This window comes from Chlorocebus sabaeus, chromosome 11, assembly GCF_047675955.1.
Source record: "Chlorocebus sabaeus isolate Y175 chromosome 11, mChlSab1.0.hap1, whole genome shotgun sequence".
NCBI classification, from domain to species: domain Eukaryota; kingdom Metazoa; phylum Chordata; class Mammalia; order Primates; family Cercopithecidae; genus Chlorocebus; species Chlorocebus sabaeus.
Window position 1 is genome coordinate 11,083,171 of NC_132914.1, and position 61,987 is coordinate 11,145,157.

General features: G+C 40.7%; 2 protein-coding genes across 3 annotated transcripts; both read right to left on the reverse strand.

The window, feature by feature from the left end:
• Positions 1–7,712: 7,712 nt before the first annotated feature.
• Positions 7,713–22,333, reverse strand: CLEC4A (C-type lectin domain family 4 member A). 2 transcript variants are annotated; one of them, XM_007967491.3, is made up of 6 exons: positions 21,544–22,333; positions 19,560–19,676; positions 15,728–15,826; positions 10,787–10,938; positions 9,696–9,811; positions 7,713–8,165 (listed from the first exon to the last, which is right to left on the reverse strand). In XM_007967491.3, the coding sequence occupies exons 1-6, from the start codon at positions 21,623–21,625 to the stop codon at positions 8,018–8,020; spliced, it is 714 nt and encodes a 237-aa protein (XP_007965682.1). In that variant the 5' UTR covers positions 21,626–22,333; the 3' UTR covers positions 7,713–8,017. The 2 variants fall into 2 exon arrangements, with proteins under 2 accessions (XP_007965682.1, XP_007965686.1); XM_007967495.3 differs by lacking the exon at positions 19,560–19,676.
• A 21,865-nt stretch (positions 22,334–44,198) lies between these two features.
• Positions 44,199–59,905, reverse strand: NECAP1 (NECAP endocytosis associated 1). Its single transcript, XM_007967490.3, has 8 exons — positions 59,760–59,905; positions 51,811–51,911; positions 51,551–51,655; positions 49,969–50,050; positions 48,839–48,947; positions 48,568–48,751; positions 46,267–46,369; positions 44,199–45,928 (listed from the first exon to the last, which is right to left on the reverse strand). The coding sequence occupies exons 1-8, from the start codon at positions 59,852–59,854 to the stop codon at positions 45,880–45,882; spliced, it is 828 nt and encodes a 275-aa protein (XP_007965681.1). The 5' UTR covers positions 59,855–59,905; the 3' UTR covers positions 44,199–45,879.
• Between the last annotated feature and the right edge of the window lie 2,082 nt (positions 59,906–61,987).

Here is a 61,987-nt window from a genome sequence, read left to right on the forward strand (position 1 = left end):
CCTGGATGATATCCTGAAGTGTATTTTCCAACTTGGTTTTATTCTCCCTGTGTCTTTCAGGTATCCCTATCAGTTGTAGGTTCAGTCTTTTAACACAATCCCATAGTTGTCAGAGGTTTTGTTTGTTTCTTCTCACTTTTTTCTCTAATCTTATCTGCCTGCCTTATTTCCACAGGATCATCTTCAAGCTCTGATATACTTCCATCAACTTGGTCTATACAGCTATTGATACTTGTGTTTGCATTGTGAAATTCTCATGTTGTGTTTTTCAGCTCCATTGAGTCATTTGTGTTCCTCTCTAAACTGGTTACTTTGGTTAACAGCTCATGTAATTTTTTATCATTATTAGCTTCTTTGCAATGAATTAGAACATACCCCTTTAGCTCAGTCAAGCTCATTATTACCCATCTTCTGAAGCCCACTTCAGTTAATGCATTCATCCTAGCCCTCAGCTCAGTTCTGTGCCCTTGCTGGAGACATGTTGCGATCATTTAGGCACTCTGATTTCTTGAGTTTTCAGTGTTTTTGCATTGATTCTTTCTCATTTTCCTGGGTTTATCTACCTTTGATCTTTGAGGCTGCTGACCTTTGGATGGGGGTTTTGTGGGGTCTTTTTTGTTAATGTTGTTGTTGTTGCCTTCTGTTTGTTTTTCTTTTAGCAGTCATGTCCCTGTTTCCTAGGGCTGCTACAATTTGCTGGGGGTCCACTCCAGACCCTATTCACCTGTTTCCCTCCCACCCCTGGAGATGTCACGAGTGGAGGCTGCAGAATAGCAAAGATGGCAGTCTGCTCCTTCCTCTGAGAGCTCTGTCCCAGAGGGGCACTGACCCAATGCCAGCCAGAATGCTTCTATATGAGGTGTCTGGAGACACGATTTCATTTATCTGGTCGTGTAGTACCCCATGGTGTATATGGACCACATTTTAAAAAATCTAGTCAACAGATGATGGGCATCTAGGTTGATTCCATGTTTATGCTATTGTAAATAAGGCTGCAATGAGCATATGAGTGCATGTGACTTTATGATAGAATGATTTGTTTTCTCTTGGGTATATACTCAGTAATGGGCTTACTGAGTTACATAGTAGCTTTAAGTTCCTTGAGAAATCTACAAACTGCTTTCCACAGAGGCCACACTATTTACATTTTCACCAGTAGAATGTTTCCTTTTCTCCACAGCCTCATCGACGTCAGTTATTTTTTGTCTTTTTAGTAACAACTGTTCTGATTGGCATGAGATGGTATCTCACCGTGGTTTTGATGTGCATTTCTCTAATGATTAGTGATGATGTGCATTTTTTCATATATTTTTTGGCCACATGCATATCTTCTTTTCAGAAGTGTCTGTTCATGTTCTTTGCCCATTTTAGTAGGATTGTTTTTTGCTTGTTGAATTGTGTAAGTTCCTTATAGATTATGCACATTAGACCTTTGTAAGATGCATAGTTGGCAAATGTTTTCTCCCATTCTGTAGGCTGTCTGCTTAGTCTTTTCTTTGGGGTTAGTTACTACAGAATTATTGTGTTTCTTTAGTGGTATCATGTTTTCTTGCTTTTTCATGTTTCTTGTGTCCCTGCTTTAATGTCTCTTTATCTGGTGGATCATTCACCACCTCTGAATATTACAGAGTGGCTTTAATAGGAAAGGCTTTCACCTGCAGATGGGTCTTAGTGTACCCATTGGGAAGGGTGTGGTGACTCTACTTCCCAATAGATGCAGTGGCATCTTTGGCTGTGCAACTTCTTTGGCTGCAGTCAACATCAATGATGACTATGCATGCCTCAGCCAAAATACCAATTCCCCAAGAGGCAATATATTGCTTCAATACTGGCCCAGGGGTCATGGCTGCTCTGGGTGGCCAGGGCACTAATTCCCTAGGAGACAGAGTACCGTTTCAGAACAGACTCAGAAGAATGATTCCTCTGGGCAGCCAAGATACCACTTCCCCAGGAGACACGCTGTCATGTCAGCTCAGGCACAGGGTGTTGCAAGTGCTTTAGGTGGCCAACACACTATTTCCCTGGGAGGCAGTATGCTCCTTCAACTCATGCCCCTAGGAGTAGGGCACAGCAGCAACTGGGATGGGTAGATAATGCAGCTCTGCTGCAGGTTAGTCTCACAGTTTAGGGCATAGCAGTAACTCAGCTCAGGGATAGTATTCCACCAAACAGGGGTGGTTCAATGGCAACAAAGTCTCAGAGACAGAAGTGTGCCATAGCCTCTTACATGTAGAGCAGGACACCCTCCAGCAGTGGTTCCAGGTCCAAGATGCTGCAGTACAGCAGCCCCATCAGCCATGATGAATGGGGCACAGTGTCAACTCCTTTGGGAGGAGCACAGTCATGTGAACTCCAAGAAGCTCCCTCAGGTGGGCTTTGCACCTGTGACAACTGCAGGAGTTTCCAGTGGTGAGGACTATAGGTGTCCAATGTGGTGATAGAGGCTGCTGAGGGCCTCTTGCTTACCTTTTCTCTGCAGGGAGAAATCCTTCCTGGTTCTGCACCCGGCTGGCAACTTTTAAAATGTACTGTTGACCTGATCATAACTAGGGGATGAGGTGGCAGAGCCAAGGTGTTTCCTTCCATTCTCTGAGACCATCCTGGGTTTCTGTGCTCTACAGGGTTTCTGCTTCTCCTTTGCTGTACTCTGGTGCCCTCTTTTAGCTATTCTCATCAAGATGTAGTTTTTTAGTCAGGCTTTTTTCCTTGTGTGCGGATGAGCACTAAAGGCTTCTAGTGTAGGTTAGCTTGCCAATATTACTCCAGTATGAACATTTTAACATTAATTATTTCAACACATAAACATAGGATATCTTTTCATTGCTTTGTGCCTTAAATTTCCTTCATCAGTGTTTTATAATTTTCAGTGTACTGATTTTTCACCTCTTTGGTTAAATTTATTCCTAAGTAGTTTATTCTTTTTGACAGTTTTGGAAATTTTTTAAATAATAATTATTTTAAATAATTATGTAATAATGTTATTTCTTAATAATTAAAAATAGTTAACTACTTTAAGTGATTATTTAGTAATAATTTTAAAAATAAACTCCCAGGTATACAGTCAACTAATATTTGACAGGGGTGCCAAGATGAAAACAAAATAAGAAAGGACAGTTTCCTCAGTAAATGGTGTTGGAAAAACTGGATATCCACATGTAAAAGAATGCAATTGAAACCTTATCTTCCACCACTTATGAAAATTAATTTAAAATGTATCAAAGACTTAAATGTAAGGCCTAGGCCGGGCGCGGTGGCTCACGCCTGTAATCCCAGCACTTTGGGAGGCCGAGATGGGAGGATCACGAGGTCAGGAGATCGAGACCATCCTGGCTAACACGGTGAAACCCCGTCTCTACTAAAAAAATACAAAAAACTAGCCAGGCAAGGTGGCGGGTGCCTGTAGTCCCAGTTACTTGGGAGGCTGAGGCAGGAGAATGGCATAAACCCGGGAGGCGGAGCTTGCAGTGAGCTGAGATCCAGCCACTGCACTCCAGCCTGGACGAAAGAGCAAGACTCCGTCTCAAAAAAAAAAAAAAAAAAAAAAAAATGTAAGGCCTAAAACCATAAAATTCATAGAAAGAAAAATAGGAAAAAAGCCACTTGCCATTTTTCTGGAGAATTATTTTTTTAATAGATATAAGAAGAAAAGCTCCTGTGAACATGGCACTGAGAGTGGCGTGGAGTTTGCAGGCAGTGGTATGCAGCCTGCATGCACCCTCAGCACCTGCTGGGCCTTGCCTGCAGAGGCTCTGGTGGCTGAGGGTGGGTGCCTTCTAGACATGTTCTGCTCTCACTGCATAAATTCACAGAGAAACATGAATGCATAATAACAGAAAATGGTATTGTAACAGTGTGAATCAGCAATTTGCACAGGGATCTTTGGGAGGTGTTGTTTACTGTAGTCGGCCTGAAGTTGGGACAAAATTGAACAAATAAGACGAGTTTGGTGCTTTGGAAAGTATGAAAACTACTAATGAACACTTTTCTCCTTTATCAGAATCCCTTGAAGAAAATCCAGAGTTGTCAACAAATCTATTGGGGGAACCAGCTCCTAGCATTTCAACGTAGGTTCTTTTCTATTTTCCCTAAGTGTTGGCTGGTCTAAGAAATAAAGAGAAAGAGTACAAAGAGAGAAATTTTACAGCTGGGCCTAGAAATTTTACAGCTGGGCCTCCAGGGGTAACATCACATATTGGTAGGACCGTGATGACCCCAGGTCGCAAAACCAGCAAGTTTTTATTAGGGATTTTAAAAGGGGTGTGGGTGTATGTGCAGGGAGTAGGTCACAGAGATCACATGCTTCAAAAGGCAATAAAGATCACAAGGCAAGGGCAAAATTAGAATTACTGCTGGGGGTCTATGCCCTGCTGTGCTGATGAGGGTCTATGTCCCACTGTGCACATATTGTCTGGATAAACATCTTAACAGGAAACAGCATTAGAGAGCAGAGAACCAGTCTGACTAGAATTTACCAGGCTGGAATTTCCCAGTCCTAGTAAGCCTGAGGGTACTGCAGGAGACCAGGGCTTATTTCAGTCCTTATCTCAAGTGCATAAGACAGACACTCCCAGAGTGGCCGTTTATAGACCTCCCCCAAGGAATGCATTCCTTCCCCAGGGTATTAATTCTTAATATTCCTTGCTGGGAAAAGAATTCAGCGATATCTCTCCTACTCACACATCTGTTTATAGGCTCCCTGCAAGAAGAAAAATATGGCTCTATTGTGCCTGACCCTGCAGGGAGTCAGACCTTATGGTTATGTTCCCTTGTTCCCTGAAAATCGCTGTTATTCTGTTCTTTTTCAAGGTACACTGATTTCATATTGTTCAACTATACGTTTTACAATCAATTTGTACAATAGTGGTCCTGAGGTGATGTACATTCTCAGCTTACAAAGATAACGTGATTAAGAGATTAAAGTAAAGACAGACATAAAAAATTATAAAAGTATTAGTTTTGGGAACTGATAAATGTCCATGAAATCTTCACAATTTATGTTCAGAGATTGCAGTAAAGGCAGGCGTAAGAAATTATAAAAGTATTAATTCTGGGAACTGATAAATGTCCATGATATCTTCATAGTTTATGTTCTTCTGCCTCAGTTCCAGCCAGTCCCTCCGTTCAGGGTCCCTGACTTCCCGCAACACAAATCTTGTTATGAAGATGATTGGATGATCACAATGACACTCGGTAACCCTTCAGAAGTAGATGAACTACAGCTCACGCTTGTAATCCCAGCACTTTGGGAGGCCAAGTCAGGCAGATCACCTGAGGGCAGGAGTTTGAGACCAGCCTGGCCAATATGCTGAAACCCTTTCTCTACTACAAATACAAAAATTAGCCAGGTATGGTGGCACATGCCTGTAATCCCAGCTACTCAGGAGTCTGAGGCAGGAGAATCACCTGAAACCAGTAGGCAGAGGTTGCAGTGAGCTGAGATCATGCCACTGCACTCCAGCCTAGGCGACAGAGCAAGACTCCATCTCAAAAAACAGCAAACAAACAAAAAAAATTTCTAATGATTGTGGATAAATACAATATGCTTCTTTTTCACAATACCCTATGATTTTTAGACTAGGCTCTAATATTCAGAATTCATGAAATTATGGCAAAACCTAGTTATTAATATTATGTAATTCAAGGATACCATTGTTGTCTTAAACCTAATATAATACTGTAGGTTGCTTATATCAATATCTGGATTTGGGTCAAAATACTAAATCATCTTTCCATTGGAAGTAATTGGGAGTAGAGAACTTTTTGTCAGTGGATGTACAGTGTCAGATGAAGAACAACACTATCTTAATTGTTCAATATAGTACATTTCCTGTTGCTATTTTTATACAGCGAAGCAACAGCTTTGCAGCAAAATAAGAAATAAAATATTCAATTTCATTTAAAAAAAGAAAACCAGGAAACAAAAGCAGAAACAGACAAATAGGATTGCATCAAAATAAAAAGCTTCTGCACAGCAGTGGAAACAATCAAAAAATGAAAGAGCAGTCTACAGAATGGAAGAAAATATTTGCAAACTATATATCTATGAGGGGTTAATATTCAAAATATGTAAGACAGGGGTGTCCAATCTTTTAGTTTCTCTGGGCCACATTGGAAGAAGAATTGTCTTGGGCCACACATAAAGTACACTAACATTAACAACAGCTAATGAGCTAAAAAATCTCATAGTGTTTTAAGAAAGTTTACAAATTTGTGTTGGACTGCATTCAAAGCCATCCTGGGCCACCTGTGGTCTGCAGGCTACAGGTCGGACAAGCTTGATGTAAGAAATTTGTACAACTCAACAGCAATAAAAAAAAACAAATAATTCGATTTACAAATGGTCAAAGAACCTGAATAGACATTTTTCCAAAGAAAACATACAAATAGCCAACAGATACATGAAAATGTGTTCAACATGACTAATCATTAGGGAAATTCAAATCAAAACTGCAATGAGATACTACCCACACACCTGTTAGAATAGCTATTATTTAAAAAGACAAAAGCTAACAAGTATTGGTAAGGATGTAGATAAAAGGGAACCTTTGTGCTCTGTTGGTGGGGATATAAATTAGTGCAGCTATTATGGAAAACAGTATGGAAGTTCCTCAAAAGACTAAAAATAAAACTATCTGGCCGGGTGTGGTGGCTCACACCTGTAATCCCAGCACTTTGGGAGGCAGAGGCAGGTGGATCACAAGGTCAAGAGATCGAGACCATCCTGGCCAACATGCCAAAACCCCATCTCTACTAAAAATAGAAAAATTAGCTGGGCATGGTGGCATGCACCTGTAGTTCCAGCTACTTGAGAGGCTGAGGCAGGAGAATTGCTTGAACCTGGAGGCAGAGGTTGCAGTGAGCTGAGATCACGCCATTGCACTCCAGCCTGCCAACAGAATGAGACTCCATCTCTAAATAAATAAATTAATTAACAAATAAATAAAAATAAAACTATCATATGATCCAGCAATCCTACTTCTGGGTATATACCAAAAGAAAATGAAATCACTATCTAGAACAGATATCTGCACTTCCATACTTATTGGACCATTATTCACAACAGTGAAAACATGGAAACAAGTATTGGCCAATAGATGAAAGATAAAGAAAATGTACTATGTATATACAATGGAGTATTATTCAGCCATAAAAAAATGAAATCCTGTCATTTGCACAACATGGATGAATCCGGAGGGCATTATACTAAGTGAAATATAATAAGTCCTATAGAGAATTACAAGTACTGTACAATTCTACTTATATGTAGAACCTTAAAAAGTCAATCCATAGAAACAGAGGGTAAAACGATGGTTGCCAGGGGATGGAGGGCAGTGGAGAAAATCAGGCAATGTTGGTCAAAGGGTACAAATTTTCAGTTCTAAGATGACGAAGTTCTAGAGATCTAATGTACTGTATGGTGACTATAGTTAATAATGATGCATTGTACACTTGAAATTTATTGGGGAGTGGATCTTTCTTTGTGTTTGTTGATACCAATGGCCAGAAGGGAGTAGATCTTAAACGTTCTCACTACACACAAGATTGTTAACTATTTAAGTTAATGGGTGTGGATTAACCAACTTGATTATGGTAATCATTTTACAATATATGTATGTCAAATCACCACAGTGTACACCTTAAATATATACAATTTTATTTGGCAATTATACATCAGTATAGTAGGGATGAAGAGAAAACCAGACAGGAGGAGAAACCGCATCATATAATTTTATTGGTAAATAATTCTTTAGCAACCAGACAAAAATTAAGAGAGACTCATGTTCTCTCCATGTGTGCACAGTAGGGGTCTTCAGTACAGGCTTTGGCACATGAATAAATGCTCACTTTATGAAAAAGTGAATCAATCAATGTACAGACCAATTCTCTCATAAGTAGAATAGTTGACAGACCACCTAAATTATATAGACCTCCCTCACACATAAATAAGAAGAGCTTGTTATCTATCCCTACAATGACAGATGCCAATCCAACCACTTGTTAATGGAGAATGTTCAATTCATAAGTGGATCTTCGTCATCTCACAAACTGACCTTTGATGAACAACACAATGAACATCATTCCAGCCCCATCTTTTGGGTGTTTTACGAAAATTTAGCACAACACAGCGCTCATTGGGATCACTGGGCTCAAGTGGATGCCAGAATCTGAAAGGGACAAAAAAGATGAGGGCATTTCTTCAGAGCTTTGAAAAGAGTTAAAGACAGGGGTGAGGAGCTAGGAATGAATTTCATGGAACATAGGGTCAGATATGCCCAAATCTACCTTTCAGCCACTCATCATGCAGCTTCTCCTCCATCTGCGTTTCCGGCATTTCCTTTGAAAACTGTGCTTACATCACTCAATGTTCTCTATCTTACTGCTTTGAATATCCTCACCACAGATTTTCTAGAGGTTCTCTTCTCTTTGTCCATCCTTATGTCCTGTTCCTATGGGTCTGTTAACCTATAGGGTGTCCTTGTATGATGAAAAGATTTCACCCTGTTCCCACTCATCAATAGAGTTTTTCCTTTTTTTAATGCACTGTTTTTAAAGTCTAGAGAACTAGTAAAATCTTTTGGATCTTCTACTTATCCCTGTTATTGGATAAGTAATTTAACTTCCCTGATTCTCAATTTTTCTATCTAAAAAATGAGGACTAGAGTAATATCACAATTTATTTCATACAGTGGATATGAAGATCAAAGGTGGTAATCCAGTAAAGTATATATTTTATGTAATTTATGTAATGTATGTAAAGTATGTAATTTATGTAATTAAATAATTACATAAATATGAGATATAAGATTATCAGAATTTAGCATTTTTGCTTCATAAGAAGGATTAAATCTTCAACCTGACTGGGTGTGGTGGCACACACTTGTCATCCTAACAACTCAGAAGACTTAGGTGGGAGGATCCCTTGAGCCCAGGAATTCAAGGCTGCAGCGAGCCATGATTGCACCACTGCACTCCAGCCTGGTTGACAGAGTAAGACCCTGTCTCAAAAAAGAAAAAAAAGAATTATCAGATCTTAATAATTGGTTATGATCTTAATTAACATGGATTTTCACTATGTAGAAACAGGTAAATATACTGGTTAAAAGCACAGTAAGATCCACCCCATTGGAGAACTATTGTTAGCCAGGCACGGTTGCTCACGCCTGTAATCCCAGCACTTTGGGAGGCCGAGGCGGGTGGATCACGAAGTCAGGAGATCAAGACCATCCTGGCTAACAAGATGAAACCCCATCTCTACTAAAAATATAAAAATTAGCCAGGCGTGTTGGCGGGCGCCTGTAGTCCCAGCTACTTGGGAGGCTGAGGCAGGAGAATAGCATCAACCTGGGAGGCGGAGCCTACAGTGAGCCAAGATTGTGCCACTGCACTCCAGCCTGGGCAACAGGCTCCATCTCAAAAAAAAAAGAGAGAGAACTATTGTCGACACCACTGGGTGACCTAGCTGAATTATCTACACTCTCCAAGCTCAGTTTCCTCATATCTACAGTGGGAAAAATAACGATGTGTGCCTCATAGGGTTCTTGTGCAGATTAAATGAGATAATGAAATTATTTAACCTAGTGCCCAAGAGCTAAAAGAATAGTGAGCTATTCTACTTTTATAGCTGATAGCTAGAATACCCTAAGCTCTCTGCATGATCCAGGACCCAAGATTCTTTTATCTCATTCTATACTCACGTGGAACTTTCATTGTATGGTGTCTGATCTACCCATTGCCAATGTCGCTGACCTTCTGGATCTGAGAGCCCCACAAAATAAGCAGATTCTTCTTGCAGATTCTGGAAGATGAAATCCTGAGGGGGGAAAAGAAGGAGTCACAGACTTTACAGTATTTTTTACAGCTCGAACTGAATTCTTAATACCTTAGAGAAACGAGAAGAAAAGGAGAGGATCCAGCAACAGCTGCATTTTTTTTTTTTTTTTTTTTTTTTTTTTTTTTTTTTTTGAGACGGAGTCTCACCTTCTATCCCAGGCTGGAGTGCAGTGGTGCAATCTTGGCTCACTGCACCTCTGCCTCCCAGGCTTAAGAAATTCTCATGCCCCAGCCTCCCCGGTAGCTGGGACTACAGGCGTGTGCCACCATGCCTGGCTAATTTTTGTATTTTTAGTAGAGGCAGGGTTTCACCATTTTGGCCAAGCTGGTCTTGAACTCCCAGCCTCAAGTGATCTGCCCGCCTTGACCTCCCAAAGTGCTGGGATTACAGGCATGAGCCACCATGCCTGGCCAGTATGGAAGCAATTTCTATGATCAGAATGAATTCTCATCTTAGGTTTACTTCCCCTCTTTTCTTCACTAAGAGATTACATTCTTCAAAGTTGTACACGAGAAACTTTTGGTAAATTCAGTCATTTTCCTTTCGTAACTTCAAGGATTATTTATTTTCACTCCTGAGTGTTGATTGTGATTCATCATGAGTTAACTTTCTTTTCTCTTTTCAACCTAATACCACTTATCTGTTAAATAGTTAATCATGTATAAAACATTTACATATTGAAATAACAAATTGATATTTCAGACTGAAACATTTTCATCCTTCCATTCAACCCTCATATATTTTTAATGCCACAATTTCTTTTGGGGAGGTTAGTTTTACTGAAGCAGGAAGGAGGTATGGAATATAAAGGCTTAGGAACCCTTTCTATTTATTTTATTTAAAGCCTTCTGCCATAGCACAAATATCCCAAAGTAGCAAAAACCTCCTTCGCAGCCAAGACAGATATACAAAGATCAGGCAGGGCTCAGAGCCCCATTATCTATTAGAAAGTACCTGCTCTTCTCGAGTGTTTATCACCAGCAGGTGAGCCTCCATTCTAGCGCAGTCCTTCTCACTCTTTTGCCAAGATGCTGATTCAGTAGAAATAAAGTAGCAGTTGAAACTAAACGGCTTCCAATTCTTTGGGCAACAGCTCCAGGCTGTCTCTGTATTGGGAAGAGGTGCACATACTTGCAATATAAATAATCACTTTTAAAAGTGTGTGTATTATTAAAATTAAGAGCCAAAGGAGAACACATGGAAGCTGAAACGCCCATCCCCACTCAGATGTACCCAGGAGCCCCTGCCCCTCAGGCGTCAAGGAAGCCAAGTCTACCTCAATCAGGCAGTAATGAGGCGGGGCCTCTTTTCTCTTGCTGAAGTGCTATCTGAAAAGGACAGCTCTTAATGAAACATGTTTAAATAAGATCCAGACTCTCAGAATATAATGCAAAAATGTCCGGAGTTCAATAGAAAATAACTCATTATGCTAAGAACCAGTAAGTTTTCAAATTTAATAAAAAATAATAATCAACAGATGCCTACAATCAAGACAACAAAAATGGGGCTGGGCATGGTGGCTCACGCCTATAATCCCAGAGCTTTGGAGGTTGAGGCAGGAGAATTGCTTGAGCCCAGAAGTTCAAGACCAGCCTGGGCAACACAGTGAGACCCTGTCTCAAAAAAAAAAAGACAACAAAAATGTTAGAATTATCTGACAAGGATTTTAAAGCAGCCATGATTAAAAAAAAAAAATGCTTCAACAAGAAGATACAAACATGTTTGAAACAAATGAAAAACTAGAAAGTTTCAACAAAGAAATAAAAGATATAAAGAAAAACCAAATGGAAATTTTACAATTGAAAAATATAATAACCAAAATAAAAAGCTCAGTGGATGGACTCAATAGCAGAATGAAGGGGATAGAGAGATTAGTGAATTGGAAGACAAAACAATCTGTCAACTGAACAACAGAAACAAACTAGACAGAAAAGGCTGGACACAGTGGCTCATGCCTGTAATCCCAGCACTTTCCGAGGCGGAGGTGGGCGGATCACCTGTGGTCAGGAGTTCGAGACCAGCCTGGGCAACATGGCAAAACCCTGTCTCTAAAAAAAAAACCCTGTACTAAAAATACCCAAAATAAGGCTGGGTGTGGTGGCTTACACCTGTAATCCTAGAACTTTGGGAGGCCAAGGTGGACGGATCACCTGAGATAAGGAGTTTGAGACCAGCCTGGCCAACATGGTGAAACCCCATATCCACTAAAAATACAAAAATTAGCCAGGCATAGTGGCGCATACCTGTAATCCCAGCTCCTCAGGAGGCTGAGGCAAAAGAATCACTTGAACCCAGGAGGCAGAGGTTGCAGTGAGCCGAGATTGTACCACTGCACTCCAGCCTGGGCGACAGAGTGAGACTTCATCTCAAAATAAATAAATAAATAAATAAAAATAAACAGAACCTTGTAAAGTGACCCCAAATGTGTACATATCAAACAAAGCTGCAAAATCTATAAAGCAAAACTGATACAATTGAAGGGAGGAATTGAAAAATATACAATTACAGGTGGATACATCAACACCTCTCTCTCAACAATTGACGGAACCACACAGAAAATCAGCAAGAACATAAAACTTAAAAACATCATCAACTACAAGGATCTAATCCACACTTATAGAACACTCCACCCAACAACCGAATACCCATTCTTTTCCAGTGCCCCCGAAACATATGCTGAAACAAACAATATCTTGGGACATTAAATAACCTCAATAAATTTAAAATTGCTGAAATCATATATCCAACCACAGTGAAAACAAACCAGAAATTAATAAAAGAAATAACACAGGAAAATCTCCATACAATTGAAACTAAACAACACACTTCTAAATAATCCATGAATCAAAGGAGATGTCTAAAGGGAAATTTTAAAAAATACATTGAACTGAATGAAAATGACATTACAGATTATCGAAATTCATAAGATACTCTTCTTCAATCAAAGGAACTAGGGCTCCTCAAAGAAATATCTGACTCTAGGATAGGGACATGAAATGTACAATGTGAGTCTCCAGCATTTTCAGTCCCAGAAAGGGAGGAAGTGCTAAACCAAAACAAAAGAAAAAACACATTCTGGTGATACGTTAAAGGGTCACAGGAGTCAAATGAAAGAGTTCCCAATGTCCAAAGCTGGAACCACAAAATAAAGTAGTATTGGATTATAAACCAAAATTTAAAATAAATGTCCATGGAGTTGGACACATGGTGGGGAACAACACACGCTGGGGCCTGTGGTGGAGGGAACAAGCTGGGAGAGGGAGAGCATCAGGAAGAATAGCTAATGGATACTGGGCTTAATACCTGGGTGATGGGTTGATCCGTGTAGCAAACCACCATGGCACACATTTACCCATGAAACAAACCTGCACATACTGCACATGTACCCCTGAACTTAAAAGTTGAAGATAGATAGATATATCTCCATGAGTACATGCAGATATAAATAAATATTGGATAAATAAGTGGAATAAAAGAGACAAATGTCACCTGGACAAAATTTCAAATAAGTTATATAGATACATGTGATGGCTAATTTTATGTGTCAACTTATCTGGGCCACAGTACCCAGATATTTGGTCAAACATTCTGGATGTTTCTATGAAAATGTTTTTGGATGAGATTTACATTTAAATTTGCTGGACCTAGAGTAAAGCAGATTGCCCTCAATAATGTAAGTAGACTTCATCTAATCAATTGAAGATCTGAATGGAACAAAAAGAGGACCTCCTCTGAGCAAGAGGAAACTTGGTGGACCACCTTTGCACTTCATCTGCGCACTGGTTCTTCAAGGTTCTGCAGCAGATGGTCTTTGGACTCAAACTGCAGCTCTTGCTCCTGAGTCTCCAGCCTGCTGACTATGACTGATACCATACTCCACCTCATGAAAGGAGACCATAACTTCCCAATCCTTACCTTCCAAAGAGTGTAGTATGGAAAGGGGCAGGGAGGGAAAGAGTAACTTTACAGTGGAGAAACTTGACAAACACTACCTTAGCCAAGTGATCAAGGTCAACATCAATAGCCAAGAATCCTTTTGATAATATATGCCCTTGATATGTTGTAATGAAAATAGCATTTTACATCTGTGATCTTCCTCCCGAAAACCAGTAATCCCAGTCTAATTATTAGAAAAACATCAGACAAATTCCGATAGATGGACATTCCATAATATAGCTGACCAGTATTGCTCAAAACTGTCAGGGTCATCAAATATGAGGAAAATCTGAGAAACTACCACAGCAAAGAGGTGCTGAGAACAGGAGACATGAGACATGAGAACTCAATGTAATGTGGTGTTCTGGATGGGGATCCTATTGCAGAAAAGAAACATGAGGTGAACACTAAAGAAACCTGAAAATTGTGAATTTTAATTAATAATAATATACCAATATTAGTTAATTAGTTGTAAGAAATATACCATATTCCTGTAAGATGTTAACAACAGGGGACAGCATGTGTGCAGAGCAGGGGTAAAATGAGATCTCTTTGCATTATCTGCTCAAGTTTTCTGTGAATATAAAACTGTTCTTAAAAATAACCTGTTAGCCAGGCACAGTAGCTCACTCCTGTAATCCCAGCACTGGGAGGCTGAGGTGGGAGGATTGCTTGAAGCCAGGAATTCAAGACCAGCCTGAGCAACATGGCAAGATCCTCTCTCTACAAAGATTCAAAAAATAAAAATGAAATAGCCAAGCATGGTAGTGGGCATCTTTGATCGCAGCTACTAGGAGGCTGAGGTGGAGGATTACTTGGAACCCAGGAGATCAAGGCTACTGTGAGCTGTGGTCACACTACTGCATTCCAGCCTGGAAAACAGAGTGAGATCCTGTCTCAATAATAATAATAATAATAATAATAATCTATTAATTTAAAGAATTTAAATAATTCACATCCATTAAAAAATCATCACCACATTTTCATCACATGGTTTTAACTGATATGTGAGAAAAAGAGCAAATGTGTATAGAAAGTTCAGAAAGAAGCAAAGGTTGAAGACGTCTAAAAGCAATGTAACCTTTTTCACAATTAAGCTTCTATTTTTTTCCATAGACAAACTAAAGATACATGAGTACATAAGAAGAATTTTAGGACCAGGCACCGTGGCTCACGCCTATAATCCCAGCCCTTCAGGAGACTGAGACAGACAGATTAGCTTAGGAGTTCAAGATTAGCCTGGGCAACAGGGTGAAACCCCATCTCAACAAAAAATACAAAAACTAGCTGAGTGTAGTGGCATGTGCTTGTAGTCTCAGCTACTCAGGAAGCTGAAATGCAAGGATCACTTGAGCCCAGGAGGCTGAGGCTGTAGTGAGCTGTGTTTGCGCTACTGCACTCCAGCCTTGGCAACAAAGGGAGACCCTGTCTCAAAAAAACAACAACAAAAGAATGTTATGTCCTATATATTTGCTTTTTGTTTTCTGGTTTGGGGTGTTTTTGTTTGTTTGTTTGTTTGTTTGTTTTTGTTTTTGAGACGGAATCTTGCTCCCTCGCCAGGCGGAGTGCAGTGGCAGGACCTCAGCTTACCGCAACTTCTGCCTCCCAGGTTCAAGTGATTCTCCTGCCTCAGCCTCCCGAGTAGCTGGGATAACAGGTGCATGCCACCACGCCCAGCTAATTTTTGTGCTTTTAGTAGAGACAGGGTTTCACCATGTTGGCTAGGATGGTCTCGATCTGTTAACCTCGTGATCCACCCGCCTCAGCCTCCCAAAGTGCTGGGATTACAGGCGTGAGCCACCACGCCCGGCATGTCCTATATGTTTGTATATTTGTAGCTTAAATTATTGTGAGACTCAACTTCTCAGTATGATCTACCTGAGAATGTTACTGGAAATACTGATTTGGGATCCCTACATAGTAAGTCAGCAACTGAATTCTAGGCACATTAACTTTTACCTTCCGTGGTCATATTTTTTTTCACACACTCCAATGTTGTATGAACCAGGTCTTTCGTAGTCATTTTTTCAAGAAGCTGAGAATATTTTTGAAAGAAAACTGGAAAAGAGAATAAAGACCATTTATTTTCCTGGCGGCATTATGACTTTGCTCTTTATCGTTACTTTCTTGCATTCTTTATTGAAACAAAATTTACAAGTGCCGTATTACTTGAGTAGAGGGAAAAGATTTCCCATTTTGAAACTATAGATATCTCTAGGAATAGCTAGAAGATCAGTAGTTGGAAGAGGACACAACAGTTCCATCATAATGGATCTAAAGTCCCCCCCCCCCCCCACATTCTCCTTCAATGCTTAATATAAGATGCATGCAAAGGCTAACGCTTGGGAGTGGGGGGACGGAGGGCAATAAACACTTGTATTTAGGGATGTGCACACCCTGGGACTTTGGAGCGGAGGGGAGAGGGGCAAATTAATTCTGAGGAGTTCTGGGTTACCTTGGACAATGGAGAATTTTAAAAAGAACCCCACATGGATCAAGAGCGCATGATTTTCTTCCTCTTCTCTCCATTACTCTCTCCATCCCAACTGGCTCTTACTCCTCAGCACACCAACGCTCCCATGTTTCTCCCAATTTAAAACTAACCCACCTCTCCCTCTAGAAACTGAACTTTTGGGCGGACACGGTGGCTCACGCCTGTTATCCCAGCACTTTGGGAGGTCAAAGAGGGTCAGGAGTTCGAGACTAGCCTGGCCAAGATGGTGAAACCTCGTCTCTACTAAAAATACGCAAATTAGCTTGGCGCAGTGGCAGGTGCCTATAATCCCAGCAACTTGGGAGGCTGAGGCAGGAGAATTGCTTGAATCTGGGAGGCGGATGTTGCGGTGAGCCGAGATCGCGCCGCCGCACTCCAGCCTGGGCGACGGAACAAGACTCCATCTCAAAAAAAAAAAAAAGAAAGAAAGAAAAGAAACTGAACTTTTTTTCTTTCCTCCCTGCCTTTCATTTGCTCCTTGACCCATCATATTCTGGGTTTTACTTCACTATTTCACTAAAACCATCCCTAAAATGGATCTTCAGTAATATCCTAGGGTTACTTAGTCCTTTTCCTATTTGACTTCCTTAAAGGCTTGACCCTTAGCTTTCCCCTTAGCTCTTGGGACACTACTCTCTGTTGTTTTTGTCTTACCTTTCTTGCTGCTGCTTCTTACACTCTTCTGTAGGCCCCTTTTCCTCCATCCATCTCATTTAAAATGTAACATATCCCAGAGTTCCATCCTTATCCCTCGTTCTTATACTAAGTTATCTCCCTGAGTGATATCATATATTCTCATGGCATCACCTGCTACCTCTATGTGAAGGACTTCCAAAGCTCAGACCTCTCCCCCTAAATCCAGACAAATGTACCAGCAGACATGTCCATTTGAGGTTCTCACAGTCATGTAAAACTCAACATGCCCAAAACTTAAGTCACCATCTTCCAATCCAAACCTGCTACTGATCCTATATTGTCTACCTCTTTGAAAAACTTAATGATTTCTGAGTTTACAAAGTCAGAATATTGGAGCCACACTTTACTTCTCTAGTTCCCTTATTTCCCAGAACTGAATATTCATCAAACCTCTACCTCCTTTATCATTCAAACCTACTTCTTCTTCTCTTTTTGCGCTAACACTAACCATAGACCAGTCTGACAATATTTCTCAATTGAATTAGCGAATCATCCTTCTAACCTCTCTTTCCCTCCAAATTTGTCCTCATATATCCATTTTCCACACCTCTGTCAACATGCTATTTCTTTTTTTTTTTTTTTTTGCTTTTAAAAATATTTTATTTTGTTATTTATTATTTTATTATTTGTTGATGTTTTAGCTATTGCATATTTATGTGTTTTCATTTCTTTCAATGGATTTTATTTGAATCTTTATACATCATTACTACTTTTGGTGTAATTTATTCCACTTTGGGCACTTCTTCATAAGTCCAATCCGATTATATCAATTCCCTGCTTAAAATTCTTCAATTTTAAAAATTGCAAAAATGGCCACAACTTTCAACATTCGCTGGATCTACACTGTTTTGCAATGTGATTTTGCAGTTTCTTCATTTAAGAGACGTGGTCTATTTCTCCACTGCCTGGATCTGAGCTGCCTGTAAGAATTCTTTTGGCCAAGGTGAGATCTGCGCTAGTTCCAAGGTGAGACTTCAAAAGGCATTGCTTACTTCAGCTTTCAGTCTTAAAAGCCTGCCAGTTGCCATGTGAACAAACCCAGGCTAGCCTGATGAATGATAAGAGAAATGTGGCCAAATCTCTCCTGCCATTCCAGCTAACATCCTCTTCCTCAGAAGCTAAGTTGCCTGTGGCCAGTACCCAACCACATATGAGTTCAGCCAGGACTCAGGGAATCTCCCAACTGATGCCAGTCTCAATTGCCAAGCCACAGATGTATGAGCTAAATAAATAGTTGCTGTTTTAATCCACTACGTTTTAGATTGGCTTATTAACCAGCAAAAGATAATTGATAAAATAACCTTTAGGAGGGAAAAAAATCCAAACTCTTTATCATGATATACAGCGCTCTTCATGGTCTGAGTCCTGTTTATTTCTGTCACCTACAACTTCATTTCTTAGTTCTTTACTTAGCGCCATATGTTCCAATCATGCATACTTACGTTTCCCCAAATTCCACACTCTCTCATCTCTAGGTCATTCTTGGTATACACAGCTGTAGATGTCACCTCCTCCAGGAAGCCTACCTCAGCCTCTTGCACTTATTCTACTTCTTAACTGCACAACACTTACCATACAATGTTATAACCGCTGGTTCATTTTACCATTCTCTAAATTTCTTGAGACCAGGTGCTGTGGCTCTGTCTTGACTCTCTGTCTGGCACAGTGCCTGACATACAGTAGACAGACAATACTTACGAAATGACCAAAGAAATTAATAGAGAATCTACCTAAATGTACACTAGTTTTGATGCCTTTTAAAAATTTGGGGCCAGGAGTGGTGACTCATGCCTGTAATCCCAGCACGTTAGGAGGCTGAGGCGGGCAAATTGCTTGAGCCCAGGAGTTCAGGACTAGGCCAGGAAACATGAGAAAACCCTGTCTCTACTAAAAATACGAAAAAAAATTAGCTGAACATGGTGACGCACACCTATAATCCCAGCTACTTGGGAGGCTGGGGTAGGAGAATCGCTTGAACCTGGGAGGTGGAGGTTGCAGTGAGCCAAGACTGTACCACTGCACCCCAGCCTGGCTAACAGAGCAGCGGGGAAGAACCCAACAAATGCTGAAAGCCAAACATATGCAGCAATCCACCTAATTTGCTAAACTGGCTTTTAGATCCCACACAGTCTTGAGCAGGACAGGAATAATCAGAGTAAAAGTCAGTGGAGAACTCCTCCTGAAATATGTTTGCCCATCTCTTTGTTGTCTACCTGCTTATCCCAAAAGATAAGTGTCTGTGCATTCAAATAATACTGGCCTGATAAATGCTACCAAGGAAATATAGATTTGTCCTCACTTACATAGTGTCTAGTATAGAGGTGATGCCCCATAGATTTCACTCTACAATACAAATACATACACCCACATTTATGCTTCAGTTTCTCTAAATGAGAATGGATTCTGTTATTTTTACAGGACAGTAACTAAATCCAAATAAAGAGTAAAATTCACAGTGGATTCCCAGAGAAAATTGTGTCTCCCCAGAGAAAATTTCACTTCAGATTTCTGGATAAACTCATTTTTAAAAGTCAGTTTTTAAAAGATACCCTCTCTTCATGTACAGCAGATATTGCTTATTGGTTCGGTTGGCATACTTACTGAAAAAAGCAATAAAGAATGAGATTGCCAATAGCAGGAAAAATATCATCAATGAGGCACAAAGCAGCTTGGAAAACCCGGTATTACTTTTGTGAGGGGCAGTCCTTTCCTTGGAAGCTGAAGAAGAAGCCAAATCAGTTTTATCAGTAATAAGTTCTGTCTTTACTTCCTCTTCTTCCTTCTCCTCCTTCCCTTTTCTTGGATGATACACAGTTACTAACAGTATGACATTTGAAATCACATGAGAACAGGAATAGAAAGGCTATAATATTCACTTTAGAAACTTTAGAAAATATATAAAAATACAAATTCCTACCATTGAGGATAACTGTTATGCCATATAAGTTATAATGCACCATAATATTTTGATATATATCTTTCTAGCAATTTTATGAATGTATATATACATATATTCAAATTTTCCCACATGATTGACATACCATAAATACTGATATCTGACCTATTATTTTCCTTACACTGTATCATGAACATTTTTCATACCCTTATATTTTCTTCTTTAACGCTCCTTATTATGGTTGCGCAGTATTTCATCATATATTTAAATAATAGATTGTTTCCAACTTTAAATAATGCTATAGCAAATAAATTTTTATAATCATCCATGGTTACCATCTCATGGTTAGAAATTGCTTTCTTAAAGTTATGATATTTTGTAAAATGATGGGGGGAAATCTTCAGTATTATATAATATGATTACATTTTCAGTAAAATACATATGCACCTGATATGTATTTGTATGTGGAAGGATATTCACTAAATTGCAAATTATGATTGTCTCTAGATGATAAGAGTAATTGTAATTCAAATATGTGTGTACCTCTGGCTAATTTATTCTACAATGAACATTAATACTTGTGTAATAAAGAAATTATACAAAGTTTTCAAGGGGAAAAAATGTCCCTAAGTGCTCTCGACACCTTCACAGAGATATTTTAGAAAGCATAACTATAGTCCTGACCCCTTCCCCCATAGTTTCTTGTCCTCTATATACATTCTTTTCTCTCTTTTGCTCTATACTTGGGATATCACACATGACACCCAAATTACCTTGCATCTACTCCCAAACGTAACAGAGTCTGTCTCAGAGATGCAACATGCAATAGGTTCTCTGATTTCAGAAAAAGTTTCCTGGAGATTTAAGAGACTTTCTTTCTTTCTTTTTTTTTTTTTTTTTGAGACGGAGTCTCGCTCTGTCGCCCAGGCTGGAGTGCAATGGCCGGATCTCAGCTCACTGCAAGCTCCGCCTCCCGGGTTTACGCCATTCTCCTGCCTCAGCCTCCCGAGTAGCTGGGACTACAGGCGCCCGCCACCTCGCCGGGCTAGTTTTTTGTATTTTTTAGTAGAGACAGGGTTTCACCATGTTAGCCAGGATGGTCTCGATCTCCCGACCTCGTGATCCGCCCGTCTCGGCCTCCCAAAGTGCTGGGATTACAGGCTTGAGCCACCGTGCCCAGCCTCTTTGTAGACTTTCTAGTCTTTCATTTGCAATGGCCTTTTGTTACATTTCCATCCATTACCAACAAATATGCCCTCACCACCCAAACTCTTTCCCTCTAACTGATCAAAAAACAAATCTCACAAATTCATCAGGACTCCCTGCATCTGGGTTGATGGTTTCAGAAGCTATATTCAACCTCTTAACCCCAGCCCCACTCAGCCTTAGAAAACACAGGGGCATCAGAGCACTCGCCTTAGCTCAGAACTGGCGTTGATTTCTCTCACCTCTATTTTAGTAAGCAGAGTGGAGGCTGAAGAGAGTGGCACAAAATCTTTTGTTCTCCACAATACAAATGTACACCCCGTAATGTGTATCTGCAGGCTACTCAATCTTCTGGGACTCTGGTGTTTCCCAGACATACTCAATCAGAGAACCAGCAACTCACAACACCTAGGCCTTATTCATAAACCCTCTCCTCATCCTTCATCTCATCATTCACTCTGACCCCCAGAAAATGATCTTTACCTGCAGAAGAGGCTGAGTCGATGCCTGAGAACTTGGATTCATTTTGGAACCTCACTTCAGCATAAGTGATTTCCGAAGTCATAATGGGAAGAGACCTTCTGCTTTCTTCAAAATATTTGTTTCAAATCTTTCTTAAAACATCGTATAAATGAGAACCAAACATGGTGGTAGATTACCTCCTTCCTTTCACTCACCTAGAGGAGAGCAGAGGCACCAGATAGGCACATATCTTCAAGAAGGGTCTCTTGAGAACTAAGGATCACAATAAAAACCAAAAACCTCAGTTCACAGAGGCCCTTTCCTCAGGACCAGTGTAGTGAGAATCACAGCCTTGAAACAAATGCAAGCAAATGTAATAAAAGTGGGAAACCAAAGGGTTGTGGAAACAGGAAGGAAAAAAAAAGAGGAACCAAGCAATTAGAGAAGTCTTTCTTGAAAACTGTGTTCTTCACCAGTAAAAAATACAATTTGTGTGCTTCCACACGCAAATGTAATGACTTTTGACCAAACAACCTGAACAAAGACTTAGGTTGCATTCATCTTATCATTTTTGACTGATAGGCAACTTGTTAGTACCACATTCTAAGAATATAGACACAAAACTCACGTATCAGCCTCCCTACCTTCAAGAATCAGCTTCCTCTAGCATGGTGGAGAAGGCGAAGTTTAAACCCCATGCCTTCTGAAGCTGCTTCTCCATGCTCTCTGTGTTTCCTTGTTGGTAACTACTCTATCAAGAGTCTGCATTCATCTTGCTAGAATCTCCAGAAAGCAGCTCCCTTTATTGGATGCTGGAGGAGAGGGAAGGCCAGCCTTTATTCCATATTTTCCTAGCCTTTTAATCCCCACACCACGTCCAATATATATGACTATTTTTTAACAGTTAGGATAATTAAATAGAAACACAGTATAGAAGGGGATAAACTTAAAGTATGAAATATAACTTTTTCCAAAGGCCTAGAAGAAAACACTCCAAATATTAAATCCTTCATGTGGAATCTCTCCATAGACATGCTCCCAGCTCAGACCTGGATTCTCTGCCCTCAACTCTCTGCAAATGACCCTCCTTTTAATCTCCCCGAGCTGATTCCTTCTCCTACAAAACACGCATGCATACATGCACACACACACACAAACACACACCTCTATATTTCTATATTATTTCTATATCTAAATATATTGAATACCACGAGTTCACATGAATTCCTCTAATTCCAATCTAACACCACAGGATTCATTCTGGTTTTCTCCCTTCCCACATTCCTAACTCCTTTCTGTGACAGTAAGAAACCTGCTTTCATTGTCTTTCACTTACTCCTTATTTGATCAATCTCCTGGATGTCTTCAATCTCCCACCTGCTAAGATGTCCCTCTCTTCCTAGTTGGGCTCTAACTCCTCAGTCCAAGCCACCATCCCCTGTGCTGATGCCCTCCCTCCTCACTCTGAGGGTGCCGGCAAAGGGCCAGCCTACTCCCCATCCCCACGAACATCCCCCAACAAACATCCTCCTCACCCTGCCGAGGTTCTGACTCCCTGCGCTAGGCCACTCCTCTGCAGGAAAGCCCTCCTCACTCTGCTTGCGCCCTGATTCCTGATGCTGGTCCCCTAGTCACCACTGAGACCCCCTTAGGTTCTAATGCTCCACACAAGGTCACCCCATGGGTGGGAACCTCCTCACCCTGGAGGGGTTTGACCTCCTTATTGGGCTATCCTACCACATGGACCACTTCCTTATCCTGCTAAGTTTCTGAAACCCACACCAAGTCTACCCTCTGCATAGAAGCTTTCTTCATCCTGCTTGGGCTCTGACACTCCATGCAGGTCCTCCATCCCCCAGCAACAATGCCCACCTTCCGCTACTTAGGATCTGAGTTCCCTCACTGGGCTACCCCACCCCATAGACACCCTCCTTATCATGCTTGGTCTCTGAAACCCACACCAGGTCTACCCTCTGCAAGGATGCTCTCTCTCCTCATCCTGCTTAAGTGCTGAGTCCCAACCCCAACGGGGCCAACACTAGGCATGGGTGTCCTCCTCACCTCTCCCACGTGCTGACATACACGCCAGGCTGGCCCCAGAGTACTCTGCTTGCGACTCTGACTCCCTAGAGAAGGTGACCTCATACATGAATGCCCTCCTCACCCTGCTTGCCCTCCAAGTCACTACACCTGCCTCTCCCACCACCTCTCAGGCTCTGACTTCTCACATCAGGCTACCCCTCCTATGGACACCCTCGTCGATCTTATCCTCTGACACCCTGCACTGGGCCATTGTCAGGAGTGGACATCTCCTCGCTCTGGTTCTCCATGCCAGAACGCTTTCCCACCCCCACGGGGTGTTCTTCTCACTCTGCTTGGGCTCCAGCACCACTGTCAGGCCAATACCCTGCATAGTCACCCTTTTCACCCTGCTAAAGTTCTCACCCTGTGCCAGCCAGGCCACTCCTGCTCTCCCAGCTACCTCAACACAGACACCTCTCTTGCTACTGCTTTGTTTAGAACCAAATTATTTAGTAAGAAAAGGGAAAAGGGAATGACAAAGCATAAGGGAAGGATAAGAGAATTTTAAGTTCTCCACAATTAATTATTGGACCTAACCAGCATGTGCACGTAGACAGGTATACATGCACACATACTCCCTGAAATAATGATCATTGATTCTCAGAGGCTTTAAATCTAAGCTCATAATTAGAAAGCAAACCATATTCCTAAAATTATAGCTCTCTCCCTGGAATGTCACGTTATAACTGGATTACACTGTATCACCAACAACCCCAAAATCCAAGTGGCTTACAACACAAACATGTATTTCTCACTCACATTGCACATGTGCTTAGGGTCACCATGGAGCTGACTGCAACTCGGCTTGGCTCCTTTCCAAGTGTTTTCTCATTCTGGAAGCTGAGATCACAGAATAGCTCCTTGTAAGCTGGACCATGTAGTAGCATCCTTTATTCATATAAGGTGTACATTGTATTTGCTCTGATTCTGTTGGCCAATGCAAGTTATCTGTAAGCGAGACAGATATACTTTGTCTACAGAAAGATATGTCAAGGGTATCAAAGTTAGATCCTTTCACAAAGGAGAACATAAACATTTGGAAACAATAATAGAATCTACCCCCCTATCCCTTTAAATTATTTATCCAAGAGATCTCTTGGGCAGTGATCTCCAAAATAGGGTGCAAGTACTTTAGGCAGTATAAAAGAGGATCTGCTAAGGCACAGAGATAAAACACTAAACATCTATTTATACTGATTTAAAGTTTTAAGGAAAATAAGCTTTACTAGTATTAATTGCATGTCATGTGTGGTATGGCACCTATTAAGAGGGAAGACTGGAAGTTCCACAACTCTGAGAGGTTGACCGTGTGCCTTTACTTGTTCGTTTACTCTCTGAATATTGTATCCTGCTGCAGTTAACCTGGGTAGTAAAGAATTTGCCTGGATCTTAACCCCACTTCCTGGGAGGTAGCCTTTAAATCCTTAGAATTTTCCAAGTAATAGGATTGTCTTTGTTATTCATGGTGGGCCCGTATACCTCATGCTAATGAGGTCTCTCATGATGGGCTCCAAGATAGTTTATGCTAAGAAGGTGATTCAGGATAGGGCTGGCCATGCTGGAAAGACCAGCCATGTGATTGGAGCACTGGGGCCTTGAGCCGTATTATATCAGCCCAGGTGGGGAAGGGAAGCTAGAGACTGAGTTCAACTTGTGACCAACGGTTCAATCAATCATGCCTACATAATGGACCCCAATAAAAACTCTGGACATTGAAGCTCCCCTGGTTGGCAATACTCTGTGTATTATCACACATTAAAGTTCTAAGAAAGTGATATATCGATGGGGTCAGTGGAAATTTCCATTTAGGACTCTCTCAGGCCTTACCCCATGCATCTCTCCCTCTGGCTGATTCTGATTTGTATCCTTTTGCTATAACAAAACTGCAGTCATAAGCATGACACTATCCTGAGTTCAGTGAGTCATTCTAATAAATCATAAAACCTGAAGTGATCATGGGAATCCCCAAATTTGTAGTCAGTTGATCAGGAGTGAGGACACCCCTGGGAACCCCTGAACTTGGGGCTGGTATCTGAAGTAATGGCAGTCTTATGAAGGCCATGCTCTCAACCTTTGAAATTTGGCCTAAGTTCAGGCAGTTGATATCAGAAGTCAATTTAATAGCTCAGTATTGTTAATTTTATGAAAACAAGATATTTGTTAGACTATTTATATTGATATGATGGCAAGTGACCATTTTGTTCACTGTGAAAGTAATCTCAGTATTTAGAAGTAAGGATGGAGTAAATAGGGCACTTTTATTTTTACTTCAAAGTTTTTTTACTGTTTGATATTTTATAAGCATGTATTTCTTTCCTAATAAAAAGACACAGGCTAGGCATGGTGGCTCACGCCTGTAATCTGAGCACTTTGGAGGCCGAGGCCGGTGGATCACCTAAGGTCAGGAGTTCGAGACCAGTCTGACCAACATGGTGAAACCCCATCACTACTAAAAATACAAAATTAACCAGGCGTGGTGGTGCATGCCCATAATCCCAACTACAGGGAGGCTGAGGCAGGAGAATCACTTGAACCTAGGAGGCAGAGGTTGCAGTGAGCCGAGATCGCACCATTGCACTCCAGCCTGGGCAATAGGAGTGAAGCTCTGTCTCAGAAAACAAAAGCAAACAAACAAAAAAATCTATCTTATTTTCACCAAAGATGAGACTAAGACCATTTTTGCAGCAAGACTAGTTAATTCAGCTGGTATAGTGTTTTGTTCAGAGGAACTGCTTAAGGAAACAGATCTTTTGTGTCTGGATTCTTTCATTTAGCATAGTGTTTTTGAGGTTCATCCATGTTATAGCTCAAATCAGTTTCTCAGTCCATTAGTGTTGTAGCTGCAAGACTAGTTAATTCAGCTGGTATAGTATTTTGTTCAGAGGAACTGCTTAAGAAAACAGATCTTTTGTGTCTGGATTCTTTCATTTAGCGTAGTGTTTTTGAGGTTCATCCGTGTTATAGCTCAAATCAGTTTCTCAGTCCATTAGTGTTGTAGCAACAAAATACCTGAGACTGGGTAATTTATAAGGAAGAGAAATTTATTTTCTCAGTTCTGGAGGCTGGGAAGCCCAAGATCAAGGCACCAGCATGTTCAGTTACCTGGTGATTATTGTATCTTCTAAGGGGAAGAACTCCATGTCTTCACATGGCAGAAGGTAGATGGGCAAGAGATACACCAGCAATGCATGATACTTGTTTTATAGGAGCCTTAATTCCATCCGCAAAGCCCTCATGGCCTAACCACCTCTAAAAGGGCCCATCTCTTAATATCATCACACTGGCAATACCTGAGTTTTGGAGGAGGATGTGGTTTGGATCTGTGTCCCCACCAAATCTCACATCAAATTGTAATCCTCGGTGTTGGAGGTGGGCCTGGTAGGAAGTGACTGAATCATGGGGGTAGATTTCCCCCTTGGTAGTATCCTCGCCATAGTGAGTTCTCATGAGATCTGGTTGCTTAAAACTGTGTGGCACCTCACCCCTCTCTCTCTTCCTCCTGCTCTGGTCGTGTGAAGTGCCTTGCTCCCACTTTGCCTTCCACCATGATTGGAAGCTTCCTGAGGCCTCCTCAGTAAGCAGAAGCTGCTATGCTTCCTGTATAGCCTGCAGAACTGTAAGCCAATGAAACCTCTTTTCTTTATGAATTACCTAGTCTCAGGTTTTCTTTATAGCAGTGCAAGAATAGACTAACACAGAGGGGGACACATTTAAACCACAGCAATCAGTAATTCATTCTTTTTTATGGACAAATAATATTCCACTGTATGTTGAATCTCACCCTGACAATGTAAATTATTAGCTTATCTTCACAGGTAGAAGACAAGAATAAGACTAGAAATCATCCCTCTGTCTACTCCCAGATGAATGCATAAATGACTTTTCCTTTACTCCTACTTTTCACATGTGAAATGTAGATTCACTGAGTGCTAATCAGAGCCTCACAAGAAAGTAACCACCTGCCTCCTTGTCTGCTCTGCCTTGTCTTTTTTCCCCCTTACCTCCTTCCCCTCCTGCTTGCTCTTTTCCCTTAAAATACTGGTCCTCAAAACCCTCTTTGGAAAAAGCACCGATCGCAGATGCTTCTGTGATTTGTGTTTCGTTCCTGGGCATGTCCTCAACCTTGCCAAAATAAACCTGTAAATCAGTTGAGACCTGCCTCAGTCACTTTTTTGTTTACACAAGGAATGGTTGTCATTCTTTTTGGCATCTAACTCTCCTTATGTTTGAAGAATATTCCCACTTTATGAAACAGAGCCCTTCATATTCTACAACAGTTGCAAATCCAGGCATTTGCTTTCAGAAACTGTACCATACATACTTGAAAGCTACAGATCTTCAGGGAAATAGAGGAAATTTGAGATTTATTATCCAATCTGGCTGAAGCTGAGAAAAGAGGAAGTACTACTAGTATTAACAGATGGGACTTGGTAGTCCTTGTCATGCAAAGACAAAATAGGCAAATTGAAACACATTATCACCTCAAACAAAGTTCCCATTGAAGACAAGCCTTTAAGAGCCCAAGCAGGCCAGGAGCATTGGCTCACACCTGTAATCCCAGCACCTTGGGAGGCCAAGGCAGGTGGATCGCCTGAGGTCAGGAGTTCGAGACCAGCATGGCCAACATGGTGAAACCCCATCTCTACTAAAAATACAAAAATTAGCCAGGTGTGCTGGTGAGCACCTGTAATCCCAGCTACTTGGGAGGCTGAAGCAGGAGAATCACTTGAACCCAGGAGACAGAAGTTGCAGTGAGCCAAGATAGTGCCACTGCACTCCAGCCTGCATGACACAGCGAGACTTCACTTCAAAAAAAAAAAAAAAAAAAAGAGCCCAAGCAACCCCAAGGGAAAGAATTTAAGAACTGTAGAGTAGAATAGTTGCTTCTTATGGCACTGGATAACCCAAAGGAAGAGAGTAACAAATTCAATAGATCCTAAATTCTTGGCCCAAGGTAAAAACTGAAAACTAGAATTTCTATAACTCTATTAAAAGAATTCTTTATTGCTTGTAGCTGCAGGCTGAAGAGGCCAAAAACCAAAGTTTTAGTTGGACTCTATGGTTAAATATTGCAAATCCAGTTGAATTCAAGCTTTGCTATGTCTCTTAAGTGAAAAACGAGAGGCTTGATTGTAATAAAATGTGATCTCAAGAACTGATAAAGAAATATATGGAGGATACTCATATATTGCCCAAAGCATCACAAACATTCCAAGTCCACGAAGTTTCCTATCCCCACAAAAGCAGCAGGTATAGTGAGAGCCTGAAGTCACCCTCTGGTTATCTCCCAAATTCCTGTTGTCCAGAATCCCCACACTATCTCCCTGACCTGTGAAGCAAGGTCCATTATGATGGAAAACCAAACTGAAGTTCTGAACTTCCCCTTCCTAGTAAAATAAAATCAAAAGCAGTAAAGCATCTATAATGAAAGCACAAAGATTAGTATAACTAGCAAAGGATTCAAAACTGAAGCATAAGCAATTTCTGTTATATTCTTGATTTAAGTCACTCATCTTGCCCATATAGATGGGTCATAAAGAATGGGAGTAGATCACCATTCATTTAATCAGGGGGTGACTCCAATTGTAGCTGCTTTCCAAATGCGAGGTCTAGAGCAAGTCAACACAGTACTTGGTGCTTAATATAAACCTATTAATGTCCAGGTACGGTGACTCACGCCTGAAATCCTCACACTTTGGGAAGCCGAGACAGAAGGATTGCTTGAGTCCAGATCTTTGAGACCAGCCTGGGCAACACAGTAAGACCCCACCTCTACAAAAATGAAAAATAAAAATTAGGCCGGGTGTGGTGGCTCATGCCTGTAATCCTAGCACTCTGGGAGGCCGAGGCAGGTGGATCATTTGAGTTCAGGAGTTCAAGACCAGCCTGGCCAACACAGTAAAATCCTATCTCTACTAAAAATACAAAAATTAGCCAGGCAGTAGTGGCACGTGCCTGTAATCCCAGCTACTCAGGAGGCTGAGGCAGGAGAATCGCTTGAGCCTGGGAGGCAGAGGTTGCAGTGAGCCAAGATCACACCATTGCACTCCAGTCTGGGTGACAGAGTGAGATCCTGTCTCAAAAAGTATATATATATATTAAAAATTAGCCAGGCGTGGTGGTACACACCTATAGTCCCAGCTCCTTAGGAGGCTGAGGTGGGAGGATCAGTTGAGCCCAAGAGGTGGAGGCTGCGGTGAGTTGTGATCGTGTCACTGCACTCCAGCCTGGACAACAGAGCAAGACTGTCTAGAAAAAATTAAATATATATCTATATGACACATATGTATACTATCTGGTGGATATTATTTCTTCCAGTTAATAAATAAGCTAAAAATCATAATCAAATTGCTTTTCTCCTGGCAGAAACAACATACCTTCATCATCTTCAGGTCTATATAACTCTTCAGATCTATATAACTCTTTCAATCTGGCCTACCATTTATCCTGCAGAAAACTTAAACATCTCACCATTTTACAGGATATCCTGCTGGTTCACTCCATTGATGATATCCTACAGATGCTACAAGGAAAGTAGGACAATATGGTACCCTAAATGCCTTGGTAAGCCTCATGCCATTGAAGTCTTGGTCTATCAGGCAGTGGTTCTCAGTGTGGTCCTAAACCAACAGTATCACCTGGGAACTTGTTAGAAATGCATATTCTTAGGTTCCACCTTAGATGTACTGAATCCATAATTTTGAAGATGGGGCCCAAAAATTGGTGTTTTAACCATTCCTTCAGTTGATTCTGATTGATGTCTGGAGCACTTAAATATCTCCTCCAAAATATCAAATAATTTGCCATTTTAAAAGGCAGGATTCATAGGCCTCTCTGAATTTTTAAGGCAAATATATTTCACATTTGGGTGTTCAAACATATTTGCTAGAAAACTGAAAATCCTCCAGGATTTGGTGACATACTGAAAAGGCTGTTCAGGTGGTCCAGGCCACAGGTAGACAGTCTGCACTTAGCCCTAACAAATTAGTGGCGCTTGAACCCTCTTTGGCAAATCCATGTAGATTGGAGCCTAAAGCAAACCAACCTGGAGATTGGTAGGAGAATTCAAAGGAGGCCAGTAGGATATTTTAAGCAAGTCATTCCCTCTCAGCAAGTAATCGGTCTATTCTTGAAAAATGCTATTGGGTCCTTGCTGAATCAGAATATATCAACATGGGACAACAGGTAAAGACGCAACTTGAGGTAACCTTCACGAGCTGAGAGTCACCTAATTGGAGTAGAAAATCATTCGCTGCAGTAATGGCTAAGGGTGTGGATTTAAATACACACAAAGATGAGGAAACAAGGCCTTGGACAAGCACTAAGCAAGGAGTTGGAATTGAGACTTCTCTATAATTCAGAATTTTTGCAAAACTGTAAATTAAGTGAAAGGGAAACTAGAAAGTAATACCTCTCCCTGGGCTGTAGGTGAAAAAGGAAAAATTCGTAGGAAAGTACAAGGTGAGTCTACAATATTTTGTTCCATCAGAAATAAAGGAATTGCTCAAACATGAATGCAAGTATGTCAAAAAGCAACAAATTAGCTTGAAGGGTACTAGGCAATGTTAGGGCAATGTGGGCACTGTATGGACGCCTCTTTTGTAGGTATCACATCTTCACCTTTTACTTCAGCTCTTGCTACAGAAACCAACCTCGGGCAAGTGCAACCTGATAACACCTTGCCTCAGTCAACCATGAATCTCTTGCTTTCTGTCCCAGGGCTCCTCTGACATTACAAGTACGGATGTGCCCCGGACAGAACAAACCTGAAACTGTGCGGGTGCCAACACCCCATGAGGAAACCCTGATCCAATGACGGAAGGAAGCTAGTGGATAAATTGTCCCCTCTTTTATCACTTGGGGACACAATTTTAAGGTGCATTTTACACAGCTCCTCAGAGCTCCAGAAGAATTGAGTCCCAGTTGTCCAAAACAGTAACCAACTTAATAATGCACCCTTGGCCGGGCGTGGTGGCTCAAGCCTGTAATCCCAGCACTTTGGGAGGTCGAGACGGGCGGATCACGAGGTCAGGAGATCTAGACCATTCTGGCTAACACGGTGAAACCCCGTCTCTACTGAAAAATACAAAAAACTAGCCGGGCGAGGTGGCGGGCGCCTGTAGTCCCAGCTACTCGGGAGGCTGAGGCAGGAGAATGGCGTAAACCCGGGAGGCACAGCTTGCAGTGAGCCGAGATCCGGCCACTGCACTCCAGCCCGGGCGACAAAGCGAGACTCCGTCTCAAAAAAAAAAAAAAAAAAAAAAATAATAATAATAATAATACACCCTTGTATTAGCTTTCCCTCTTCCCTATTTAACTCTTCTAGTCTCTCATTCCTGTTAGGCAATAAGAACCTGGGTAGGGGGTGAGAGGGCAGTAAGATTCAAGAAGAGAGAAATCTGAAAAGTGAGCAGATTGCTACAACTGCTTTATTCTGAGGTTTGCTAATTCTGAGCGCAGGCAGGAGGCTGAGAATCTGGGTTTTGTACCCACAGATGGCTGCTGCTAGGGGACCAAAAAGCCATCAGAGCTTTTGGTAGAGCTTTCAGGAGACTTGAAATACATTGCTAATTTCTCCCTAGAACATTTTCTGAATTTAAAGACTGTACAACTCAACACTAAAACAAAAACAAATCACCTAAGCAGAAAGCGAGATTTGTCAAAATGTCAACAATTGTTAAATATGGATGATGGATATATGGGTATTATTTGTATTATTCATTCAACTTCTGTTTGAAAATATTCATGATAAAAAGTGGAAGGGAAAATTCCAGGCCTCTGTGTATGTAAGTTTGGAGTACCAACTTATATTATCTATAATATAGGTAATTTTGGAGTACAAACTTACATGACTTATGATATAAAGGAGACTCTGAGCCAGGAATTTAACTTAAAATTAGGTCTCAATCTGATAATAACCTTAAGGACTTAGAAAAGGCAAATACAAAACCACTCCAAAGAAATACTCCCACAACTGCAGTAGAACAGGATTGCCCATAAGAAAAACACACTAAAGACAAACTCACAACTAAAACTTAAACACAAGACAACACATGAAAAAAAGATAATAAAGAAATATATGAAAAGAGCACAACCTCGCTATAGTAAGAGAAATGAATATATTTTTCACCCAATATATTAAATATTTTTTAAATAATGTGTTGACAAAATAGAGAAACAAACAGCCTCAGAATTTATATTAAGTATATGAATTAGGCAGTAGATAATATAGAAATAAATCTATCAAAATTTTAAACATTGTGGGAGGAAGGAAGGGAGGCAAGGGTTGAAACACTATTGGATACTATGCTCACTACCTGAGTGATGGGATCAGTCACATCCCAAACTTCAGCATCAGGCAATATTACCCACGTAGGCCACATGTGGTGGCTCACGCCTGTAATCCTAGAACTTTGGGAGGCCGAGGTGGGCGGATCACCTGAGGTCAAGAGTTTGAGACCAGCCTGACCAACATGGAGAAACCCCATCTCTACTAAAAATACAAAATTACCCGGGTGTGGTGACACACGCCTGTAGTCCCAGCTACTCGGGAGGATGAGGCAGGAGAATTGCTTGAATCCGGGAGGTGGAGGCTGCAGTGAGCAGAGATTGCCCCATTGCACCCAGCCTGGGCAACAAGAGCAAAGCTCTGTCTCCAAAAAAAAAAAACAATATGTGTGTGTGTGTGTGTGTGTGTATATATACACATATATGTACATATATGTGTATATATACATATATATACACAGTCACATAACAAACCTGCACATGGACCCCCTGAGCCTAAAAAAACAGTTGAAACTTTTTTTTTAATTAATCACATTTCACCCACCAAGTCCATTTTTGGGGAATCTATCCTTTAAATTTTCATTTAAGTATATTTATATGTAAAAGATGTTCAGTGTAAAATTTAGTGTCAAAAACGTGGGAAATGTTACTATCAATGAGGACAGTGGTTAAATATATTATACATTAGAGAACCTGAATAGTTCTAAACATAAACTAAACATAAGTAAATACAAATGCACGGGCAAAGAAAGAACTTCACAACATTGTTAATTTTTACAATAATAATATAAATAATTTACGTGTCATTTTTATTTTATTTATTAAAGGATCTTTGCATAGGCAGATACACACAGAGAATGCTTTAAAAAATGTCTAGAAGGCCAGGCACTGTGGCTCACACCTGTAATCCCAGCACTTTGGGAGGCCGAGGCGGGTGGACCATCTGAGGTCAGGAGTTCAAGGCCAGCTTGGCCAACATGGTGAAACCCCGTGTCCACTAAAATACAAAAATTAGCCAGAGGTGGTGGTGCACGCCTGTAATCGCAGCTATTTGGGAGGCTGAGGCAGGAGAATCACTTGAACCGCACTGTTCTATATACTTTATCATGTCTTTATCATGATGTCTTTATCATGTGACAAACACCATATTAGGAGTTAGGGGATAGGGGGAAGGAAGGGACATGATTCCTAATTTAAAAACTTGATGTCTAATAGAGAAGCATGTAAATAAATAATTTCAATACAATGGGAGAAGCACAAGACCTAGTTATACACTGCCGTGGTGGCACAAAGGAGAAAGAAGAGGTGGTTTCTGCCTGAGCTTATGAGGAAAGGTTCCGTAGTGGATGAACAGGAACTTGGGAAAAAAAGTATTCGAGGCAGAAAGACCAGAGAGTGTAAAGGCACTGTAGTATGAAATAGTGCAGCATATAATTAGATCAGTCTGGCTGGAATATTAATATGAAAATGGTGGTTTCCTTTTTAGAAAATGAACGTACAGAGGTAGGCCACAATCAATTCATTAATTATTATCCTTGACACTAGCATGTTGTCACTTTAGGTACAAATTAGTAAAGTTTTTTTAACCTCTCTGTGCCTCTGTTTCCTCACCTGCGAAATACGGATAACCCTACTACCCATCCCAGAGGGTAAGAATTAAGAAATCCCAGAAGTAAGAATCCCAGGGGTTTGTGTGAAGATTGAGTGAGACAATCTTTATAAAGCACTTAGCTAGTCCCTAGCAAATGATCGGTGCTCAAAAAATACAGGATAAGAAGACAGTTGGTTTGGGGTTTCTTACTTATGTGGAAAGGTATATAGTATAAAAGCTAAAAAAGGGGTTGAGCAGGATTACAAAGAAAATAAGAATTTAAATCCTTTCAGAATCCATCTGAAACATGTCTCAGAAGCGTGTCTCCCTATCATCCCTTACTCCTGATTTCTCCTCTATTAGATGACTCTTCCTACTTCCTGCCCCAATCTTGGGCATCTACCTCACTTCTAAGACAATGATAAAAAAAAAACTCCTGTGATTTTGCCCTTACACCATCCCATTACACACCTGGACAGCCAGAATTAGAAGCAGTACTAGTACTAGCAACAAATATTTAAATGGAGCTTACCATATTCCAGGCCCTGTTCTAGGCACTTTAATTATTTTATATATTTATTTTTTAGAAAAAGCATCTCACTCTGTCACCCCAAGCTGGAGTGCAGTGACACCATCATAGCTCACTGTAACCTCAAAATCCTGGGCTCAAGCGATTCTCCCACCGTAGGCTCCTAAAGCACTGGGATTACAGAAGTGAGCCACCATGCCCAGCTAAGCAATTTAATTTTAAAATTTATTTTACGGTCACAATATTCCATAGGTACTATTTTCATTTTGTATATGAGGAAACTGAGGCAAACAAAGTTTAACTAATTTTTCCAAGGTCAAAAAGCCAATAAGTGGCAGAGACAAATTTTGTAGCAAAGTAGTCTGTCTTCTCCCAAATCCATGTTCCTGACCACAGCTCTTTACTGCCCATTAATCCTCTACTATGAGTGGAGCTAGGAGGAGGGGGGGTGTCATTAAAATTAAGTATATTCCCCATTCAAATATTTGTTAAAGTATTAAAGTATGAAGAATGGATCGTTTGGTACTTCATTTTCTGCCTGCCCAAACAGCTATTTTTCTACATTCTCAACAAACTTTGGATCAGTTACAGGCTTAGACTCCATAGACTAAATGTCCCATCCAGTCTTCATTTCTTTCTTTTTAAATTCTTTCCCTGTTCTCGTCCCATCTTAGATTGTTGAAAAAGAAAATAAAAAATAAAAAACAAATGCTTCCCCGCCACCAGGAGTCTGAGCAAATGCCTACAACTACTTCAGTTGCTAAGGAGGAGTATGCCCTCTAGTGGTCCAGTGTTAATATGCAGCCCGATGCAGCACTGACACTAAGTGCTTCAGTGACTTTTTTTCCAATAATAGGTACGTTGGCAGAATACACATAATAGGAAGAAAGAAAATGTTGACAAGCAAGCCAAAAAATCCATAGTGGGTCTTAATGCATTATTTTGTTTAATTGAGGAGATGATGTTATCCTTAGATTGATGAGGCAGAATATGAAGTCACAATGGACAATTATTTCACTACTGGCTCAGATGCAGGTAATTTAAATATACCAGAGCTTTTTGGAAAATATACCACCCTGTATTGTATGTCTTTGAAAAGGAAACTGGAGATGACAGTTCTAGCAAAATTTTGAAATAAATGCAAACCATAAAAATGCTGTGAAAATCATCTATATAAACCCAGGCTAAGGAACCACAAGTAAATAAAATTCTCCCTCTTTCCTTCCTTTGAATATGTGACTGATGGAGAATATGTGATTGATGGAGAACTCCCGAACATTAGTCCTATAGTCACATATGTATTTCCTTCATGTACAATTGAGAAGCAATTTTAAAAATGGTTTTTGAAAAGGCTAAAAAAACCTAAAACTTGAGCAAAGTGCAATGCAATTTTAGCCACTTATAATTAAAACGAGACAGTAAAGTACCAAATGTATCAGCAACCCTACTACATGATACCTGGTGTTCCTTCCCCAGGTCAAAAAGTCTATGTACCAAAGTAAAATCTGTCTTCATTACTACTTACTTGGCTCTCTCATATTGACTGGCTCTCAAGCACAAAAATAAGATTTTCTTTACTCAAAACCATAATTGCACAGAAATTAAACAACCTGCTCCTGAGTGACTTTTGGGTAAACAATAAAATTAAAGTGGAAATCAAGAAATTCTTTGAAATTAATGAGAAGTATATAATATACCATAATCTCTGGGACACAGCTAAAGCAGTTGTTAAGAGGGAAATTTATAGTGCTAAATGCCCACATCAAAAAGTTAGGAAGATCTCAAATGAACAACCTAACACCACTCTTAGAGGAACTAGAGAAACAAGAGCAAACCAATCCCAAAGCTAACAGAAATCAAGAAATAACCAAAACCAGAGCTGAACTGAAGAAACTGAGAAGCAAAGAGCCATACACAAGATCAAGAAATCCCGCAATTTGTTTTTTAAAAGAAAAAATAAGATTAATAGACCACTAGTTAGACTAATAAAGTGGGGGGGGGGGGGGGGAAGCAGAAGATCCGTGTAAATACAATCAGAATGACAAAAGGGGCATTACCGTTGGCCCCACAGAAATACAAAAAACCCTCAGAGACTGTTATGAACACCTCTATGCACACAAACTAGAAAACCTAGAAAAACTAGAAATGGATAAATTATTGGAAACATGCAGCCTCCCAAGATTGACCTGGGAAGAAATAAAATCCCTGAACAGATCAATAACAAGGTCTGAAATTGAATCAGTAATAAAAAGCCTACCAACCAGAAAAGGCCCAGGACCAGGTGGATTCATAGACAAATTCTACCAGATGTATAAAGAAGAGGTTCCTGACGGGCGCGGTGGCTCAAGCCTGTAATCCCAGCACTTTGGGAGGCCGAGACGGGCGGATCACAAGGTCAGGAGATGGAGACCATCCTGGCTAACCCGGTGAAACCCCGTCTCTACTAAAAAATACAAAAAACTAGCCGGGCGAGGTGGCGGGCGCCTATAGTCCCAGCTACTCGGGAGGCTGAGGCAGGAGAATGGCGTGAACCCGAAAGGCAGAGCTTGCAGTGAGCTGAGATCCAGCCACTGCACTCCAATTTGGGCGACAGAGCGAGACTCTGTCTCAAAAAAAAAAAAAAAAAAGAAGAAGAAGAAGAGGTTCCTGCTGAACTATTCCTACTGAAACTGTTCCAAAGAGTTGAGGAGGAAAGACTCATTGCTAACTCATTCTATGAAGCCAGTATCATCCTGATTCCAAAACCTGGCAGAGACAGGATAAAAAAAAGGAAACTGGGTCAATATCCTTGATGGGCACAGATGCAAAAATCATCAACAAAATACAAGCAAACCAAATCCAGTAGTATATCAAAAAGTTAATCCACCATTATCAAGTAGGCTTTGTCTCTGGGATGCAAGGTTGGTTCAACATACACAAATCCATAAATGTAATTTACCATATAAAGAAAACTAAAAACAAAAGCCACACAATCATCTAAATAGATGCAAAAAAGGCTTTTGATAAAATTCAACATTTCTTCATGTTAAAAACCCTCAACACACTAGGCATTGAAGGAATATACCACAAAATAATAACAGCCATCTATGACAGACCCACAGCCAACCTAATACTGAATGGGCAAAAGCTGGAAGCATTCTCCTTGAGAACTGGAACAAGACACAGATACCTGCTCTCACCATTTCTATGCAACATAGTACTGGAAGTCCTAGGCAGGACAATCAGGCAAGAAAAAGAAATAAAAGGTATCCAAATAGTAAGAGAGGAAATCAAATCATCTGTTTGCAGAAGAGATGATTCTATACTTAGAAAACCCATAGTCTCTGCCCAAAAGCTCCTAGATCTGATAAACAACTTTAGCAAAGTTTCAAGATAGAAAATCAGTGTACAAAAAATCCAATGTCCAAGCTGAGAGGCAAATCCAAAATGTAATTCCATTCAAAATAGCCACAAAAAATAATAATAATAAAATAAAATACCTAAGAATATAGCTAACCAGGGAGGTAAAAGATCTCTACAACAAGTATTACAAAACACTGTTCAAAGAAACCAGAGATGACACAAGCAAATGGAAAAATATTCCATGCTCATGGATAGGAAGAATCAATATTGTTAAAATGGCCATACTGCCCAAAGCAATTTACAGATTTGATGCTATTCCTATCAAACTACCAATGACATTCTTCACAGAACTTTTTAAAAACTATTCTAAAATTCATATGAAACCAAAAAAGAGTTCAAATAGCCAGGGCAATCCTAAGCAAAAAGAACAAAGCTGGGGGCATTGTGTTGCCTGACTTCAAACCATACTACAAGGCTACAGTAACCAAAACAGCATGGTACTGGTACAAAAACCGATGCAAAAACCAATGTAACAGAATAGAGAGTCCAGAAATAAAGCTGCACACCTACAACCATCTTATCTTTGACAAAGTTGACAAAAAACAAGCAATGGGGAAAGGATTCCCTTTTCAATAAATGGTGCTGGGATAACTGGCTAGCCATATACAGAAGACTGAAACTGGACCCCTTCCTTATGCTGCATACAAAAATCAACTCAAGAGGGATTAAATACTTAAATGTAAAACACAAAACTATAAAAACCCTGAAAGATAACCTAGGAAATATCATTCTGTACATAGGAATGGGCAAAGATTTCGTAAAGAATATGCCAAAACCAATTACAACAAAAACAAAAATTGACAAATGAAACCAAATTAAACTAAAGAGCTTCTGCAAAACAAAATGAACTATTCAAGAGTAAACAGACAACCAACAGAATGGGAGAATATATTTATAAACTATGCATCTGACGAAGATCTAATATCCAGAATCTATAAGAACTTAAGCAAATTAACAAGCAAAAAACAAAAAACCCCATTAAAAAGTTGGCAAAAGACAAGAACAGACACTTTTCAAAAGAAGACACATGGCCAACAAGCATGCGAAAAATTGCTCAATGTCACTAATCATTAGAGAAACACAAATCAAAACCACAATAAGATACTATCTCACACCAGTCAGAATGGCTATTATGAAAAACTCAAAATAATAGCTGTTGATGAGGCTGTGGGAAAAAGGGAACACTTATACACTACTGGTGGGAACATAAATTAGTTCAGCCGTTGTAGAAAGTAGTGTGGTGATTTCTCAAAGAACTTAGAACTACCATTCAACCCAGTAATCCCATTGTTGGGTGTATACTGAAAGGAATATAAATCATTCCACCATAAAAATACATGCATGCCACATACATATGTTCACTGCAGCACTATTCACAATAGCAAAGTCATGAAATCAACCTAAATGCCCATCAATGGTAGACTGGATAAAGAAAATGTGGTATATAATCACTATGGAATACTATGCTCCCATGAAAAAAGAAAAAGAACATGTCCTTGGCAGCAACATAGATAGAGTTGGAGGCCATAAACCTAAGTGAACTAATGCAGGAGTAGGAAACCAAATACCACATGTTCTCACTTATGAATGAGATCTAAACATTGAGTACATATGGACACAAAGAAAGGAACAACAGACATTGGGTCCCTGAGTGGGGAGGGAGGAGGAGGGAGAGGATTGAAAAACTACCTATCAAGTACTATGCTTATTACCTAGGTGACAAAATAATCTGCATATTCAACTCCCATGACATGCAATTTACCTATATAATAAACCTGCATATGTACATCTGAATCTAAAATAGAAGTTTTTTAAAAAAGAAAGAAAAGGTGCAGGGAAACATCAAAGATATGGTGGAGAAGGCAGGGATGGTTTGATTGTTTCTTGAAGAGAATCAACTGGCCTGTATTAGGATTCATGGAGAAGCTATAGGCTTTGATATGCACAGCAGCACCCAATTGGCTTGATTTGTAATGATGACCACAGAAACCAATTTATTTGCAAGGCATAAAGTAGCTGTTTGCCATCCTCAATACAGAGGAAAAATGGGGAAAATGCACTGGAATGAAAAAAGGAAAATAGAATTTAATTTATTCTGAGTTGACCTGCAATTCAATGTTAAGACCAAGCATTTGTCACAACTGGTGTATCTCATCCAGAAAACATTGAAGGTAATGAACTGAGCTTACTAAAATGTACTAACCCTCCCGGGTTCAAGCAATTCTCCCACCTCAGCCTCCCGAGTAGCTGGAACTACAGGTGCACGCCACCACACCCAGCTAATTTTTGTATTTTTAGTAAAGACAGGGTTTCACTATGTTGGCCAGGCTTGTCTCGAACTCTTGACCTCATGATCCACCTGCCTCGGCTTCCCAAAGTGCTGGGCTTACAGGCGTGAGTCACTGTGCCTGGCCTGTTACTTCTTTCTTTCTGCTAACTGTGGGCTTTTTCAAGTTCCTGTAGGTGTAACATTAGGTTGTTTGAGATCTTCCTTTTTTTCTTAATGTAGGTATTTAGCACTATAAACTTCCCTTTTAGAACTACTTTTGCTGCATCCCATAAATTTTGATATGCTGTGTTTCCACTTTAATTTGTCTCAATATTTTTTTTTTCTTTTTGATTCTTTGACCCATCGGTTGTTCAGGAAACTTTTTAATTTCCACGTATTTGTGAATGTTCTGGTTTTCATCCTGTTATTGATTTCTAATTTCATACTATTATAGTCAAAAGATACTCAACACGATTTCAATCTTAAATTTGTTAAGACTTGTTTTGTGACCAAACATATTTATACTGGAGAACATTCCACGTGCACTTGAGAAGCATGTGTGTTCTGCTACTGTTGAATAAATGTTATGTATATGTCTCTTAGGCCCATATTGTCCAAAGTGCAGCTCAAGTTCAATGTTTCCTCTTTGATTTTCTGTCTGACCTATCCATTGTTGAAAGTGGGGTATTCTATTGCTGTCTATTTCCCTCTTCAAGTCTGTTAAGAGCGCTGTTATGCCATTCTTTCGTTCCTTTACTTTCTTAATAAACTTGCTTTCTCTTTTTTAAAAAATCTGTTATTTGCTTGATATATTTTGATGCTCCAATCTTAAATGCACATATAATTGTTATATCATCTTGATGAATTTACCTCTTTAGGCCAGGCGCAATGGCTCACACCTGTAATCAGTACTTTGGGAGGCCGAGGTGGATGGATCACTTGAGGTCAGGAGTTCAAGACCAGCCTGGCCAACATGGCAAAACCCCATCTCTATTAAAAATACAAAAATTAGCCGGGCATGGTGGTACGTGGCTGTAGTCCCAGCTTCAGAAGGCTGAGGCAGGAGAATCACTTGAACCCAGGAGGCAGAGGTTGCAGTGAACTGAGATCATACCACTGCACTCCAGCCTGGGTGAGAGGGCAATTCTGTCTCAAAAAAAAAAATTTACCTCTTCGACATTTATGTAATGACCCTGTCTCTCACTCTTGTTATAGCTTTTTACTTAAAAGTCTATTTTGTCTGAAATACATCCAGTATTCCCCCTTATCCTCAGGGAATACATTCCAAGATCCCCCATGGATGCCTGAAACCACAGATAGTACTGAACCCTATATACATTATGTTTTCTCCTATATATACACACCTATGATAAAGTTTAGTTTATAAATTAGGCACAGCAAGAGATTAACAATAAGTAATAATAAAACAGAATAAATATAACAATATGCCAGAGTCACTACTCTTTTGCTTTGGGGCCACTATTAAGTAAAACAAGGGTTAACTGAACTTGTACAAGCATTGCATTACCACAACAATCAGACAACCGAGAGGACTACTAAGTGTCATATAGATAGGTAATGTATAAAGCATGGATACATTGGACAAAAGGATGATTCACATCCAGGGCAGGGCAAAGTAGGATGGCGTGAGATTTCATCACACTACTCAGAACAGTGTGCCACTTTTAAACCTATGAATAATTTTTGAAATTTTCCACTTAGTATTTTCAAAGCATGGTTGACTACAGGTAACTGAAAGCACAGAAAACAAAACCTCAGATAAGGAGGGACTATATAGTAATATATCTACCCCTGTTCTCTTCTGGTGTCCATTTGCATGAAATATCTTTCTCCATGCCTCACTTTCAGTCTGTATGTTTCCTTAAAGGTGAAGTGAGGCTCTTGTAGGCAGAATACAGTTGAGTCTTGTTTATTTAATTCATTTAGCCACTCTGCCCTTTGATTGGAGAATGTAATCCATTTTGCATTCAAAATAATCATTAATAGGTAAGAATTCACTACTGCCATTTTTAAAATTGTTTTTTGTTTTGTGGGCCCTTTGTTCCTTTCTTCCTCTCTTGCTCTCTTCCTTTGTTACTTGATGATTTTCTACAGTACTTTGTTCTCTTTATCTTTGGTGTATCTACTATAGGTTTTTGCTTTGTGATTACCATAAGGTTTACATAACACTTTTTAACAGTCTATTTTAAGCTGATAATTTAAATCACATACAAAAACTCTGCACTTTAAATTTCCATCCCATCTATAATTTTTGTTTTTTCTTAGAGACAGGGTCTTACTATGTTGGCCAGGTTGGTCTTGAACTCCTGGTCTCAAGCAATACTCACGCCTCAGCCTCCCAAAGTGCTAGGATTACAGGCATGAGCCATCACACCCAGCCGCATTTTGTTTTTGATACCAATTTTCATCTTTTTATACCACGTATCCACTAACAAATTATTGTAGCTATAGTTTTACAGTTTTCAAGGGAGGGTTTTTTGGTTTTTCTGTTGTTGTTGTTTCTTTGAGATGGAGTCTCACTGTCACCCAGGCTGGAGTGCAGTGGTGCAGTCTCACCCCTGCAACCTCTGCCTCCCAGGTTCAAGTGACTCTCCTGCCTCAGCCTCTAGAGTAGCTGGGATTACAGGCACCCACCACTATGCCCAGCTAATTTTTGTATTTGTAGTAGAGACGGGGTTTCACCATGTTGGCCAGGCTGGTCTCAAACTCCTGACCTCCGGTGATCCACCCGCCTCAGCCTCCCAAAGTGCAGGATTATAGGTATAAGCTACTGTGCCCAGCCTTGATTCATGTTTTTGGTTTTTTTTTTGGTTTTGTTGGGGTTTTTTTTGAGAAAGTTCATTTTATCACCAAGGCTAGAGTACTGTGGTACAATCACAGCTCACTGCAGCCTCGTCCTCCCAGGCTCAAGTGATCCTCCCACCTCAACCTCCCAAGTAGCTAGCACTACAGGCACATGCTGCCATGTCCAGCTAATTTTTATATTTTTTGTAGAGATGAGATCTCGCTATATTGCCCAGGCTGGTCTTGAACTGGCTTCAACCAATCTTCCCACCTTGGCCTCTCAAAGTGCTGGAATTACAGAAGTAAACCACCATATCTAGCTAATTTATCTCCTGTGACAATCACTGAACAAGAACTCCCAAGATCTTTTCTGGTTTCCAAAGTCTGTGGCTCTGACCTTAGTTCTTTCTCTTATACGGATCCCTGTCATTTCTGCTGATTACAGTTAAGATATAAGAAGTGGCCTAGATCATGAAGATAATTGGAAGCAAATTAACTGCACCAGAAAATAAATAATGAATATTCATTGATTACACAGAGTGCTCTGTCATTTTAAGACCATGAGCACAAAGCTCTAGTCTCAACTTCTTAAAAGCCTTATTTCTTAATAAAGAGTGATATAAATATCCTTTATTACCTACTGGTCCATTTATGTTTGGTCGATTCAATTTAAAAGGTAATCAAATAAGCAAATTAAAAGATAAAAGAGACACTTTTTTCATATCTTTAATTACCATTATTGCACCAATACAGGATATGCTTTATATACATATATCTTAAACATTTTCCATTTTTCAGGAATTCAAATACATAATATATTATCATCTTGAAAATACAAAGAACACAACATGGAGGAAGATTGAGAAAATAGGTTCCCAGTATTTAGTCACTAGTGATTCTACAGACTTTCCTTTTAGTGTTCTCTATTGGAATTTTAATATGTCCTGCCATGGCTCTGCAAGAATAGAGCTGCCTGGAAAAGGAGGCAATGAAAAGAAAATGGACCCAAGTCAGAAAAAGTTAAGAAGGGAATCCAGGAAAGTAATATATTTTGAAACTAAACCTAAGGACTCCCTTCTGCCAGAGTGTACTTACCCAAATAGGTGCAAAAGGGAAGCAATTAGATCTTCCCATTTCATCCTCAAAATTGCTCATTTAGAAACAAGATAGAAAGTACCCACTCACCTAAGAAGCAGAACTTTTTTCACAGCATTGTAAAAGGAATGGCAGGGCAGAGGGAAAGGAAAGTAGTGGGAGAACAACTTGCTTTTAAGATACCCTGGGTGACAGGTATCAAAGCCTTGGGCAAAACCTGTCACAGTAAAGCTGTGACTCTCCAACTTACTTCACAAATGACAATATACATAATAGCAGCTTTCTGTTAAAGAACTACATGAACTGAAAAGAAATGTTTATGGAAAGGGGCCAGATACCCAGGCAGCAAGGCAATGAGGGTACTAAACAAGAGTTAAGTGTTTTCAACCTCTCTGCTCTACAGATCAGGTTAAAAACTCTAAACCCTTCAACTTTAGGTCAAATAACAGGGCAAATACAAATTAATGCCATGCTTCAAATGCAGCAACCAGATGGAGCTGCAAGAAATTAAACACTCCTATAGACTATCACTTGGAAAGCACAGCCTCTTGAACCTCCTTCATTACAGAGACACCCACTGGTCAAAGATGTTACACAATTCCAATTCAACAAACAGAAAAGAATAGTGGAGGTGCCACCAACACAACCCTCTTATCATAGAAAGAGACATGTAAACACACAAGAGGGCGATGGAGCTGCACCCAGCACTGGATGTTCACTGAGTACAATAAGCCTGAAGGAGGCTACACAGCAGAGACCCAGGAAATAGGCCTTTCTCCATATCTACCCCTATCAAAATTCTGAATTTGTAAACACTGAGGTCAGCCTGTCCACTTTTAGTCCTGGGTTAGTGGAGAAGGAAGTTGCAAGGTTTTTGACTCCCCTGAAATTGCTAAATAGGGCTTCACAAAGAGGCACACAAGGGTCATGAGATGATTTTGAAATAAGTTAAAGAATTTAAAAGATGAGACAAATTTTACAGATGTTAGAGGTCATTTCCCCCTCAAACAGATGCTGGCCTTTTGAGCCCTGCATAGTCAGCCAAAACGATGATAAGATCCACTAGTCCCCTACCTTGGTACTAAGCAGGAGATAATAGATACTTTCTTGGCTGTACAAGTAACAACACAGGGGAGTGACATAAACCAGCTTGAATGCAATGGAGAAGCTATGAAAAAGATTGTCCAGTCATTTTGGTTCTGGGGAGGAAATGGGTTCCTAACTTCCCTCACAGATTGGTGCCCTCAAGGTCATTTTTATTCCTCAAGTCTGTCCTTAATGTCCTGCCAATGCCATTCAGAACTGGACCCAGTTGGATGGCTGTGGTGCCTGGTTTGGAACAGAGCTGCAAGACAGGAGAAGAGAGAAAGTCAAAGACATCATATTAGGATAACAACTCCATTCTTTACTTAATAGTTTCTAAGAAATCACTGCCTAGAATTTCGAAAACCACACTTCATGGCAATTCTACTTACCAAGGCCTGAAATAGCCCACTCAGACTTCATCCTACAGCTTTCTTGTCCCACCATTCCCAGCACTACTATATTTCCTTCACTATAACTCCTCCAAAACACTCTATGTGACCTGCATATCCATTGCTTCTCCAGATCAAAGATTTCAATTGACTGCACATATCTTCTATACCCTGATGGAGAGTACGCTAGTGTCACTGCGCCCATCACCTGGATGCAGTGCTGAAGTCTCCCCACAAGTCATTGCTTGCAGAAACTGGAGTTGGTGCTGGTGTCGTGACAGGAGCAGGAGAATCCAAATCTAAAAGGATATCTAAACACAAGGTAAGAAAAGAAAAAAGAAAAACATAATCAAAATCTAGGAAATGAGAATTTATGTTCACACAAAAAATCTGTACACAAATGCCACGGCAGCTTTATTCATAATGGCCAAAAACTGTAAACAACCTAGATGTCATTCCTTGGGCAACAGTTACTCACACTGGTACATCCATACCATGGAATACTACTCAGCAATAAAAAGGAACAGACTATTGATATACACAACTTGAATGAATCTCAAGGGAATTATGCTGAGTGGGAAAAGCCTGTCCCAAAGGTTACATGCTATATGATTCCTTTCACAGAACATTCCTGAAGTGACAAAATTATAAAGATGGAGAATAGACTGGTGATTGTCAAGCGTTAGGAATGGAGGAAGAAAGGATGAGAGGCAGATGGGTGTGGTTGTGTAAGGTTGACACAGGGGATCTTTGTAGTGATTAAACTGTTCTATAGCCTGAAATGATGGTGGATCCATGAACCTACACACGACAAAACTGCAAAGAACTAGCCAGATGCAGTGGCTCACACCTGTAATCCCAGCATTTTGGGGGGCCAAGGCAGGATCATTGAAGCCCAGAAGTTTGAGGCCAGCCTGGGCAACATAGTGAGACTCTGTTGTTACAAAAAATTAAAAAATTAGCTTGATGTGGCAGTGTGCACCTGTAGTCCCAGATGTTTGGGAGGCTGATGCAGAAGGATCTCTTGAGCTCAGGAGTTTGAGGCTGAAGTGAGCTATGACTGTACCACTAGCCTGGGCAACAGTGCAAGACCCTGTCTCAAAAAATAAAAAAACAAACAAAAAAACCTGCAGAGAACTAAATATACAGATCCACACAAATATACACAGATGAGAACATGTAAAATGGTGTAAGCTGAGTAAGATGAGAAAGTGGTATAATGTCAATTTTTGATTTGTGATAATTGACAACAGTTTCACAAAATATTACCAATTGAGGGAAACTGGGAAAAGGGTAAACAGGATCTCTTCATATTATTTCTTACAACTGCATGTTAATCTACAATTATCTCAAAATAATAATTTAATTAAAAAAAAATCTTAGATACTATCCCCAGTGCCTTCTGGCAACACTTACGAAAAGAAGCAGGCTGTAACATTTTCACCTCAAAAATTCCAGAAAGAGAAAGCTTAGCCTTAGGAACCAATTCAACCAATTATCTGCATTGTCCAATACATTAAGTTAAAATTCTCAGATTCTAAGACACAGTTCCCTAATCTTAGAAAACATCTCTCAGTTCCAATGCTCTCACTTTTCAAATGAGAAGAGGTAACTATATTTATTCTTTCTCCCACCAGACAGAAAAAAAGAATGAAAATGTATGGACAAACCTAGATTTCTTCTCCTTTTCTCCCAATTGCTCTTGTGAAGAAATGGGAAGGTTTAAGAAATAACATTTACTAAATGGCTACCATGTTCCACGTGCTATGCGAGGTGCTGTCAAATCATTTAACCCCTCACAGCATTGGGACGGTAATTTTTTTATTTTATCTATTTATTTATTTATTTTTGTTTTTTATGAGACAAAGTCTCACTCTGTCACCCAGGCTGGAATACAGTGGCGCAATAATGGTTCACTGCAGCCTCCCAGGCTCAAGCCATCCTCCCACCTCAGCCTCCCAAATGTGCACCACCACGTCCAACTAATGTTTGTATTTTTTTGTAGAGATGGGGTTTCGTCATGTTGCGCAGGCTGATCTCAAACTCCAAAGCTCAAGCAATCCACCCACCTCAGCCTCCCAAAGTGCTGGGATTACAGGCGTGAGCCAAGGTCCCCACAGGGGTGGTTTTACATCTCCAGTTTGTAGATAAGGAAATTGAGACTCAAAAAACTGAAGTAATGTTTACCAAGCACCTTCAAATATAAAGTAGCAGAGCCATGACCAAAATCTCGGTCCATCTGACTCAAAAGCTTATACACATCTAACCAAGAAAAAAGTGAAGGAAATCGTCTTTTTAATAAGCATATATTCTCTGCCAAAGAACCTACAAGATACTACGACTCTTAGTTTACTAGAAAAGCTTTGACTCCTTGCTAGAAGCCGCCAGAATCACCTTGTCAGTACCATGAGCTATTTCATAGCAAAAACATGAACTCTCCTTGACAAACGGGTGTTACTTAATTAAAATATAAGATTGGATTTCTCAAAATTGGAAGTATCAGACTTACCTGCATCACTGCCTCCATGGTTAGATTTCGGAATGGGTGGTGGGGTGACATGATTGCTGATGGCGACTGAGGAGGACGGTGGGGGAATAGTGACTTTGCCTCCTGGCGGGGGTGGGAGTAAGCTCAGGCCCCCACCCCTTGCAGTCCTGGGCTTAGAAGCACCTCCTTTCTTGGTTGTAATGTTCTACAAAAGAAAAAAGGGAGAGCAAGAGAAAGATGTGATAGGCTTATGGAAGCACAGGAAAACAAAATTTTTCAAAACCATACTCACCCCGATACTCAACTTGATGGTTTGTCCTTCCTTGAAGCCCAGATCCAACTTAGGACGAGCATCCATTTCTTGAGATTCCTTGGAAATCTCAGATTCCTGCTTTACCCACCTTTGGGAACAGAGCAAGTTATCTTAGTTTGAGATTTCCTGAAAGCAGAGTCTGACATACAAATTTGGGTGTATTTACTTTTATGAAATGGGATTCCAGAAAGCACAGTGAGAGATAAAAAAGAGAGAGAAAAGAAAGGAAAAAACACCAAGAAAGAAAACAACTGGAGTTCAATCCCACTGGGGGCCCTCTGAGAAATCTCACAGAATACATATCAGACTTGCCCCTTCCAAAAGGATGGCATTTAGCCACCAATTCCCATTCCCCACAGTTGCGGGCTGCTCCTGAGGGGGTGTTAGTTTCTTAGTCTTTCCAAGTTCAACCTTGCTCTTAGCCTTCTACAACTTCAAAGAGTCCTGAGGCAGAAAAGGATATGCTTGCTCTTGAGGTAGGAAGCTGACTGTGCATAGTGCTGTCAACCACAGCGGCACCAAAATCAAGCAGGCTAAAGAAATACTGCAAAAGTCACAAAACACGTCAGCTACATAAGGTAACAAGAGTGGCACACAACTCCCCACATAAAGCCCTGCTGTTACTGTAGACCTCCCTCTACCACCTAAAAGACGGGGCAAATTCCTGTCTGGGAAGTGAGGAGCGCCTCTGCCCAGCCGCTGCCCCATCTGGGAAGTGAGGAGCGCCTCTGTCCGGCTGCTGTGCAACCTTCCAAGTGTGAAGTGACAGCCTTGTGTGTCACCTTTCTGCCTTCCCCAAGTTTGCATTTTCGACATTAAAGTTTACTTTTTAATTAAAAGTTTAAAAAGAAAAAAGACAGGGCAAATTCGACAGAGCATCATTTCAGACTACTGCACAAGGGATCTAAAACATACTGCAGGCTATAAGGAAACATAGAATAGATGCAAAGATGACTAAAGGAAACAAAGGTGAATGGGGAGATTTATAACCATAATGAAATAGTTTAAGAAATAAAGAAACCAGGAGGAAAAGAGACACTGCCCATTCACGTGAGAAGCAGCATGCCTGTAAGCATTCAACCGGGGAACTAAGGACAAGCTTCACTCACTTGAAGTGATCCTGCAAGGAGACGTTAAAGTCGAAGGCATCTCCCCGATCTGTGAAGCCAATGCCAATGAAAGCACTGCGCCCTGTGAAAAGGTAGGAAGACTCGAATAGGAAGTATCCTCTACGGCAGGAGTCCCCAGCCCCCAGTATCAGTCTGTGGCCTGTTAGAAACCAGGCCATACAGCAGGGGGTGAGTTGTACACAAGAGAGCAAAGCTCCACTGTATTTACAGCCACTGCCCGTTGCTTGCATTACCACCTGAGCTCTGCCTCCTGTCAGATCAGTGGCAGCATTAGATTCTCAGAGGGGTGTGAACCCTACTGTGAACTGCACATGTGAGGGATCTAGGTTATGTGCTCCCTATGAGAATCGGCTGCCTGATGATCTGTCACTGTCTCCCATCACCCCTAGATGGGGGTCTCCCATCTCCCCCGTCTAGTGGCAGGAAAACAAGCTCAAGGCTCCCACTGATTCTACATTATAGTGAGTTGTATAATTATTTCATTATACATTACAATGTAATAATAGAAATAAAGTGTACAATAAATGTGATGCACTTGAATGATCCTGAAACCATCCCCTAATGCCGGTCTGCAGAAAACTGTCTTCCACAAAATGGGTCCCTGGTGCCAAAAAGGTTGAGGACTGCTGCTCTATGGCAAATTCTGCCCAATGAAAATGTAACAGTCACCCTAACTAGACAAAGGCTGACTGTGAAACATCGTCTCACAGACCAAGAGTTGATAAACTACATAGAGCCCATGCACTTTATCCTGCCATAGCTTGGTTTTCTAGAAAAAGTTTCATTGGAACATAGTCAATATCAATGTGTTTATTTATTTTTACAGTGCTTTCACACTGCAACAGCAAAACTGAGTAGTTGCAACAGAGGCCACTTGACCTGCAAAGCCTAAAATATTTATTATTTGTTTGTTTGCCAATCTTTGTTATAGACCATGGAGAAATGAGTGAGAATAACCGCCCCACACATAATATGATTCAAGTTTTGCCCCACCAAAAACTACCACAAACATTAAGTGGGCAAAAAGTGTTCATTCTTCTTTTTTTTTGAGATGGAATTTCGCTCTTGTCGCCCAGGCTGGAGTGTAATGGCATGATCTCAGCTCACTGAAACCTCTGCTTCCCGGATTCAAGTGATTCTCCTGTCTCAGCCTCCCGAGCAACTGGGGTTACAGGCGTGCACCACCACGCCTGGTTAATTTTTGCATTTTTAGTAGAGACAGGGTTTCATCATATTGGTCAGGCTGGCCTCGAACTCCTGACCTCAAGTGATCCACCCGCCTTAGCCTCCCAAAGTGCAAAATGTGTTAATTCTTTTGTTAGATGTGGCGTTTTGATTTATTTAAGTCTACATATGAATTACCACATCTTGAACTTGTGCTCATATCTATTACAAATAACACGTTAATACTTTTCCTTTAGCAACTATAGTAACTTTAGAGAAAGGGAAGAAAAAAATGAAGTCAACCAAAGAAAGATAAATGCAATCGGACACACTTTTCATGGCCGTGCATTCACCTGTTTTCCTAACTTCGTTCCATTCACAATCCCAGTTCTCTTACCAGTACCATCCTGGATCCGGATGACAAAGTAGCGGCTGGAATCTGTCACTGTCTCCACAGCAATACCAGGATATTGTTCTACTGGAGCCTGAGCAAAAAGCTCCCCTGACAGAGAAGAGAAAGACTTTTGTGAGCAAAGGAAGCCAAAATCCAGAACTCCAGTTAACAAGTATTTCCATTCCAGTCCCCAAATTGAAGGTACTTATAAAAGCACACCAAATTAATATCCTTAATGTTAGAGGGTCACCAGTGAAGATTACCTGAAACTTTATCCTCGAGTTTGATATAGGCAATCTTCCCTTTTGAAGTGATTCGGAGGCGACCAGTCCAATCCGGCTGGTCTAATTTCCAGTCAGATGCCCTAGGAGAGGAGAAGAGGAAGGCTCAGGCACGTGTCCTTAATTTACTAAAGCCTACCCAGAATCTTTTACTGTATTTCTATTTCCCTGCCCTGGATTACCTATTCTTTCTACCTATTAATCAACAAGAATAATTCATGATATATTTAGATGCCTCGTGTTACATATAGTCCAAAGCAAGTAAAAGACAATGCTACTACTTGAGGACTTTGGAGTCCAATAAGCATCATTAAAAAGATGTAAAAGCACGAATAAAAGCAATAAAAAATAAAATTCTGGCTGAGCGTGGTGGCTCAAGTCTGTAATCCCAGCACTTTGGGAGGCCAAGGTGGATGGATCACTTAAGTCAGGAGTTTGAGACCAGCCTGGCCAACATGGCGAAACCCTGTCTTCTAGAAACACAAAAATTTGCTAGGTATGGTGGCGTACACCTGTAATCCCTTGGGAGGCTGAGGCAGAATCAATTGAACCTGGGAGGTGGAAGTTGCGGTGAGCCGAGATGGCGCTGCTGCACTCCAGCCTGGATGACACAACAAGATTTGGTCTCATATAAATAAATAAATAAAATTTCTCACAACGATGCTATTTTCAAACTATAGATGGTATACTAGATAACAATGCTTTACTAATCAGATAACAACAAAGTCTACTCAATTAAATATCCTAGATAATGGGAGCCCTCCCAAATCACAAAATATACTATCTTTCACTGAATTCAATCAATATTTATACAACATTTATTAAGACAGAGGCACCACTGTTCTAGATGCTTGGGATACAACAGCAACCAAAACAAAGATTCCTACCCTCATGAGGCTTACATTTAAATAGAAGATAGAAAATAAAAAAGAAACAAACAGCATAATTAGTATCTTAGAAAGTGGTAAGTTCTAAGGTAAAAAGAAAATGTAGAGGCAAATTAGGAAGATTGAGAAGACAGTGGGAGAATGAACAGGTTGCAGCATTCAAGAGGGTGGTTGGGGTAGGTCTCATTAAGGTGAAATGTGAACTAAAATGTGAAGCAAGTAATATCTATATTACCCATATAGATATCTAGGGGGAAAAGCATTCTAGACATAGGGAACAGCTAGCCCAAAGGTGCTAAGGTGGGGGCATGCCTGGCATGTTTGAGAGACAGCAAGGAAGCCACTGTGGTCAGAACAGAGTAAGAGACAAGGTAGGAGAGGTAACAGAGGGCCGGATCATGCAGGGCCTTGTGGGCCATAGGAACAACTTTAGCTTTCACTCTGAGTGAAAAAAGAGCTATTACAAATTTTAAGCAGAGGTGTGACATGATCTCCCTTATATTCTAAAAAGATTACTACATCTGCTGTCCGGAGAAAAGCTGTAGGGATAAGAGGACTGAAGCAGTGGGATTAGCTAAGAGACTACTGCAGTAATCTAGAAAAGTCACAATGGTAGCAGAAGTGGCTAGATTCTGGATATACTTAGGGTACAAGCAGCAGGATTTTCTAATGGATTAGATATGGGATAGAGGACATAAACAGAAGTCAAGGACAACTCCAAGGTGTTTAATCTGAGCAAAGGAGTTGCCAATTATTGAGATGAGGTGGAACACGTCTAGGAAGAAGGATCAGGGATTCAGTTTTAAAAATGCTGAGTTTGAGATGTCTCGTAGATTTTCAAAAGATGTAGAGTAGGCAGTAAAATATATGAGATGAGTTCAAGAAAGATAAGATGCACGTTTGGAGCAAGAAAGACGTTTGGAGATACAAACGTCCATGAAAACATTAGAAATTTATAAAATGTGTTATAATCAACTTGAACAACAACTAAGATTATTTATGATGAATTTTACAAAACATTGTATTTGTGATTTGTTTTGCCAGGAGTATGGAAAAGAGATTAGCAAAGTAAAAGTTATTAATAATTCATCTTTTAGGAAACCAATGACTAATACTTAAAGGCTAGAAAAGCAACAATAAGGTATATATGAATAAGAATGAGTTTAACAAGATGAGAGGTAAAAAGCTGAAAGGAGGAAAATGAAAGTGAAAATTAGCACAGGTTTTGAACAGGATCTGTAAAATAAATCCTTCCCATTCTCTTCGCTCTTGATTCCCTGCCCTCAAAGACCCTCAAGTACCTAAATCTGATCCAGATTACAGAGCTCTAAAGTTCCTCATCTATTATACTTTTTTAATGAGTCATTACTTATTATAATCATGCCACCAAAAGCTAATGTAAATGGACTATTAAAAATATTAGGAACAGCCAGGCACGGTGGCTCACACCTATAACACCAGCACTTTGGGAGGCCAAGGCAGGAGGACTGCTTGAGCCCAAGAATTTGAGGTTGCAGTGAGCTACGATCGCCCCACTGCACTCCAGTCTGAGCGACAGGGTGAGACCCTGTCTCTAAAAAAAAAGAATTAGGAACAAGCCTATTAAATGTGTTTTTCATGGATGAGTTCCTTATTTATCTTGTGTATCTACTGCCCAATATTTAATAAATTCTGTAAGTAAATGGATATTCGTGGCAGCAGATTCCCTCAGCCTTGAGACTTAATTCCTTTCCTACTCCAAGACCTAATCTAAAGAACTCTTGATTTTGCTGGTCCTCTGACAATACTTTAAACTCACCTCACAAATTTTCATTTACCTTAGTAATAAAACTTTATATTAATAAAAAACCATTATGATGATTCACAGTAAGATTCCACATGTACATTTTATTATGTCCTTATAGTAGCTATGTGAAGTAGGGATGAAAAGCCTATCATACCTCTCTCTCTCTAAATGATGGAAAGGAAAACACAGTAATAATGCCTAACTTCAAAGTCCATTATTCTTTCATTACACTGAAACACATTATAGAGGTTAATATTGATTTAGCTAAGGGAAGAGGGTAGTGACGAATATTTTTAAAAAATAGTTTTACAGGTTGGAACTGTTTTCTACCCATTTATTTATTTGTGTGTGTGTGTGTGTGTGTGTGTGTGTAACAGAGTCTCACTCTTCCACCCAGGCTGGAGTGCGCTGGCGCGATCTTGGCTCACTGCAACCTCCGTTTCCCGGGTTCAAGCCATTCTGTTGTCTCAGCCTCCGAAAAGTAGCTGAGATTACAGGTCCGGGCCACCACGCCTAGCTAATTTCCTTTGTATTTGTAGTAAAGACGGGGTTCCACCATGTGGGCCAGGCTGGTCTCAAATTCCTGACTTCAGGTAATCCGCCCGCCTTGGCCTCCCAAAGTGCTGGAATAACAGGAGTGAGCCACCGCGCCCAGACTGTTTTCTAAGCATTTGTAAGGTTTTTTGTTTGTTTTGAGACGGAGTCATGCTCTGTCACCCAGGCTGGAGAGCAGTGGCATGATCTCAGCTCACTACAACCTCCGCCTCCCGGGTTCCGGTGATTCTCCTGCCTCAGATTCCCAAGCAGCTGGGACTACGGCCGGGCGCCACCACGCCTGGCTAATTTTTTTGTATTTTTGTAGAGACGAGGTTTTGCCATGTTGGCCAGGCTGGTCTGGAACTACTGACCTCAAGTGATCCGTGCGCCTCAGCCTCCCAAAGTCCTGGGATCACAAGCGTGAGCCACCACACTTGGCCTAATAAGTTTCTTCTCAACCCCAATTTTCCTTCTCATAGTCTAGAAGTCTGGTCAGTGAAAGTCCGGGAACGAACAGCTTACACTAGGTGAATTAAAGTCAATTATTCTCTTTAATCTTATCAGTCACTCAAAGGAAAAATTCCTTCTGCTTTCTGAAAAGCCCAGTTTGTCCTTTAACGTCGGCCTAGAGAATAAATCCTGCTTATAATATAAAGTGGGTTCTAGTAAACAAGGAAGATTATGCAGACAAAAAGAAAACTACCATTTATCAAGCATTTATTATGTGCCAGGCATCATGTCTATTCTTGTGAAAATTAAGTTAGAGGGCCCGGCACAGTGGCTTATGCTTGTAATCCCAGCTCTTCAGGAGGTTGAGGTAGGTGGATTGCCTGAGGGCCAGGAGTTCAAGACCAGCCTGGCCAACATGGTGAAACCCCATCTCTACTAAAAATACAAAAAATTAGCCGAGCATGGCGGCGCACATCTGTAATCTCAGCTATTCAGGAGGCTGAGGCACAAGAATCGCTTGAATCTGGGAGGCAGAGATGGCAGTGAGCCGTTATCGCACCACTGCACTCCAGCCTGGGTGACAGAGCAAGACTCTGTCTCAACAAAAAGAAAAGAAAAGAAAAGAAAAAAAAGAAAAGAAAAGAAAAGAAAGAAAATTAAGTGAGAGGATCCTACAAGGTAAGTATTGTTACAGTCATTTTTACAAATGAAGAAACTAACATTCAAAAGTGGTAAGTGATTTGTCAAAAGTAACCCAGCAAATAAATATTGTTATTCAAACTTAATTCTGCTCTCCTCATGTACTATACTAAAAAAGTGACTGATGATAACATGTCTCTTGGAGGATTAAAAAATGCCAATAGGCATGAAAAACACAGAAGTATAACAGGAAAAAGAGGAAAATTAAGAAACTGCTTTAATGGCTCAGTGCAGTTAACTGATGTAAGTATCAAGGTTGTGGAAAACTAGGAAGTGAAGATAGAGAATGCATATGGGTGAGAGAGGCAAGGTGTTTTAAAAAGCTTGAAGTGGGCCAGGCGCAGTGGCTTATGCCTGTAATCCCAGCACTTTGGGAGGCCACAGCGGGCGGATCACGAGGTCAAGAGTTTGAGACCAGCCTGGCCAACATAGTGAAATCCCGTCTCTACTAAAAATACAAAAATTAGCCAGGCATGGTGGTGTGCACCTGTAGTCCCAGCTACTTGGGAAGCTGAGGCAGGAAAATCACTTGAACCGGGGAGGTGGAGGTTGTGGCGAGCTGAGATTGTGCCACTGCACTCCAGCCTGGGCAACAGAGTGAGACTCCATCTCAAAAAAAAAAAAAAAAAAAAACTTGAAGAAAAAGAATATAATCCCACTTCAATGTGTATCATATCCTTAACTCCTAAAGTTGGAAGTAATGAGCTATTTGACCTTATTTAACAGTTCAATTAATGCCAATTTATGTGATTGGGTTTCTCTGTGTAATCTACTGATTTCTTCTTTCAGTCAACATTTACAGAGTGCCCAAAGTGTACCAGATATGGTACTAGACCCTGGGAATATAAAGTTAAAAAGATCTCAAGTTGTTCACAGTCCAGTCTGGAGAAAAAAGGAGACTAAACAATCCATTACAATACAAAATGAAGAGCCCTGGAATACAGACAAGAACAAAGTGCTATGCAGGAACAGAAAACCAAACACCACACGTTCTCACTCACAAGTGGGAGTTGAACAATGAGAATGCATGGACACAGGGAGGGGAACAACATGCACTGGGGCCTCTCAGGATAGGGGCGAGGGTGACAGGTTGACAAGTGCAGCAAACCACCATGGCACATGCATACCTATGTAACAAAACTGCACATTCTGCACATGTATCCCAGAACTTAAAGTTAAAAAAAAAGAAAAAAGAATAAGGTGCTATGGAAGCACACAGGGTGCATATCTAAACCAGAATGGAAGGGTCACATAGGGCTTCCCAAAGAAGGTGATATTTAAGTGACTCATATAGTACCTGTAACTACCATCTAAAAGCATGTTGATTTCTACTCAGGGTCAGTTTGGGGTCCAACTAAAAACTTATTAAAAACACAACTGCTACCTCTTTGCCAAAGGTGCAACCCACAAGGCCCAGTGCACAGGTCAGCAAGCATAAAAATATCAATTCATGATAAATAAAACTCTAGTAAGGGGCAAAATAATAGACATAAGGAGAGGGTAATTTTTCAGCCAAGGTAATGATAAATGCCAGGAGGAAAAATCATAATGATGATGTGGGTCAGAGAGAAGAATAAGAACAGTATCTTGGCCAGGTGCAGTGGCCCACACCTGTAATTTCAACATTTTGGGAGGCTGTGGCAGGAGAATCACTTGAGGCCAGGAATTCGAGACCAGCCTGTACAATATATCAAGAGCCTGTCTACACAAAAAAAATTTAAAAATTGGCCAGGCATGGTGAGGCAATGCCTATAGCCCTAGCAACTTGGGAGGCTGAGGTAGGAGGATCCCTTGTGCCCAGGAGTACGCAGCTGCAGTGAGCTATGATCGCACCACTGCACTCCAGCCTAGATGACAGAATGAGACCCTACCTCTCTAAAACAAAAACAAAAACAAAAACAAACCCGACGCCTGGGTGAGGTATCACACCTGTAATCCCAGCACTTTGGGAGGCCAAGGTGGGCTGATCACAAGGTCAGGAGTTCAAGACCAGCCTGGCCAACTTGGTGAAACCCCATCTCTACTCAAAATACAAAAATTAGCCCAGTGTGGTGGTGCATGCCTGTAATCCCAGCTATTCAGGAAGCTGAAGCAGGAGAATCGCTTGAACCCGGGAGGCAGAGGTTGTAGTGAGCTGAGACTGAGCCATTGCACTCCAGCCTGGGCAACAAAGCTAGACTCTATCTAAAAAAAAACAAAAACAAAAACAAAAACAAAAACGAACAAGGGCCGGGCGCGGTGGCTCAAGCCTGTAATCCCAGCACTTTGGGAGGCCGAGGCGGGCGGATCACGAGGTCAGGAGATCGAGACCATCCTGGCTAACCCAGTGAAACCCCGTCTCTACTAAAAAATACAAAAAACTAGCCAGGCGACGTGGCGGGCGCCTGTAGTCCCAGCTGCTCTGGAGGCTGAGGCAGGAGAATGGCGTAAACCCGGAAGGCGGAGCTTGCGGTGAGGTGAGATCTGGCCACTGCACTCCAGCCTGGGCGACAGAGCGAGACTCTGTCTCAAAAAAAAAAAAAAAACAAAAAACGAACAAATAGTATTTATAACTGCTTTACTGCATTTCCTACATTCTTTCACATCCATTATATGACTTAATTTTACTCTCCCAAAAACCCTTTTTAAGTACATTATCAGGAGAGCACAGGTATCGTCACTAACAGGTTTTTTTTTTTTTCTATTTTACAGATGAGAAAACTGAGCTTGGAAGGGGCTCACACTCATATTGTTTAACATGAAGCCCAGTGAACTGTCTTTCAACTACATAATGTCCTACAGCATCCTCAGAACCTCACAGTCATTGGATTACAAGGTGGTTAGTTAGGCCCTACAGAGAAAAATGCTGCCTCAACTTTGGAGGGAAAAGGTGTAGGAGAGGTTAAGAAGGGAGGTAGGGAAGGAAGACAGAAAATACTATCTAATCATCAAGAAAATACAATGAGAAGAAACAGAATGAACAACCATTCTAAAGCTTATGATCATAACCTTTGCTCACTGGTAAAACAGCTGAAGGAAAAACCGAATGGTGGATGATGACAGTTGGTGACGAAATTGACAACAGTACAAAAAATAAATCAGATCATCCAGAGAGTGGCAAGCAACACGATTACCCATAAATGTGCGTGGGGAACTGGAAAGGTGTGTGACCTGGAAATGTGCATGGGGAACTGGAAAGGGGAACTGGAGAGAAGATGAGGATGATAAGCTGAAGGACGCAGAGAAGAGCGAATGAAAGGGGACTGGCGATGGAGCAGGCACGACTGAAAGTGGATGATGGGGAGCAGATGGGTGTCCCAGCGGGTTACGGGGGAGGCGGAGTGGAATAATGCAGAGTGGTCATTTAAAAAAAAAAAAAAAAAAAAAAAAAAAAAAAACACGGCAGAAATATGGTGATGACACTCCAGAGTGGAGATGGAGCAGGAGGTCAGGGAGACGACAACCCAGGTAGGAAGGCTAGCAAGGTGACAATACAGAGGTAGTAGTGGCAGGGACGGGCAGCGTGCTAGCTGAGGAGGAAGCTGTCACCTGCGACAGGGTACGCGTGTGCGGCAGCGCCTCAGGGTTAGTACCTGTAACCGCGGTTGGAGGCCCGGGGCGGAATCCGGTAGACGCTGACGTCCGGCTTCACACACAGCACAGACTCGTACTCCAACTCGGCCGCCATCTTGGCTCCGCTGTCCGCGCTGCCAGGGGCGAAACGTAAGACCGGGGACGAAACGTAAGACCGGGGGCGGAGCACGGGAGGCGGAGATGCAAAGCGCGACAACTTCTGCTTGCGTCACTTCCGCGTGAGTTCAAGTTCGTTTCTGATATTAACCTCTTCGGTGACGCGGGGAGCCATATTGAAACCTGGAAACGATGAGGCTGCGCGGCTCACCATCTTGGGTAATGGCAAAGATGCCTCCAAGTGCGTGACTCTCGTTATGGAACTCTCTCTCCCGGAGAGGTGCTTAGGAAAAGCGCCATCTTACTCTAGGCAGGTTCCCGGAGTGCCCTACGAGGACGAGGACGGTATTGAATCCTGACGGATTTTCTTCCAGAAGTCACTTCCCAACTGTAGTCTCCTGGCAGAAAAGAGGCATCCACCAGCCGGTAATGCCAGACGAGATACCTACAGAGAATGATGTATGAGCTCGTCATAGACACGGTGAATTTCAACTCTCCAGAGTCTAAACGCTGAAAACACCCAACTTGATTTAATGCCTTACACTCTTTATCTCCAATTTTTCAGGACGACACCTGTTAAAATGTTTTGCCACACTTTCAGCGTGTATTTCGATTATCTTTTTGGAAAATTTGATCCTGTTAAATACACTCTAAATGCGATCAACCCAATTCCTGATAAAATTGGAAGCATAATGAACTATCTAATGGCCGCTATTAGCTCCCAGTTCTATTATGATGATAAATGCTACCGAACTCTCACCATAAATATGATCTTTCTGCGCCCCAAAAGTAAACTTAATTACAACACGGTAACTTAGTACAGATAGCAAGTGGCAAAACTGAGATAGGAACTCAAGCCTTCCTCATTACAACAGCAGCAGTCTTCATCACTTTGTTGACTGGTTGAAAACCTGCCTCTAATTTGTCTACTCCACCTTGGAAAGTGATATCTTAAATTTCAAAAAGAATTACAATATTTATCCCTGGCGAGGACGTGAGGAATGGTCTAATCTCATACACTGTTGGCAGGATTGTAAACTGGCACAGCATTTTTAAAAGGGAAATTAACAGAATTTATCAAAATATTAATTGGACGTAATCTTCAATTTAGCAGTTTCACTAATAAGTATTGTAGAGAAATCCTTATATGCACAAAAAAGTATGTACAACAATACTACAGCATTGTTTGTAGTAGTGAAAAAAATGCAAACAACATGACCATCTATCAATGGAAAATGGTTAATGGCACATCTATTACTATGAGATGTTTTGAACTAAAGGGTTAGCCATTGAAAGAGATCAAGATTTTTTAAACCTAACTGCAAAAAACATACAGCATTATCAACTTTTGTCGAAACACCCCAAAATTATATATGTATGCATGTAAATGCATTGAAAAGGCTTTCAAAGGATATAGGGCTAAGTAGGGGAAAGAAACTTATTTTCTCCTCCATATATTTCTCTGTTACGATTTATATAGCTATTATCTTCACTGAATACATGTTAAAAGAAAAATAAAGACAAAAAAGTGGTTTATTACTTGTTCCGTATTTCTGACCCTATGATCTCATCTGAAGCCTAGGTCATATGACTACACCACATTGTACCTCTTTTTTTTCTCTCTCTTCTGTGTTATCACTGGCGATCATTTTTGGAGGATTCTGGCTTCTGGTTCACCTTCTTACTGGTTTACACTCTTCCTCTCTCCCAAATCTTTTACAGATTTCGAAGTCCATATAGTTAACTCTTCCTAGCTATGCAATCTCCTGACATAAATCTAACCATCTTTACCTCTCTTTTCTACCTCACCTGTTATTCTTCATGTTCTGCACATTGTTAGCCTTCTCCTCTTTATTCCTCCCCCTCCTTGTTTCAACAGTTCTCTTGCCAGCATCCTTAAGCTTCCTTTCCTCTTTGTCTTTCCATCACAGCCAACCCAAAAGACTCCAGTCATATGTATTCCAACCATCTCCCGCCATCATTCTCCAAAAGCAAATCACGCAAGTATAAAGATTGGTGTCCCTAAAAGTTTATGGGTTTGAGTCTCAGCTTTGCCTTTAACACCCAGATTTGCCATTGCTAGTTTTTATTTTCATTCCCTTTAATGGTTGTTCCAAATTTTGCTGCCCTT

Excerpts from the sequence above, each read along its gene's own strand:
- NECAP1 (XM_007967490.3), bottom strand. The coding sequence starts at position 59,854 with ATGGCGGCCGAGTTGGAGTACGAGTCTGTGCTGTGTGTGAAGCCGGAC. Across the intron at positions 51,656-51,810 it reads ACTCGAGGATAAAGTTTCAG|GGGAGCTTTTTGCTCAGGCT; the intron begins GTAATCTTCACT and ends CTTCTCTGTCAG. Across the intron at positions 50,051-51,550 it reads CCGGATCCAGGATGGTACTG|GGCGCAGTGCTTTCATTGGC; the intron begins GTAAGAGAACTG and ends ACCTTTTCACAG.
- CLEC4A (XM_007967491.3), bottom strand. The coding sequence starts at position 21,625 with ATGACTTCGGAAATCACTTATGCTGAAGTGAGGTTCCAAAATGAATCC. Across the intron at positions 15,827-19,559 it reads ATTCTTTATTGCTTTTTTCA|TTTTCTTTCAAAAATATTCT; the intron begins GTAAGTATGCCA and ends TCTCTTTTCCAG. Across the intron at positions 9,812-10,786 it reads TAAACACTCGAGAAGAGCAG|GATTTCATCTTCCAGAATCT; the intron begins GTACTTTCTAAT and ends TTCCCCCCTCAG.